Source organism: Scophthalmus maximus, chromosome 18 (assembly GCF_022379125.1).
Source record: "Scophthalmus maximus strain ysfricsl-2021 chromosome 18, ASM2237912v1, whole genome shotgun sequence".
NCBI classification, from domain to species: domain Eukaryota; kingdom Metazoa; phylum Chordata; class Actinopteri; order Pleuronectiformes; family Scophthalmidae; genus Scophthalmus; species Scophthalmus maximus.
The window spans coordinates 4311486-4383335 of NC_061532.1; the positions used below are offsets into that span (position 1 = coordinate 4311486).

General features: G+C 41.8%; 2 protein-coding genes across 51 annotated transcripts in view; both read left to right on the forward strand.

The window, feature by feature from the left end:
* Positions 1-1740: 1740 nt before the first annotated feature.
* Positions 1741-40006, forward strand: tnfrsf21 (tumor necrosis factor receptor superfamily, member 21). The gene is made up of 6 exons (XM_035617897.2): positions 1741-1879; positions 10511-11225; positions 13773-14360; positions 25510-25775; positions 34166-34442; positions 37336-40006. Exons 1-6 carry the CDS (start codon positions 1853-1855, stop codon positions 37563-37565), a joined length of 2103 nt encoding a protein of 700 aa, XP_035473790.1. The 5' UTR covers positions 1741-1852; the 3' UTR covers positions 37566-40006.
* Positions 40007-48052: 8046 nt separating this feature from the next.
* Positions 48053-71850, forward strand: part of LOC118290626 — a 33410-nt gene continuing 9612 nt past the window's right edge. For 4 of the 50 annotated variants that reach the window (XM_047328773.1, XM_047328821.1, XM_047328776.1 and 1 more), the window contains exons 1-51: positions 48053-48177; positions 50401-50517; positions 51434-51537; positions 51647-51698; positions 51860-52012; positions 52110-52274; positions 52938-53090; positions 54342-54506; positions 54641-54793; positions 55042-55185; positions 55281-55451; positions 55574-55603; positions 55751-55903; positions 55980-56150; positions 56360-56404; positions 57104-57142; positions 57247-57387; positions 58758-58928; positions 59362-59400; positions 60495-60563; positions 60918-60965; positions 61341-61406; positions 61832-61894; positions 62118-62183; positions 62610-62672; positions 62899-62964; positions 63679-63744; positions 64054-64116; positions 64342-64407; positions 64832-64894; positions 65118-65183; positions 65611-65673; positions 65898-65963; positions 66254-66316; positions 66543-66608; positions 66904-66960; positions 67188-67253; positions 67544-67606; positions 67833-67898; positions 68194-68256; positions 68483-68548; positions 68836-68898; positions 69126-69191; positions 69482-69544; positions 69771-69836; positions 70132-70194; positions 70421-70486; positions 70774-70836; positions 71064-71129; positions 71420-71482; positions 71708-71773. In XM_047328773.1, coding sequence (XP_047184729.1) covers positions 51436-51537; positions 51647-51698; positions 51860-52012; positions 52110-52274; positions 52938-53090; positions 54342-54506; positions 54641-54793; positions 55042-55185; positions 55281-55451; positions 55574-55603; positions 55751-55903; positions 55980-56150; positions 56360-56404; positions 57104-57142; positions 57247-57387; positions 58758-58928; positions 59362-59400; positions 60495-60563; positions 60918-60965; positions 61341-61406; positions 61832-61894; positions 62118-62183; positions 62610-62672; positions 62899-62964; positions 63679-63744; positions 64054-64116; positions 64342-64407; positions 64832-64894; positions 65118-65183; positions 65611-65673; positions 65898-65963; positions 66254-66316; positions 66543-66608; positions 66904-66960; positions 67188-67253; positions 67544-67606; positions 67833-67898; positions 68194-68256; positions 68483-68548; positions 68836-68898; positions 69126-69191; positions 69482-69544; positions 69771-69836; positions 70132-70194; positions 70421-70486; positions 70774-70836; positions 71064-71129; positions 71420-71482; positions 71708-71773 — 4096 coding nt within the window. In that variant the 5' untranslated portion in view covers positions 48053-48177; positions 50401-50517; positions 51434-51435. The remainder of the gene's footprint in view (positions 48178-50400; positions 50518-51433; positions 51538-51646; positions 51699-51859; positions 52013-52109; positions 52275-52937; positions 53091-54341; positions 54507-54640; positions 54794-55041; positions 55186-55280; positions 55452-55573; positions 55604-55750; positions 55904-55979; positions 56151-56359; positions 56405-57103; positions 57143-57246; positions 57388-58757; positions 58929-59361; positions 59401-60494; positions 60564-60917; positions 60966-61340; positions 61407-61831; positions 61895-62117; positions 62184-62609; positions 62673-62898; positions 62965-63678; positions 63745-64053; positions 64117-64341; positions 64408-64831; positions 64895-65117; positions 65184-65610; positions 65674-65897; positions 65964-66253; positions 66317-66542; positions 66609-66903; positions 66961-67187; positions 67254-67543; positions 67607-67832; positions 67899-68193; positions 68257-68482; positions 68549-68835; positions 68899-69125; positions 69192-69481; positions 69545-69770; positions 69837-70131; positions 70195-70420; positions 70487-70773; positions 70837-71063; positions 71130-71419; positions 71483-71707; positions 71774-71850) is intronic. The other 46 variants (XM_047328780.1, XM_047328794.1, XM_047328788.1 and 43 more) reach the window with 45 other exon arrangements.

The window sequence follows — 71850 nt, forward strand, 5'->3', positions numbered from 1 at the left end:
GAGTGAACAGAAAGCCGGCGATGAACGGATTTTCTTTTTCAGTTCAAGTGGAATCCAATATGCTTTTTTTTCCCCTTCCTCATTTTACCATCAGAAATGACTACAGTAGTGTAGATGACACAATAGTAGGTCAAATGGCAGCTCACTGCATCTGTGTTGTACATTTAAAAAGGAAAAACATCCTAGGGATAACGGGGACCTCCTTTCCATGGCAGAGGCAAACGGTTTGCAGGCTATTTTGTAAAGCTGAAATTTCCAGCACAGGCTCAAAAAGGCCGTTGTATTATCCGAACTGTATGTTCAAGCTTGATTACTAAGCTCTTTCTAAACACAACAGCGGACACAAAGGATGCCGTAATGCTGTTTTGGGAAAATCTTTACAGCTCTAAAGTGCATCACACCACATAAAGACTCTTCACTGATAGTAGTTGTTTTTTGTAGTATATACAACTTTGTTTCCTGTTTTCCATAGCATCCATATCGGCGAGCATGTTGCTTTACTATGCATATTTCCAAGTTTGCATTTTCATTAGCGCAGTCATTTATGAATTTATTGACATCAAACCACCTCTCACGTGTTTCTGACATCTTCTCACAGCTTTCACAGCTGTCAGTTTGTGAAACTAGCCTGAGCAAATTTCAATAGCATCCATATCAGTGAGCATTTTGCTTTAATATGCATATTTCAAGGTGTGTTCTCAATAGCTCACTCATTTATGAACTCATTGGCATCAAACCACCTCTCATGTGTCTGGGACATCCTCTCACAGCTACAGAAACTGTCACACACTATGGGCCTACAGTGTAGAAAAACAGTGTACAGGTGCACAGATTGTCTTGTACGTATCCAAAAGAATAGAAACTGCAATACACTAACTACCAGGCAAAAGTTTGAGAACATTCCCATTTTCCATTTTTTTTTTTATTAGAATTCAAAAGTTGAATCCCGTGAATATCCAATCCCCCAAAGAACTGAAGAAGAAAAAAATCACAGAATGTTTAGAACGCAGGTCTTCCGTCAGGGATTATGAACTATAGGGAACTTTCCTTTACTTGGGGTTTCTTTACAAACCTCAACCCTGCTGTGTACAAGTTATTCCGGCCCCCTTGCTCAATCCCTCGTTTTTACTTCCTTATTATTCCGAACGGGTCAGCTCTCTCTAATGCCTTCTCTAAAGTCGTTCAACTGCACTTATCTCCCATGTGTTATAAATAAAGTTGTTTTGAGGGGGGGGGGCACTGTGAGAGCAGGTGTCTTCTCCTGTAACTCCTTGTGTTCTCCTCACACAGATCACCCACGGGGCTTTTCCACTCGACCTCGCCCGCATCATGACACATCCCCCCCCCACCCCCACCCCCCAGCGTCGACGGACACAACCGGGGAGTCCGAGACGCACGTGCGCCGCTCCTCGCGGCGCCCCCATTGGCTGAGGCGCGCGCCAACTCCCGCCCCCTCCGCGCCGACGTCACCGCGCGGCGGCGGCTCTGCGGGCTGCGCCGCAGTGCCGCGCCGCACTCTGACGTGCCCGCACTGGACAGTGGACGGGGCGAGGCGTGTCGGTCGAGCATCCGTGCCCATCGCGATGGGAATTACCGCGGCGCCGTCCCCGGACCAAGCCCGCACCCAGCACGCCGCGAAGCCGGTCCGCCCGGACGCCAGCGCGGAACGCTGCGGTTGAGACCCGCGACACAGCCCGGTTCTCTCCTCCGGGCGAGCCGAGGAGGGAGGAGGAGGGAGGAGGAGGAGGGAGGAGGGAGGAGGATGAGAAAACATCTAGAGATGAGAAGTGTTTCTCCAGCGGACAACTCGGCCGAGAGGGACCTCAGCCTCCGCGTTTCCTAGAGCAGGACGATGTCCGCCATGTGTGTGTCCGCGGTGGTGAGTAGCCCGCATCCCATTCCCCTCATCCCCCCCATGCCCTCTTTGAGTCTTCATTCGGAGGACTCATCCAGCAGGTCTATTTTCCCCATTTAAAGGGCCAGTGCCTGTTTTTTTTTTTTTTTTTTTTTTTTTTTAACCCCCATGTCCCTGTCCCTGTCCCAGAGTGAAGTTGAAATCGGCTAATCTGAAATTGTTTCCAAGTCTTGACAGCGGACCGCGGCTCCAGATTTTAACATCTCGCCGCGGTGCAACTCAGTCCTTCGTGGCTTGACGACCGCAAAAGAGTCTCCGCCAGTGGGAGGGATGGAGAGAGAAGTGGGACCTCGGCGGTCCATTGTTTGCCCCCCTGAACAACTGGGGGGTGTCAGTCAGTGCAGGGCTCTTATCTGTGGACTGTGTCACAACAAAGACGTGGTCTGACTGTGTCCAAGTAAACAAGCAAGTACGGGTCAGTTGAATGGAATGGATACAATGACATGGGGACATTAACATGAAAACCCTCATCAATAATGTGAGCTCTGAGGCACTTTTGCCTTTTTAATGGAAAAGGATCGTTTTATTACGATAAAATCTTTTTTTTGTCACGTGTCCAGGACACATTCATTACTATTTTATTCACATTTACTTTATAATTTCCTCAACACGAAGTGCCATGGATGGATGCCAGCGAACACAGCGTCAGACCTATGATACGTGTGGATCACAGTGGAGTCAGTAAGCTGCCGGTGATTCTCTCATTGTCTCACCGCCCTCTGCGGGTCAGATGAGGCTCAGGCACAAAGACTGTCCCTTTGTCTCCACCCGAGGCGGGAAGGGGCTGCAGCCGAGGTGCGTTCGACTCGCGCAAAACGAGATCTGCAGCCTGCCCGCCAACGTCCAATCAGGACGCTCGGTGTCGAGAGGGGGACACCCGGATCACTTTTTTTTAAATGGAATTCAAGTTCTTTTGTAAGTTTGAGTTTGGTTTATTTTTTTGGGCATCGAGACAGAATAATGTCAAACAAAAACCGATACCGTGGACTGTGATTAAAGGTGTGCAACGTTACAGCATTCCAAAAGTGAAGCCCCCTGGTGGCTGGCTGCAGTAGTAGGTCATAAACCCCGCCTTCTCCATGTGAGCGCATCTGACATGGACCAAACAGAAAAAGTCGTAGTACACGTTAAAGGGACATTTCGCGATTTTGGAGAAGGCTTGTCTCTCGTTGTTGTTGTTGTGATTTTACTGCTCTGATCGGGCCGCAAACTCTCAATCTTGGGTATGGTAGACCGACGCACTAACCACTAGGCCAATACCGCTAGCACGTGTCTTAACGTGTCGACAAGTGATGTTTCCAAACTGCACTCGCAGTGTCGGGTGGTGCGGTCCGCACCACTTTTTTGGTCCCAATTTACAGAGCCTGGGCTGAGCCGCAAAACCCAGATTTTTTTCCAACTTTACGGTACATTCCAAGTGCGCCGTTTTGTGTAGTCATTCGTTCTATGCAGTAAGAACGCGGTGAGACGTCATGATCGACAGCTGAGACGCGGGACCTCGATGCCGCGGCTCCACTGCACGGACACTTTTTTTCCCAACTGCAACAAGGAAATCCTTCAACTTACAAACTCAAATAATTGCCTGTGTCCAACTGTTGCGTCTCTCTGCTTGTTATATTCTTGATAAAAACAAGCCCTGGTGTCATGAGGACATCGCTCCCAACCAGGATTCCCCCGAGTCCTGCGGAGCTCCGGCGCTTGCCGCGTTTTGACTTTGGCAGGACGTCGAGCTGGGGTCCTCCCGCTGCTCCCCGCCTCGTTCATTAACATCGACACAATTAACCGTCGCCGGCCATTGTCGGTGATGAGTTCAGCGCGACTGAATCCAAACAGAGTCTCCCTCTGTGAGCCCGAGTGAGCTGCGACCGTGGCGCAGGAAGGACACGCAGCAACAGGTGCTGCTGCGCTGCCAGGCATGTGGGCCAACATGTGTGTGTGTGTGTGTGTGTGTGTGTGTGTGTGTGAGTGTGTGTGTGTGTGTGTTCGTTCGGGGGAAGTGAATAAGTGCTATGTTGTAGTGTGTTTGTCTGCCAATGTGCGTTTGCGTGTGTGTGTTTATGGTGGGCCCTACTTTAATTGGATAGTAATCACAGCTTAATGTCTTTTGCCACACACACACACAAACACAAACACAAGCCTCCCACCCACAACCGAACAAATTCACACACCTCTTTATGTAACACATGCGTTTCAACACACACACACACAGAACACACACGTGTCTTAACGCCCTGTCAGGCGTTCGGTCTACTTCCTGCTCTGTGGTCCCCTTTGTTGCCATGGCATCGATCACAAGTCCCGTCTCAGGACGAGGCCGTGCTGAGTTTGTGCTGCAGTGCTGCAGCGTAGTTCGCCGAGCCTCGAGTCATACGTCTTTCAGACAGGCGTCTCTCTCCCCTGACGGCGACAGGATGTGTGCGGTGGCGCGCAGCATGTCTCGCCATGTGCACGTTAACCACTTCTTTTAGGATGTTGTTAAGAAAGGTTTAAAAAAACACCCAAAGGTGTTGTTCATGGCCAGTTGTTCATAGCTAGTTTCATTTGCTCCTTTGTGTGGCATTCATAGGGCTTTGGGATGTTCGATCCAAGGGCAACGTTTTAGACATCAGTGAAAAGTGGTCAATATATATAATATTTACGAATGTATAATCCATTACGATATTCATTTTGGGATATGTATATTGACAGCAGCATTACATTTTCAGGTATCTTCTTTAAAAAGTTCAAGAGAAAATCTTGAAAAGAACTAGCAGCACTTATTGTCCTATGGGGAATGTGGTTTTATTTTTCAGAAAAACAACAGCACTAATAATATCCAAGCAGCAGTCCCCCTGGTTGGATGTGAGAGCATAATACAAATTGTACATTAAAAGGGCTGTTCCATAAAGCTGAAGTACCGGGAAAAGGCAAGTTTTAAAAAATCTGATTCTGACTTAGAGATCCTAAGGCTCAATCTCCCAAAATTCTGGATTATACATTCCCCAAAAATGCAACTTGACGGTGTGTTCCTCTCACTCCTTGGTAAACGCCAAAATGATTGAGAGTTTGCACTTTCCAGTTTGCAAGAATTTCTGTTATTGATTGTTATATTGTGAATTATTTCATGAGATAACCCAGATGGCATTACTGTGAAGGAGTTATTTCCTCCACAGAGCCACAAAAAGACATTTGTACCGCTGTTTTAGCAGGCTGAGGAGTCGTCTCCATGGCAACAGAAGTTGAGCTGGATCCCGTCGCTAGATGCTAGTTTCAGGAAAATACCTCCGATTTGAAAATACAAAGCCCATTACACTATTTTCACTACAAATTTGTATCATGTTTCTGCTTATGTCTACTGACTTGTAGGGCTTGACATTTCACTGCCATTTAAAGGGATTTTTTCGGCGTGCACACAAAAGCGACAGCTAACGGACGGCGAGGAAATATTCGCTGTTTTCTTTACAAAACATGTATTGCTTTCAAATCGCTTACTGCCCCTTTAATTAAGTAAAAGTACAGGTCATGTACGCTTGGGGTTAGGGTTAAGTAATAGGTCTCTGCTCAGGCTCCATTTAAAATATATTGAAAGGTGAATATTGTGGTTCCAGTACTAGAAAATATGGGGGAAACTTATGGCTGGTGTTTTCGTGCAATCTACAAGAAAACAGTGGAACAAGGGAGTTAAAAGAGGTCCAGAGGCTCAGCCGTCTGAGACCTAAAAAAAGACTTGACTCATCAGTTGCACCTCTCTGGGTCTGAGGTGGACTGGGCCGGCCTGCTGGCTGCTGCCGGAGGTAGAATTACAGGGTTTTCTGCCCAGAGTTGGGGGCTGGGCGGGCTGGGGTGGGGTGTTTGTTTCATAGCGTGAGCAACAGGAACCCGCTCCGCAGTGGTGCAGTGGTGCCACTCGGAGAGCTGCCTGACCGGCCGACGACTCCGCCCTCAGATCTCCCTCTTCTCCGTTCCTTTAGTCAGTTACGGGGACATCAGCTGAAAAGACCCCCCTTTCATCTCCTCCACAGCTTCAACCAACAGTTTCAACCCCAGCACGAGGCAAGATGAAATCCTTGAAATGAAATCTGTTCATAAATAGATCTTTACTAATTTTGTAAAAATCCCTACTTTTGGTCCCATTGACAACTTAGGGGATGTTTAGTAAGGTTGAGTGTAAGTTTGTTTCCAACATTGCAATTTAGTAGTATGTCAGAGTCAGAGTCTCTCTGCCCAAGTTAAAATCCATGCGTTTCAAACTCCACACCCCTAGTTTGTAAAACAGGCTCTATGAATATGACACCATAATGACCAGGGTTAATTAGTATACTTGACGAAAGCTCCTACAGAGCTCCTACACCTTGCACATGTGAGGATTCTCATCCCTATTGTTGCACCGGCGTTTCCTCGTCGTTGGGGTCCAGGTGCCTGCACAGTGGCTGGTCGAACTCAGCCTTATGAGCAGTGCGGCAAAGCCACGGAGGCAAAGGCTGGCATGATGAGAGGGGAGCTGGCAGCACTCAGACTGAAATGGATTCATGCATTGCTGGTTGTGAAATGTGGCTGTGCGGTAGGCTCCAGACACACAGTGGTCTGTCGGCCTTATGGCGAACAGGACACGCCGTGTGACTCGCGGCGGACGATTGTGCATTTGTGCCGGTTGTCGCAGCCACTGAATAGACACACACACACACACACTGACCAACTGTGAGCCTCTGTCTTACTGCACACCTTCCCTGACACGTTTGAATAGCGGCCGTCACAGTAATCATCTTCATTGGCTTAAAACCTGAGGTCACTCTGCTCCCTGACAAGCGTTATCCGGCGCCAAGAGGAAGGTGGGTGAAGAGGTGTGCGTTTGTCACCTCTCCCTTCTGTGAGCTCGTTCATGTGAGCCTTTTGTATTGGAAAACATTTGACTGACATAAGGCATAATGGCTTTAATACAGGCGGATTTTTCTTGGACCAGTTGGACGGAACATGACTTTAAACTCTTTTGTTAAATACATCGATGTGCTGAGCTTGTAACAATCAAACTGTACCATAAGATAACTTCAACTCGGTGTTTGGCCAACAGTCTACCTACCTGCCAGTGAATCTGTGTCAGGGTTATCGTTCAATTACAATCTCGGAACTCGGAATCACCAACCACCGAGTCAGAAGTTGCAACCGGAACTCTCCTCCGAGGCCGGAATTTCGACTCCGAGAGGTCGGAGGAATAATCATAATAACTGATGAACATGTGACATTTGCGAGGTGTCAATTTTGGTATTTAGTTTGTGTTGTATTCAGAAAGTGGAAGCTAATTTGACTTGGCAAACTTTAGAGCTGATTCCCTCTAGATTTTGTAGTGTTCCCTTCATGTTGAACACTGAGTCACTGGTGAAACGTTTTTGTTTCTTCATATCATTGCTGTTCGTGATGTACTTTGCACCAACCCCCCCGAAGATTGATGCTGTATTTCCTGAAGGTGTAATGATATTTTCTTGTGTAAGCATTGCCGGTCTCTATTATAGGTGAGCCGACTAGTTGCATCCGCTGCATTAAGCTGGTCAAAACGAGGACCCATTAAACATGAATGCCATATATGCAGGCACCAACGGTGCTGTTGACTCAATCAGGTGCATTTGTCGGGCAATGAGAATGAGCCACAGAGGGATCAGTGTGTTTACCCAAAATTAGTAATGAAGCTCATTTTTTCTCGAGTCCTAGCAGCTGTGGTGGTCCAATGTTTATGGATGAGTACGGGTTCATTTTTAATACAAGCCCTCGTCCCCTCCACAGCCTCACATTAAACCGCTAGTGATATAGCTGGATTACGGTAAGGATCAGGCCATAAGATCTTACAAATCTTTACAAACAAGCAGCAGGAGCCACAGGGGCGCCTTTCATTGTCCAATAACAAGCACAATGTTCCCTTCTTCATCGTTCTCGCTTTGAACCATGATGTGAATGAATGCATTGATGTGACTGACGCAAACCGAGTCATGAGGAGCACGTCGAGAACACGGTCCGATGTTTATGGATGAGGTTCTGAGAATGGACACAAAGGGCCGAAATTGGCGGTGTGGTGAAAGGACAATGGAGTGTTGGAAGAATGGGCAGCTTTATTCCTTATTAGCTGGGGTCGTTTTCCTTCCGACTGTGTAATTAAGAGATGTTTGTGTCCCACTTCATGCCTCAAAAAAACCTCACTGATAGCATTTTTTTTTGTATGCAGTGGATTTCAGTCAAACCAGGAGTAACAAATGATTCCACTGTATTAGGAATACGTGATGTGCTGGTGCCACGTCTGACTTTCACATCTGTCATCACCACAACTCCAAGTACCAGGTGTACTCTGATACTTCTTCTGGGATAAGACTCGAGACTGCCCTGTCAGACCAGGCTTTCCTGAGAGACATGGCAGAAGGCACATGGGACCTTGTCTTCACAGGCGACTGGGGTTTCGCAGGTTTTGACTTTACTGCTGCACCTGCTGTATACATGTAATATTGACCTGCAGCCCCAAAGCCAGAGAAAGCTTTTAGATGGGCATCTGACTTCCCTGTGTGACCATCCCTTTTTTATTTCATTACATTCAGATTTTTTTGGGGTCAGTGAGTCATCATGGAAGTAGTTATTCTCAGAATTTGAGAATTCAAGGATAGATAAATTATGATTTTTGAAATTTAATTCTTAAGAAAGGCTGCTGCACATGTTCCATTATGATCATTATAAGATTTAACAAAATTTTCGTTACTTGATTTTCTTTCTAAACCAAGGCATGCAATGTATCAATAAAACCACAGCCTTACAGTAACATTACATTTTTGCCCCTCACACTAGGGCTGCAACTAACGATTATTTTCATAGTTGATTAATCTGGCGATTATCTTCTCGATTTTCTCGATTAAATGTTTGGTCCATAAAATGTCATAAAATGTTGAAAAATGTCCCCAAGATGATGTTTTGTTTTGTCCACACACCAAAGATAAGTAGTTTACTGTCTCAGAGGACCAAAGAAACCTTTTTTTTTCATAAAAACTACTTAAACAGATTAATCGATTATCAAAATAATTGCAGATTAATTTTTGTAATCGATTACTAATCTATTAATCGACTAACTGTGGCAGCTCTACTTCACACATTGCAGTGGGCACACTAATTGTGAACCAGTCTTAACTAGTTGTTAAATTAATAAATAAATGATTTGGCATAGTAACCAGTAAAGTGCTGTCAGCCCCCTAGTATTATTGGAGACAGTCCTCCAGCACTCAGACTGCCTGAAATGATTGCCCTGACATGACTCACCAAGTTTGCATGTGTGCCGGTGAATTCAGACATGTGTGACCTATTTCCCTAAACTCAGCGAGCTGTTCACTTCCCGGCAGAGGTGAGAGGGGAGGCTGAAAAAAAACCAAGCAATTATCGAAAGCCGACATCATGCGACTCATGCGTTAAATCCTTAGCTGTGGTCGTAAAAGTGAATGCATACTGTTAGGCACTTAGTTTAAGGAGGACAGGATGAATCATGGAACGGAGTAAATGAGATGATGTTGAATTGAATTGGCCTGTTCGAATGGGGAAATCAAAGTTGCAATGCTTAACGGCAGCATGATTTCTGTTGAAAATCAGACCTTCCAGAATCCCTGTGACCCGAAATGCCGCACACTCCTGCAAACGTGGTGACTCCACATTTGCCCCGGGTGGGTAGCTCTTGCTCACTGCTAGTCAGGAAATCCCTTGGTATTTGATTTCATTTAATGTATTGAGTTTTTGTGCGTGTCTTAATTCGTGACCTGGTGAGTGTATTAACCCAACATCAAAAATTGATTTGGGCAAATAGGGTGAACACAGGCGTCCATTAGGTTACAATAGCTGTAGCTCTGTCCAGCCAGCTGTCCATCTGTCTGTTTGTCCATCTGTCTGTCCATCCAGCACTGTCTAATTACTCTGGATACTCATGTACCCGAGATTATAAACTTGTGTGACTTTAGTGGTATGAATCAACAAATGCAAATATACAATTATTCATGGCCCCTAAAGGTAGATCGGTCCAGAATAACCTTTTTGAAATAAGTTTAGGACCTTTTCTTCATCCCTTAATGAAAAACAATGGCAAGTCAATATTGGCCTGTGGGCCAAATTCGGCCGTCCAACAAAAAATATCTGGTTCCCGACAAAAGGTCTTGTTTTCCCTTATATATTGTTGGTATCAAAACATCTGCGTGACCGACTTTATCCATCTGCGGAAATATAAATGCAAAGCCCAACAAATATGACCTTGTCAGCTCGCAGTCTAACTGCAGTGACATGTTGATGTTATCTAACACAGCAACAGTACTTTAACAATCAATGTCACAGGTCAGCATTTATTGAGTTTGGGTGACCAATCAGTTTCGTCTCAAGTCTCATAGTATAGATATAGATATAGATTATTTTGTGCGAGTCATTTTTGGCCTAGTGATTATAATGTTCAGAACCTACCTGTTGACCCCTGCTCTAACAGTCAGTATGCCTCGTGCTTCAGCCAACACTTCACATGGCAGCTAGTCGCACCTCATTCATGTTGCATAAAATAAGTAAGTATATCTCGAATTTTTCGGTATTTCTCCTGACTGTTTCATTCTCTTCTGCACTCAGCTCTTATATACGGTGGTGGTCAACATCTCAGCCCGGGCTGTGACCACAGCGATCCCATCAGACCTGCTCGTCCTCTCTCCCCGCCACTATCAGCACACCGACCCCAGCTCAGGCACGCGGCTGGTGTGCGACAAGTGCCCGGCAGGCACATACGTGTCGTTCCACTGCTCCCCCACAGCCGTGAGGGAGTGCAGCCCTTGCCCCGGAGGCGCCTTCACGCGGGGCGAGAATGGGGTCCAGCAGTGCCATCGCTGTCGGGCTCCGTGCCCCGCGGGCTTCATCGAGAAAGCGGGCTGCACCGCCACCCAGGACCGCATCTGCACCTGTCCACCCGACAGCTTCTTGTCGGCGGACGGCGGCACAGAGTGTAGGCCCCACTCACTGTGCCCCGCGGGGACGAGGGTCAAAAAGCGGGGCAGCGCAGCAGAGGACGTGCTCTGCAAACCGTGCACCAAGGGGACTTTTTCAGACGCGCGGACGAGCGCTGTGAAGTGCCGAACCCACGCCGACTGCCAGGCCCAGGGGCTGGTGCTGCTCACGCCGGGGACTAGAGAGACAGATAACGTCTGCGGACCCGCCTCTACAGCCCTGTCATCCTCTTCATCGTCGTCTCTCTCTACAACCAACCCACTGGTTCCTGCAGAGGATGCGCTTGTGCAGGAACCTCAAAGGTCTACGTCACCATTAGCAGCACTGACTGGAGCTGCACATAAAGGTGAGAGTAATAAGAACTGAAGATTTTCAGTGGCTTCGAGCAAGAAAGTACTCAGACCCCCTTTCACCTCTTGCACACTGCATTGTAGAATAGAGATGCAAGTCATAGTGACACTGTGAAAACACGTTCATAGAATGTTCTGCAAAGGCTTTGAAAGAAATAGTAGAACAAAAAAACTGAAATCCCTCATTTACAAAAGTATGGCTGCCAATATGGACAATTCCATTCAAATGAAAGTAAATGAATCGAACAATAAGTGCGCTACTTTCTGAGGCCCCCTTCAGCTTCATTCATTTTTTATCTCATGTTCAGACTTTTGAGTATACAGTGGATGTCCTCAAATCTCTCTGTGTATTATTGTTAAAGTTGCTGTTGGAGCATCATCACATCTGTGACGCACAGAATTTTTCCTGTGGGAATACACAAAGTGAAGGGGCATCCGTATGCGGGGAAACGAAGTGGTGGCTGCTCCCCATCTCAGGAATGCTACTATTTGTGGTCAGGAGGAGTTATGGGTATTTCTCTCCTCCTCTGTAACCCTGCTTTTCTACTGCTCCCTCCCTCTTTTCCTCAGCGTACATCGGGGAATGTGACAAAGAACTCCCTTTCTTCTTTGTCCTCGACACCTCTCGCTCCGTTTTCACGTCGCTCTTGTCTTAGTCACTCCGCCGTTCATTTCTCAGAATCAACCCTGCACAGCCGGTGTACCCCCTCTTCCCATCACTGACACCCATAATACTGTCACTGCTATTCGTGCTGGCAGGGGAATCGATGGCTTCCCAGCCAGTCAATTTGACCTTGAGGGAAACTAGGGTGGTTGAATAGGGGTGTTATATACGCATGGCTGTTATTTTTCACCTGTTCTTTTGCTAGTGGAGAGGGTCGGAGGACCACCATGTCCTGGGGGGGAAAAGGGCTGTTTCCTCAGTAGAAAATCGTCCCATGAGAATTGTAGACAGATAATGAACTGCTTCTTAAAAGAGATGCTGAATTTTAAACGTTTTACTGCATTTTAGCAGTTCAATTTAAAGGTTGTTTTTTTTCCCAGAAACCTCTCTTTTCCAAACAAAAAGAGATATTTTATGTTTGGAAAAGATTGACCTCCTCCCTCCTGCACCATGCTAACACGACTTTGACATTGTAATTCCTCACAGGCCTTACTGTAAAAATAGGAATCACAATAATGTCCCGCTTCGTGCATGACATGTGAAAAATGAAAAATGCTCTCTCTCTCTCATATTGACGTTACACTGTTAAAGGTATGTTGACAAAGGGCATTGGACGACTTTAATTGCGGGGATTAGATCTGCATTTGTGTGACTGTCTGCTGATTAAAGGATTAGAGGGATTAACACTCATCCAGGTGAAAATCCTGAAAACATTCAGCAAACCCATTTATGATCTAATGTCATTGTTATACAACACCAGTACCATTAGCAGCAGTGTGCAGGCACAGGGCCACATCAATAATCGATAGAGGTTAATGACGCACTTATATCGACTGCCAATTGCAGTTAGTTCTGCTGATGTTTATGTCAAACAGTCTTTTGTTCTTTTCCATTTCAACAGAGGTTTATTTGGACTTAAATTATTGGTTCATTTGACCAATCCCTTCCCCTCTCTAAGTTTTTTTTGTGTTTTTATTATTATTCCCTCAATTTAAGGCCGAGTCTGGAATCGCTCCTTGCTAATCTCAGTTGAGGAACGCAATGTTGGCTGAGCAATTCAGAGCTGGTCTGCTGCGGGATTACGAGGCGGACCGCAGCAGGAGTTAGAGCATTGCCGGAGGAGGAAAAGCAGATAAATGTCTTTTTTTGCAGTTAAGGGAATAAACCACCAAGTTTTCATGATGATGATTTACCTGTTGGGTGATGTGAACATACGTCATAGTCATCCAACGCAATTTGAAGTTAAACAAGATGTCTTATTTAATTGGTCTTTATCTGTCCTCAAAACTGTTAATGTCTTGCGACAAGTGCTTTTCGAAAATGTTATTTCCCATGCACCTGCAACCTTGTTGCACTTGTGTCAGGTGGAATCCAAGTACAGGTTGGAATGCACCCAAGAAACATTGACGACACATCCGATCCCTCAGACCATATTTGAACTTGTTCGGGCCGCATATGGCCACATATTTTTGGTATTGTCAATGTCTCCAGCTCGATACAATTTCTTTCTTTAAAAAACTAATTTAAGGGATTACCTATCTATGTTCAAAAGTGACTCCAGTTTGGATAATACTGCCTACCCAAGGATGGAGGAAGTCAGCAAAGGCAGAAGATCTTCGAGAGAAAAAGGGGGAGGTTTGTCCTTCTTCTGTTTGTGTGCAAGATTGCTCACATGGATTCAAGTTTTAGTATTCCCTCTCCTGATGCCTGTTTTCATTGTATGGGTAAAGCAGATCTCTTGAGTGAGGGAATGTAATTCCTTCTCTCTCTGTTTCTCTGCGCGTTGTAATCTCTTACTGGTCTTGTTTCTTTGTTGTCGCTCTTCATCTTTGTTGTTCTTTCTTTGTCTCCATCGATCCCCCCGTCTCTTCTATCACAGGCATCTACAGCCAGTCAGCGCCCCTTCAACTGAGGGAAAGCCTGAGTGGGGTAAACCACCTTGCAGAGGGGCTAGTACATGGCCGCCCTGCCACTCCAATCCCAACAAACCTTGAATCCCCAAGAACTCCACCGCCCCCAGCTCGTAAGCAACCAACAGATAGTGAGCAACAGCGGGGTCAACCCAATTCTGACCCTGTGTCAGGGCCCAACGGGCAGGCAATTGAGGATCTGCCGGGTGCAGAGGTAGTCAGAATTGGGACGGGTACCAGCAAGGTTGCTGAGCAGGGGAGTGGAGGTGGCGGAAGTGGTGTATCCAGTTACTACAGGCCCACTCGCAGGGGGTCCCCGAGGCCGAGTACTCATAATCACTTTGACATCAATGAACACCTGCCCTGGATGATTGTGCTGCTCCTGCTGCTGGTTTTGGTCGTAATTGTGGTGTGTAGCGTCAAGCGGAGCTCCCGCGTGCTGAAGAAGGGCCCAATGCAGGATCCCAGCAGCATCATGGAGAAGGCGATTCAGAAGAAGCCATCTGTGCCTCAAGCACAGGTCAAAGAGAAGTGGATCTACTACTCCAACGGTCAGGGTGAGTCGTCTTTGTCTTTGACTTCTCAAAGAATTGTTCAAGTGAAATTGTCTGGGGGGCCTATTTGAAGTTCAGATGGGTGATAAATTGGTGATAAATTCAAAACAAAAACAAACCTTAGTAAAACCCAACCTGGAATGTTACTAAGATCAATCACCAGCCTCCAGAACAATTCAAATGGTCCCTGTCCTAGGTTCTCCAAATATCTGGAACTCTTCAGACGGTGGGGAGAGTGCTGTCCAAAACATTTGACCAAAAGTCAAGGTACTTTTATTCCCATGGGTCAAGGTTCCCATCATACTCAAAAGAATACAAGTGGAAGGGTCTGTCAGACTTTCAGACTAGTTCATTTTGAACAACAATTCTCTGTGCGCCATTCTAATTCATGAATTTGGCTTGTTAAATTGACATTGACATTCCTTGTCCTACCTACGAAGCACTTGTCGGTTTCAGTGAGCACAACACCATTGTGACCAATTGTGAAGTGCAATATATAGATCCAGAAGCAGGCTAGTACTTCATCTATGTATACACATTTCACTTGTTTGTGTTGTGTTTACTGGCGTTACTCCCGCAAGGAAACACAAATGATCCTGCGGCCAAACTCGCACTAGTAACTCAATGCAAAAAAATTGGTTTCGTGTTTGGTGTGAACGCACCATGTGTTCCATAAGGGTCCACTTTTTTTAACTCATATACATAAACAATGTGATCTCTGCCATCCCAGATTGTGATGTACATTTTTATGCAGATGACAGTTTTATATGCCATTAGCTCTTCTCTTAATCTGGCCATTGCAAATCCACAGTATGATGGTCATTGATGAAACTAAATGTATGATATTTTTCTAAGAGTTTCCAGTCTGCTGTCCATATATTCTATGGAGGTATTATTACATTTCAAACTGTTGAATTTAATAATCGGCACATGCTCTCATTTCACAAAATTAAAAGATTCAACTTTTGTATTTGCAATCCCATTTGCAAATTATTCTCTTAAATTTGAAAATGTATCATCGATGTCTGTGAATTATCTGTCGGTTTATGTTTAAACTAAATATGTATGTGTTATATTAGTATAGTATTTGTATATCGGTCACTCTAGAAAAAAGATCCCGATTTCAGTGAGATGACTTGTTTAATTAAAGGATTTAATATAATATGTAGCACAGCAGCATCCCCCGAGAGAAAGTATCATATCGCAGCTTTTTCCAGTGTTTTTTCTAATCTCAGGACTCCTCTGTTGTCCTACATCTGCAACAGAGGAGGTTACGCAGTCTGAATTGCACGCTGAGTGTCCGGTTGTGGTGTAATGACGTGCATCAGTTCCGCTCTTGAGCAGTGGCGAACCGTCTGTTGATCTGATCACACCGACGCGGGGTATCTGATCCAATCAATTCTGCCCCACAGCCCGTGGTGTGGAGGGCAGCGCTTACAGCATCAAGGACGTGACCCCGCTGTAGTACCACCCCGCTGTCACCGTCCACCCCCGACGCGCACACACTCAGGTTGCCGTAACGCTCCCAAGTTCTCCAATTTCATCCTGGTGTCCCCTTCCTTTCCCCTTCTCTCTTGTCTAAACCTCCAACTTCTCAGGCTCTTCCTTGGTTCTTCCTTCCTTCTCCTTCATTCTTTCTTTTATTTTGACCTTCTCGTCCCCATTTGTCACTGGCTCTTTGTCCCTTTCTTTTCTTTTCCATGCACTTCACCTCCTTTATAGCTCCTCCTGTGTTCTCCCTCTTCTCTTTTGCAAACCCCCCCATTCGTTTGCTTTCTTTGGCTCCATCGTATCGCCGCCTCTCTTTGTATCCTCCCTTAACGGCCATTCTCATTTTTCTTTGGCTGTTTTGTGTATCTTTGTCCTCGCGTTTCCGTCTCGATTTCCCTTCTTCCCTTCACCTCTTCATGCTATTTGTCTCCCATCAGCGTTCGCCACTCTCACTCCATTACCACTGTTAACCCCCTGCAACTTCTCTGTCCCGTCTGTTGACGCCGCGCCCATCAACAAGTGGAGAACATTTTGCCCCGCAGCTGAGCTCTCAATTTCACAGTGAAAGAGAGAAAGAGACCGTCCCAGGGGACACCTCCTGCGTGACTCTCCTCCTCGAAACTGTGTGTGTGTGCGTGTGTGTGTGTGTGTGTGTGTTAGAGAGAGAGAGTGTAAGTGCGTATGTGCTATGATAAGCTGAGCCACCCACCACCCTCTCCCTGCTCCCTCCGTGAGTGACCACAGAGAACTGGAATAATCTGGTTTTAGCTGCAGCAGGGTTGTTGCTCGGTTGGCAGGGCATGTTAGTGGGTCAATCAAACAATATATAGAGAGAAGGAAATGAAGAGAGAGATAGTGCCGGGGTTTTGTGCACTGTTTGCCTAGATACCTAAAGGATGAGTAACAAAAATAGATTTGGAGACAGAGACACAAACACATTTACTGTAACTTTGATGCCAGAAAACATCAACTGCAGGTTTCCTTAAAATGCCGCAGTCAGTTAGGTCTGCACCAATGCCTACCGCAGTCCTGCTGAATTCAAATGCCTGATCAGCAGAACGATTGCACTAATTATTCGTCTCATATCAACGAACAGATCTGAGGTAACGTGAAAGGGGCCCACGTGCAGCGATGGACGCGCAGAGAGGTTTTACCCCGCGGCGCAGTGCCTCACAGCTTTTCGCGGTTCATTCTAGGGTCCTTCAGCTCACCGTTTTGCATTCACGTGCCGCAACTCCGCTGCTTTGATTCGCACTCACAAAGCAGGTTCTGCGCTTGCCACCCGGCACCAACAGGCAGGCAGACAAAGTCGGTGAACAATCGGTTCGTCTCCAAATCGAAGCGAGGCTTCGAATGAGACCAAAGTAGAGCTGAGAGCAAGACTTTTGTTGGATGCTAATGGCGATCTGTGTGTGTGTGTGTGTGTGTGCAGGATGTGTAAGTAAGGAACTGCACGCCTAGGATTGTCATAACAATTTGATAAGGTTATGACAATATTAGAAGCGTGTCAGTGTTGTACTTTCAGCTTGTTCCGCTGCCCTCAAGTGGTGAAAAATAGAACAATTTGATTAACGCTGCTCGAGTGCTGTTCTCTTGTAATTAAAATCCTCCTCAAATCAACTTTAATTTCCTGACTATAATGGCTGTAACTTGAAACAATGCAAAATAACAAATTTAATCACAACATTAGTGGGGAGATTGGCAGCTTGTTCCCTGCGGATTAGATTTCACCGGACGTTTTGGATCGTCCTTACAGTGCTTCTTACTCCTGGTCCTCACAATTGGAAGTCCTGCTGGCTTTTCAACTGGACAAAATACAAAACTATGTCTGTAACAAAAATGATTCATATTTGCGGGGTTTTTTTTTTATTTGCTATCTCTACAGTAAAGTTTGGTTAGGGTTACAAACACTGTATGGTAGGGGTTTCCTAAAGATCTTAGGTCATAGTTAATAGAAAACAACGTCGTGTGTCGGTGGGAGACAGGAACGCAAACAACAGTTTTCAATGTTGAAGAACTTATTTCTATTGACACGGAACTTTTCTTCTTTCTTGTGCACTAAAGTTCATAGATGATATTGACGGTTCTATTGTTGAATGCAGGACTAAAACTAAATGTACTAAAGAATTCATAACATGATGATAGGTGTGTGTCACCTATGATTTACCCTCGCCACTCCCACAAATGACTTCCTTCTTTACAACTGCTGCCAATACGGGTCCATTTTTGTGGAAACATAACAAACAGACGGAAACGCGATGCATGTGTACACATGCGTGTGTGTGAGTGTTGTGTGCATGCGTGTCCTCCCTATCGGTGTGAGTATTCTTCGCCCATGTGTATGCATTTACGTGGCGATGTACATATGCACATGCAAACCCCAACAGCCATTTTACGCCCTCCTATTTAATCTCCGCAACATAACACAAAGCAGCTCCTTAATCCTTCCAAGGTGCATGGCTGGCTCCCCTTGCAGGTTGTAATGCCCCTTTACTAGGGGCAATAAATGAAAAAAGAGAGGGAAATGTCAGAGCACAGATCACACGTACATAGTACTTGGCATTTTCTAAAGCCGGCCAGGAAGTAGTGAAAACTGCTACTCCTTCACAGCGGGACCGAAATCTGGCCACGGGCCAGATTTTTACCGCACGGGATCTGAAAAGACCTATTTGTTTATCTGTAACGAACACGCAGCAGCCAAATTAAACGAGAGGGAATCACAACAATGTTGCATAAAGGTTGGCTCGAGGCTACAATAAGCTGACCTTGCTGTTGCACCCACCTTTGCCCTAATTTATTTTATTTATTTTTTTACTCAGCACATTGTGTGAGACCACAAAGGCCTACAAGGGAGAGATTGTCCTTAAATGTGCAACCCCTTACACCAATTTAATCATCTCATCGAGACCACAAAGGCACACAAAACACATGTTCGTCGGAGGCATACTGGGGCCTCGATGGGCCAATGCTTCATATTTCAGCCTGTGAACCACAATGGATAAATACAAGGCACTGAACCAGGAAGTCCAGTTTCAGCAAGACATCCATGAGATTGGACTGTGGCTCGGGAGGTCAAGAAAAACACAAAAAGTCATTCTAGCAATACTAAATATTAAAGTCTGTCGGGAGAGTTCGTTAAAGTATAACGCGCGAAAATGTCCAAATTTGCACACTAAAATAGAATTGGTCAACTTATTTTTTGTAGGTGCCTGGCAAATCTACATCAAACGTAAAGCAAGGGGGAATGTGGTAAGGGGCTTTATTGAGTTATTTTTGACAGGCCCATGCCCGAGACCCCTAAAATGTCCATTTTTTACCAAATTATCAAGAGGCTCTGATGCTTGTGCAAATTTTGGGGGAAAGTCTTCGCTCTGACTTTGTCAGCGGAGCTCAGGGCCCTAATAAGAATGCATAGTGATTACCACAATAGACCCCAGACAGAGTTTTACCTCTCACGAAAGTTATCAATGTGTCAAATTTTTTTTTCCAGTCGGATTCAGAGAATCCGACTGGACTGTCACTAAACTACGTCATCACGCGCCGACGGATGTTGTTTTGACGTGTGTCTGCCGTGGTGAAACTCCAAATTTCCGAAGATGGACTACAAAAACGCAGCGGCTCCATCAGCATGTTTCAGTGTGTTTTACCACCGTGTGTCATCAGATGTAAATGATTCATATGTAACGGTAACTAACATGATGACGTGCGTCTCTTCTGGGTCATATTCATACTCTTCTACTTCTTTTACTTTGGATTGAGTCTTTTACGTCCGTGCACGGCGCGTCACGTTAAATATCGCTGCCGCAATGAATTGTGGGGCGCCTATTTCTCCTTTCCTTTCACATAGGAAGCTCCAGTGTACCCTATGCTAAAGGAGATAGGAAAGGAGGCATTGAAGCTCCTTTCCTATGCATTTAGAGAATCCGAACAGCTCTTATCATGGCTACTGATCTAATACATCCGGGTCTTCTTCTACAGTACCCGTGATATGACTTGATGTGACCTATTCTGAGCATTCACGTATGTGGAAAGCATTGAATCAATCAAGATCCTTATGCTGTGTGCAGTTTGCAGTTAATGGTCCCAAACGTGGAAAAACCCTATTAGTTCCCTTCAAGAGCACCTCAGATAGAGGCAGGTTGTGATGCGTGTGGTCACAGCCATATTATTCACAACGTACTGTATATTTCCAAAGCTAGACGCAGATTGATAGAGGAGAACACGAAGGAAAACAACATTCTACCTGCCCACCGTCGTCTCTCGTTAAACATCCACACCGTTAATCATGCCAAGTTCCACATCCAAGCCCAGCAGGGAGCCACGTGTTAGAATATACTGCGCTGTGCAGTACCAGGGTGGGCCTGGGTAGCCTGCTCACACTTCAACCTGGGATTGATTGTGAAGAGCGGGGCTTGGGGGGGGCGGGGCGTCGGTGCCCAGTTGCAGGCATATAGCGCCTGTTGTGATCCCACACACGTCTCACCAATTTAAAGTTGTGTTGTTCCCAAATTAGAACAAAAAAAGAGAGTACTACGTGATGCGATTAAAAGCATGGTATTTGTTAAGATGCTGACGCACACGGCACCCCGCTCCACATCACGTTACACACACTAACAGGGCGCTGGGGAGAGACCACTTGTTGGACCCCGTGGGCCTTTTCCCCCTCACTTTTTTTCTCATTCGAGTGTTTATTTGAAGAAAACCGATAAAGGGCCTGTATGGCCAAATTAATTAGGTTCTGAAACCCACATGTTTTCAATTTAGTTAAAGGCTAAACAGGTCACAGCCGTTGATTGGGCTATCTCTGATACTGATTTGAATGGCTCGACCTTTTTAACACTGAGAAAAAAATATAAACCCAACGTCAACAAACATCAGCAGCACTCTATATATCTCCTTGGGGATTTCTACAGGCATACCTGCTTTTTGTCCAGTTGGTACTTAGTTCTCCAGGCAGTCATGTCATTGGTATACGCGTCTATTTAAGTTGCAAAAAAAAAGACTTGGATGTTGTGTGTTGATCTTTCCCAATGAATTGGCGTGAACAATTGCTCTTATATCACCAGGAGCGTGGCAGGCGTACCGGACTTTTGGTCATCACGGTTACAATAAGAACCATGCGGCGAGCACCAGCATTGGCGTACCAGACCTTCATCGCCACGGTTGACACAGTTGACACAAAGTTAAGCTTATGGAACTGTCATGGTTCTGACACATTTTGGGCGAAACAAACTACTCGGTTTGATTTAGGAAGAAGTTTTTCTTCTTTTACATTGCACGACGTTTGTTGTCCTGCTCACTGTGATAAAAAGCAGGGTCATGGCTGTTGGAACGGTCATGGGTAAAAGAGACAATATCAAATATTGGTTTCATAAAAGGACAAAACAGGGGTGACATGACACTTGATGTTACTTTCCAACACCACGAATGCCAACAAAAGACTCATTATGTGCTCTAATACATTCGAAATGACACTGGCATCAGCTCGCCCCCTAGGCAGCCGTGGCACAGTTCATAACAAAGTCTGACGTGTCCGTTTTCTATAAATACTGGCAGATAACAACAAGTAGCTGCTGTTTGACATTTCACTTTTTAATGGTTTGAAGGGCTTTCATGTCTACATGTAATGCAGGGACACGTGCGCCCGCGCACACACACACACACACACATAAACACACGCCGATGCAAACGGCTCCCCCCTGCACACACAAACACATCTGCAGGCTGACACACTGAATCAACACGAGACGTATATAGGTTATTTAAATGTGGCCAGATACCAGTGGCAGTGAGGCATTCAGAGCAGGGGGATTTCTCCTCTGTCCCCGCGTGTCATGGCCAGCGAGGTGGATGAGAGTCGACAGGCGCTCGAGCCAGAAGGCTGGCACGCGAGGTCCCGGGTCCCACGAGGATTCACTCAGGTTTATTGGTCTCCAGCAGGAGTAGATGACTGGGTGTGTTTGTGTGGATGTAAGTCTTTACCCTTTGAATTTTGCAGTGGGGGCACTTTGGAGAATGAGGTCAAACAAACCTGTTTTCCTCACCCTACAAAGAGTCGGTTTAGATTTCGGGCTGGTTTTGGGGTCACAGTTATGATTGGTTTCATGGTAAAGATGAATGTTTTAAATGAGTTTAGGTTTAGGACTTGAGTTGAGTGTTTTTTGGGATGGATAATGGGAGTAAGGGGGTTGCAAGCATGTAGTGGAAAGTCAGGATATCTGTGTCAGCATGTGTGCAGGCTTCACGTGCATATTTATACGTGGCTCACGGCTTATGAGTGCTCGCATTTCTTTGTGTATGTAGGCTTTTTGTGTGTTTGTGTGTGTGTGTGTGTGTGTGTGTGTGCGTGTCACGAGCCACGAGTCATGAATGTCTACCACTGGCTTTCATCCAGTTAATCTCTCTCGTCCAGTCTCTCTGAATCCTCCTGGATTTATGCACTTAGCGTGTTTGCTACAGTAGAAATTTAATCGGGGCTTAGCCTCGTCAAAAGTGAGGGGAATTAATTCTGTGTTGATGCTCTGGAAGTGTAACAGCCGCAAGAAGCAACTTCTTCAGCCCGTCCTCCTTTTTTTTTCCTCCTTATGGTGCATTCGCACCGGATGCGACGTGAATTATTTGCGCAAGCAGTTTACATACAAAGTGGAAAAGACGTGGCTGGTGGTGAATTTCGTCAGTCGCTCGAGGTTGAGACATTTGAAATCGAGCAAAACATTTATATAACATATATGCTGACTCCACTCCAGAGAATAGAGTAACTGAAATTCAAGTGCCAATAGTTTTCACAAGTGATTGGAGGATACGTGACCATAATTATTATAACTTGAAGCAACATTGTGATTTGATTTAAAGGGGACATATTATGCTCTTATTCAGTTTCAGAATGTTAATTACTTGAAAAGGTTTACGTGCTCTAAACACATCAGTTTCCTCATATGGCCCGTTCCTGCAGCTCCTCTTTCCAGCCAGCGTCTGAAACACTTGGTTTTAGCTCCCGTCTCTGTAAGGCCCCTCCCTCCCAATGTCGCCCAGTCTGCTCGGATTGGCCAGCTGGGTTCACCCTCGTGTGATTCGTCAAAACCGCTTCCAGCGCGTGTAGGGAATGTAAATAGCATAGTATGTGTCCTTTTAATATAGGCTGAACGATTGTTGTTCCATTGTCAAGCATGGATGTAAAGCGCACTTACTATTGTTTAATAAAGACATAGAGTCTAGACACTGTTGATTATCCAATCATAGGACCAGAAAAGGTCCGTTACTATGTGAACCACCTTGAGGAAACACACACACACACACAAAAAAACCATTTAGGTAATTAGTGCCTCTTCACTTAATTGTTAATGTACATCGCCCTGCTCCAATTTCCTTAATGCTCCAGAGCCGTCAACATCTTTCCCCCTCGGATACTCACATTCCGAACAGCACAAGGGAGGCCTCTATATTCCCGCTGCAGATGAGTCAGCATTTATGTTTCCAGCCGAGTCACTGTCAAGGCACTTAACAGTCAGAGGGGAAGTGGAGCAGAGAGTTTTTCTGAACCGACAGCAGAATGTTCGAGATGGAGAGCTGCCCATCAGAAGAATACATTTCCAGGGCCAAATTTGGCGGGAATACGTGTGAGATTGGGAAGCAAAATGTCAAGCGTTACAATACTAATAGAAAAGTAATGCCTCATAGCCATTATGTAACCATTAGTATGAAGAAGGATCTTAGGCCATGGATGTGCTTGCATTTGAGTTGGACATCTGGCTGCGTCATGAATGGAACTGTTCACATGGTCGCCTTTGTGTTTATGATGAGTAAGCAGTTATTTCCACAGACTGCCTGTAGTGAAAGATATGGGCATTGCTTTTCCAAACAAATGTTTGTATAATTTTATAGGCAATTTAGTGCGGTCTAACACAATCGAATATCTGAAAAAAAGGGAAAATATGTAGTTCTGATTGTTTATACCATAAACACACTCATCAGTGTAACTTGCATACAACTACCATGTGTCATGAAAACAAATTTTTCTAGGGCGGAATGCGTCCTTGCCCATGCTCTGGTGTTTCTTCATTTACACTCTGCTCTTCTGAGCATCACATAAATAACAACAACAACAAGTGTTGACATGCTCATCAAGCCACTATGCTTTGCAAGGATTGGTCAAATATTTGTTTTGACGGCTCCCCAGTAAATCTTTGACCTCTTGTACTGCTTACACAGCACCCGGGCGTCCATGTGACTTCTGTTTTTGAAGGCCCGGCATTCTTTCAAAGTCGATGGTGTGAACTTACATGAGCGAAACTTGACCCGGGAAAAAAGATTGTCCTCAAGCCGAGCGTGTATTTCACCACTTCGTTCACGCCACAGCGGCTGATTTCTCCAGATGATCCTGGGAGTTCCAAGACTCATGACATGACACACGGCCTCTGGCATCACCCTGAGTGGTTGTGTGTGTGCATTTGTTTCCAACGCTGGAAAGCTGAGGTGTTGCTCAAGAGTTGAACCTGCCAAAGTCAGCAGGGTACATTCTCAGGACACCATGAAGTTATGAACCATATGGCAGTCGATCCAGTGGGTCCGTTCGGCCTGGACCAATGTGGAGGACTGACTAAATGCGTATATGGGTAAAGCTCCACCATTATTGTAATGGGCTCTTTCAACCATTACGCCCTCGGTTCGCGAGACAGGTTCAGTCAATGAATTTATTATCTCCAAGCCCAGGCCGAGTGATGTCACTAAAGTAATGACTCTGTCAGCTCTTCCAGATTTACCGAAGACATTACTCAACTCAACTCAACTCAAACTTTATTTATAAAGCACATTTAAAACAAACCGACGGTCGACCAAAGTGCTGTACAGGTCAATAAACAATACATTAGGATAAGGAAAAAATACCCCCAAAAATAAAATAATATGGGGTGTCTTGCTCAGTCTGAATTGAAAGCCAGGGAGAAAAGGTGAGTCTTCAATAAGGACTTAAAAACCTCTAGGGTCTGGGCAGATCTAATATGCGAGGGCCGGCTATTCCAGAGCCTAGGGGCAGCCGCCGCAAAGGCTCGGTCCCCTCACCACATTACACAGCCTCAAGTGTTGTTGCAACATCATGGCAGACTGTGCAGTTTCAGCAAAAATATTAATATTTACTTCAGATGTTTCTGCAGTATCCAGATTTACACACTCAGTTTATAATGCAACTGCTTTGAACCAATGCTCTAGATGATGTTCTACGACGTGGATGTTTACACGAGACAAGGGATGATAGAGACCCCATTGATCCCCACGGGGCAAATCCAATTGTTACTGAGGAAGAAAAAAAGGGAGTGGGTGATAAATAACAGATGCACAAGCATAACATTTGATTACTATATGCAATCACACATCATTCCAGAATTACAGTCATACACACATATAGATGTTCAGGGTTAATGACAGAAAGAGATAATGGTGTATATTGTATGGAGCACAGCACTGGGGCTCAGAGGAAGTTGGAAGTTTTCGGCTGCTGGCCTACATTCTTCAATTAGGAGGAATTGAAGCAATCATGACAGTCACATTTCCTTTTTTATTCAATGATTAACTTAGTGGTGGTTAAAAATGATGACAATATCCCTTCTCTTACCTTTAAGCCCGGGTCATCTAACCTTTCTCTGTCGTTCCGTCGCTGTCTGCTCAGGGGTGGACATCCTGAAGCTGGTGGCGGCCCATGTGGGCACCCAGTGGATCGACATCTATCAGTCGCTGGCCAACGCCACGGAGCGCGAGGTGGCGGCCTTCTCCAACGGCTACTCATCGGACCGCGAGCGGGCGTACGCGGCGCTGCAGCACTGGACCATCCGGGACGGCGACGCCAACTTGGCCAAGCTGATCAACGCCCTGCACCGGCAGCGGCGCATCGACGTGGTCGAGAAGATCCGCTGTGTCATGGAAGACAACCCACAGGTAGAGATGGATGTTTGGGCTGCACATTCAATTAGCATGCACTGTTTTGAATGAGTTTTAACAGATTTACTCAAATTGGTGTTGTAGTCGAGTAACTGAACCTTCAGTCGCCAAAGAAGGTTTAGGCATCTAATTACTGACTGCTGCTGGTGGTAATACGACATCATATATAGGCTGGTGAACACATTTGCATACCCTTGCACAGAATTAAATAGTTTTACAGCATCGATAAAGTTATCTATATTTGTATGGCCTATTAAGATAAAAACAACAAAAGTCAGAGTCCTTGTGTCAAGTTCCTAAATATCGGGACTTGAGTCAGAGTCCTGTACGAAGGTACCAAGACACTGGTGTCAGGGAAATAAGCGCGCCCTCTCCTGTCGTCATATCTGTTCAATCGGCAGCTCCATCAGCATCACTGGCACAATCTTCCGAACACTGTGTTCTCTGCATGTCCCCCGCTGAAATCCAATCTGTGAGGGGAGCTTTCCGTTGTGTGCCCTATGTAGCCGTGTCCCTATGGCTCGGCTGCATTCCTCACGTTAGGGCCACAGCTGCCTTTCAGGGGATGATTTGACGTTCTAACCGCAATTTCGCTCGACCTTGCAAACTATGTACACGGAAAAGAGTTCGGGAAAAGGCTTGTTGTGAAACGTGAGGAGCGACTTGGGATCAGATTTCTGTCCGTGTGGGGCCTGAGGACGTTTTCAGCGGACTGCCCTCCATTGTCGTTTTCAGTGGACATGGAGGCTGTAGCGATGGTTGCTCGGAGCAGTTAACCTTTTTCCTGCATTGACTAAAAAAGTTGTTATTTCTGTACCTTGACTTACAGCAACATTTTTTCTGGGTTGATATCAACTTGTTGCCACAAAACGGCCCTGCGCATTTAAGCCTTGTGAAATGCGCCCATGCATTCAGATGCGTAATTGCATATGAAGTAGATAAATAGACACAAGCTGATGGCGAAAGCTCAGTTCACACCCATCCTAGGGATTCATGAGTAAAAGTGACAAATAGAAAATGGAGACTGGAGGCTAAAGGGCAGAAAGAGCAGAAAGAACTGGAGTCTCTCGTGAGTTCTGGGGTCAGTTGGAGGCAAACACACAATGTGTCCATTGCTTGGCAGCTTCAGGGCCAACTCCTGCACAGTCAATACATTGGCTGTTCTGGAGCAAAACAACCAAAAGTTCCCCTCAAATTAACACCAATGACCCGAGGCTTCACTTTTTGCTTGAATGTAATATTTGCTGCGCCGCCAACCTTTGAGGTTTGTGGTAAGGTAAATGCCTTATTTAGAGAAAGAAATCTACCTCACATAGAAGATGTTACCATCTTAGAATAAGATCCTAGATTTGAATATCTCTTAGATAGAAGGAGAGGACACAAATTTGGACGTCAACGCTATACTCAACTTACCTCAGCGAAGGCTTTGCTGTCACGTGCAGTGTTCAGGTGATTTGCCGAACTCCTTGTAGACATGTGATATGCCAGTTCCCGTTGCTGTATCTGTCACTCAACGTTTTGGAGTCACGGTCACGAAAATAAAAGGCTTTTCCAGCATGTTGTTAGCATTGTCGTGACTCGTAAGCCTGTCCTCGTCTGAGAATGACAAATTAAAGTTGACCCATAATGGATAATGTTGGATTACTAAGTCTTATTTCAAAGGCCATTTGAGATTTTTGTGATAATGCACATATTGATAACAATAGTAATGATTTCAAAAACAAAATGAAACAATTGAATAATGAGTTGGCAACGTTGGGGTCAGCCCTAGAAATAATACTGCATGACCTTGGTCTCTTTTTTCTTGTTTACATGTACAGTACGAGTATACGACTTTGGTTGATCAGTGATTGTGGTTGACCACAAACCACCAACTTATGTGTTCAGTATTGCATGGGCACTAAAAAAAATAAAACAGGAACACTGCCTCCGCCTTCGCTTGTCTTTGCTTTTTTTTTCTATTAACTGGCTCTATAGGGGCCAAGCTGTTTATGTGGTGCACTTCAGTTTCACGAACACAAAAACCTGATACCATCTCATTTTCAGTCTCCGGCACACATGTTGACGTGAATGCTATCTGGTTCATGCGCGCAGCCGGATGACTGTAATTCAGTAAATGCCTCACATGTCTGATCTCACTCATTGGCCCCTCATGAGCTGCCTGGTATCAGTCCTGTGCTGTAATTTCCTAAGAGAACACACACACACACACACACAAAGAAAACCACCAGCACTGGGGACACGCCGGATCCTTCGTCGCCATCCACTTTCCTCCTTCTTTTTGTCTTGTAACTTTCCAGAGGATTCCTGTAGAGCTCGCGCTCCTCAAGGTCAGGGCTGCCCACGCTGTCTCTGTACGGCTAGACTGCGACTGCAAATACAGTTAGTAGAAAACATCATCGCTGGCGGGATCATGTTCAGTGGCAACATACTTTCTGAGGGAATAGGCTCCGTTGTTGGTTAAGTTTAGGCACCAAAAGCATATTGGGTCAGGGAAAGTCTGGGGACTTGGTTAAACGCTAATCAAGTTAATCTGAACTTTTTCTGCACTAAGCCAGATCCCGTTCACTCTCTTGCCTTTCTCTTACCCAAACCTTTAAAGGGCCTGTAAGCGAGCACGTCTCTTGAGGTGTCGACGAGTGATGTTTACAAACTGCGCTCGCAGTGTTGTGTGGTGCGGTCCGCACCATTTTTGTTTTTGTTTTACCGCTTTACAGAGCTGAGCAGAAAAACCCTCCTTTTTTTCTTTTTTTTTTCGGCGCACACACAGAACCGACAGCTAGCGGACGATGAGGAAATGTTGGCGGATGTTTTGCTTTAGAATCGCTCACTGCCCCTTTAACCTACCTTAAGTGCTGTGAGAGTCTAAGCGTGACATACAAAGTTTAATAAGGCTGTAGTCACTGTTGCACTGCACATGTTGGTTGAAAACCATTCAGTTTTTCCTGCTATGTTCAGAGCCAAATTAATTGGTTACATTTCCTGTAAAGTGTATTTGCTGCACTTTGTTCAGGAATCGGGCTTGGTGCTGCTCAGATAGAGTCTTGTTTTAATTTGGCTTCTCATCGCTGCTTAATAATCATCGGATGATCTCCAGCAATTGTGCGGGTTAGGCTAACCCTAACCCTAACCCTAACCCTGGGTTGATCATGGATAAGATAGCAGATAATAAAACTGAAACCTAAATTATGATAAAAAGGTTCCTAGTTCCTATGGTGGAGATGCAGAGTAAGAGTGAACAGTAAACATTGTAGCATTGTGTATTTGTAATCCGGGGTTATTTTACCGTGGTTCGCGTTTTTCAAATTTCAAACCTTACGATGGTCAAATGATTTTCCCAGGTTGATGCTAGGTTTGGTCATAGCAACTGCACATAGTTTTGGAATGGCACTCAGTGATGTCCACCTACCACGTTGTTATTTATTTTGTTAAGAAGAGATATAAAGTGTGCTTTCTTTTTTCTTTCCTTTTTTTTTTTTTTTTTTTACAGTTTTGCCAGGGAATAATGTATTGATCTTGAAGAAAGAAAAATCTGGTACATGAAAGGGACTGATAGCTTTGAGTGTGCGGCTCGGTTGACTTTGAGGTCGGCCACACTCAACACGTAAAGGCATTTAAAGTCAAAGTCAATGTCGCCTCAGAATGGGGTCCACTGACCATAGCTTTAGTGAAAGTCACTGTTCATTTCACTGCAGCTCATTGAGATTCAGTTATGGGAAATATGCCCATGCGTCTGTTACATAAGGGCACGGTATGACATTGAGCGTCGAGCACACAGTATGGGAGAAATAACAGTCACAGTATCGCCGCTCCTCCCGCTGGAGCAACCGCGCGTCAGCTGTCTGATGCGTGTTTCTATTTTTACGTCTGCTGCTGCTGCTGCCGCTGCTGCGGAGTTGGGACGGGAGGGAAAAGAGTGACAGACGGGATTCCCTTCCCGTTAACTCTCGTTCCTCTCTGTCCTCGGCGTGAGCTCTGGCAACGCTCCGAGTCAGGGAGTGTGATGGGCAATATGAATATGTGAATGTAAAATGTTGACTCATTAGACAGGAGGTGACATTAGGCAGATTTTGGAGCGGTGTGTTATACAGTGCTCTCCACCACCATCATCATCATCGTCAAAACGCCCAATGCTGGAATATCCCCCCCCCCTGGTAGAGTTCAGAGACTTGTTGAATCAAGGAGCGTTGAAGCTTGTTTGGCAGCAAAATCTTACCAAGACACTTTAAACTGTTTTTTTTTTTCCCTTAATTTTCTTTTTACCCATCCATATGTGACAAAAGGTCTTAAAATGTGTTTTATTTCCAACTTTAAACACTGCGGGGTGTATCCCAAAGCATTAACGGGACACTAACAAATCGAATTTCCCATCTTCAAATGACATAATTCAAAAGCCGATTGCCAACCTGAGTAATTAAACATTTCCGTGTTCATGTATAAAATGAATGTTTGATAGAGACGCAGGGGCATTGGGCAGGTTCAGATAAGTGACTAAAGAGCCGCCACGCTGTTTCATTTGGAGAACTCTCCGGTGTATGGCTAATGGATGCTTCGTGCCAGAGACTGCAGCAGATGGAGCTGCCTTCCCGAGGGTGAAACGCAGGGAACACAATGTGAAAGATGGCGATTTCTGTTGATCAACAGAAAATATATATGGTCCAAAGGCCTGGGCTGTGAAGCAGGATTTATGGTTATCGAGGTGACGCCAGGTTTAACTCTGGGTTTTGAGTCCTACGTAGCCGGTAAATCACAATCACCAGCTCGTGACAATGGACCAAAACCTGCCCGACCACTGACCAATCAGACCAAACCAGCATCCTCACTTCTACAGGATCCTGGCAGGGACAAAACAGTTACCAGTGAAGTGATGAATACTATATTCACAGACGAGTGGAATGGTGTTGCTGCTCCAGACTCTGTTGTCTGCATTTCAGACGTGGCCACTGTTGATATCTAAAGTCCGCGTGTGAGTGAAATATGCCCTGAATGCCGGGTCTCGTGTTCTTGTTTCACCGATTACCGGATATTTAAGATGAGCACAAAGCAGCGAAGAATGTGTGTTGGTGAGATTGTAGATCAGCACCGGTGACTCAACAATCATTTGGCCGAGTGCTGAGAATTCCGGCTCCAAAAACATACTTGGAACAGTAAGTGCCAAACTAACACTTTGAAGATGGCCCAGGAGGGAAATGGCTCCTGAGTTATGGTACACGTCCGTGTACAGTAGCCGTGTGAGGGGAAACACATACATACGTGTTGAGTCGAGTGCTGTTGACCGACTAAGAATGATACACGTCGCTAGGCCCTGTCACTATTATGACGTTATCGACTTATCGTACGATGTATGAATATGAACTCAATCGTTTTTATTGACCCACATAATAGCCATTGTGTCTGCATACTTTTTTGTTGACAATACTTCTGTTCTCGATCAATTACTCTTATTGTTCTATTAATCCGTTAATGGACACCGGCAGAAATATGACGTAGTCTGGCGTGTAAAAAATGCTTTTTATTATTTCTATTTTACAACTGAAATGGAATTTGGTTTTCAGACAAACGCACGCACACGCACACGGACATCTTTCATCGGGCTCTCCTCATTTGTCCTCGTCGCTCCTCTTTGCTTTTCCACTTCTTCTCCACACAGCCGCCTACAGTAGTCATTTTCCCCTTCCTGCCACAATGATGCGCAATCAAATGCAATTTCTGCCCTAATTGAGTGTTAATGACTCAGGTCCCATTAGACGCCTTTCAGTCACGTCCATAACAAGCCCCATAAGATAATAAAACCCAAACCACATCCATTACATTGTAGGGAGGGTTCCCAGAAACGGCACGGCATCTATTAAAGGCGATCCAGGGAGATTACGTGCATATGTTTGCGAGTGTATTTGACATTGGGTAGGCTTTGACGCAGTCTGCGAGCAGACTTGTCCACTGGCGATCTGCTTTAGTGGCAAAGGGCTGAATATACCATGACGTCACAAAGAGTCGAGTTTTTTCTGTCAGTCTCGTCTGCGCTGGGACTCGTGAGTGGAGACTGGGATTCTCTTCGCTGTAACATTTTGTGATCTGATTAATCAAAGTTTCCCCAGAGTGTGCGCTCCTGTCCCCTGTGCCCTTCACGCTGCAGCAATCTGCCAGTGAGTGTGTGTGTGTGTGTGTGTGTGTGTCCCATGTCCCCTGTAGACCCTTGTGCTGTGGTGACAGGAGTAGTCAGCAACTCAGTCTGATATCTTTCCCTCACTCTCTCTCTCTCACACACACACACACGCACACACGCACGCACACACGCACACACTAGCCAAGGAGCTTTTATTAAGGCGCCGCGCCGTTCCTCCTCGTAGTGGCCCCTGTACACCAGCAGCTCCGTCCTCCGCCGCTCATGCTGCCAGCATAAAGAAGTCAGACTCCATGTGGCTTTTCACACAAAGTGGGCAGACATGTACACACAAAGTGCTCTATCCGTTTTGGGCAGCGGTGCTCTAGTAGAAGGGACTGGGGACGGGGGGGCTTGTCACGTGGGCGTCGGGCCACGATAACGTTTGTCGCAGCCTGCACACCCTGCACAGAGTCTACTGCTCCGCCCCCCCCCCCCCCCCCCCCCCGGTTAATGACATCGGACAGGACGACACCTTGTGCTCAAATCGAAAGGTTATTAAGCTGGACAAAAATTGACGGAGGGCATTCGACCGGCCGGACTGTGAGAGTCAAACTTCGAGGACATGGAGAGAAATGACTCCACTGAGAGGAATTTCTTTAAGAAACCAAGCTTTAAATTATGTCTTGGGCAGCACCGAAGGCGTTAGGGCCGTTCTTGAAGGTCCTGTGATTGGCTGAGCTCTCTGTTACATCACCGGGTGATTAAACAAAGGCAGTGTTCATGGTATGAAACGGTGTTTTTTGTTTTTTTTGTTGTTCTTGCTGTCTGCAGAACATGTACTGTATCACAGTATGTGGTCCAGCTATAGGGCGGAGTTGTGGTCTCCACATGGGAAGAGAAACTGGGGTTACACTGGACATGTTGAGTTTGAATGCAAATTAGATTGTACAAACACAAAAGTCACAACCAGAGGTACATTTTAAAAATAAGAAACTGAATTCCTTTTATTGCGTTTAGTTTTAAAACGAGTTCAGACCTCTGCCACAAAAGTTGACATCTGATTGTGTGATTTTCTGTTTGTTTCCTGCATGTCTTTACACATCCACCGACTTCCTGTCCCTCGAGGCTGCTACATGCCCCCTGGGGCAGCACACGTGCACGCATGTTTGCGTGCCTTTGTGAGCGAGACAGAGACAGTGTTTGTTCCTGTTCCGTCAGGATCACGCTGCAGCCCGGTGACCCAGACATTATGGCACAGGGAGAAGGAAACGTGACGGTGTTTCTGTGTCGTGTCCTGACGCCGCTCGTTCGCCGGGCCTGACACCGAACGGAACAGAAAACAAGCAGACAAGGAAGAAAAGAAAGAAAAGGCTGTTTGTCTATTTGTTTGTCCTCCGCCTCGAATTTTCCCACCGCTCCGTTTTATTTCCCACTGTGAGTGATGAATGAAATGACCTCTGTGTCCGCTGCGACCTTCAGGCCCCGGGTGGGTTCAAGCTGAGAAAAACAAGACCTGGTCTCATGATCTCATCCCCAAACCAGTCACCACCGGTTTAAACTACCGGTTCATTACCGCACCAAAGAGAGCGAGGGGGGGGGGGGGTTGAGGAGGGAGAAGGGAGTTTGAGACACAATGTGACTGAGGGAGAAAAGAGATGAAGCCCAATAAAAGAAGGAACAGCAGAGGAAGAACAGAGAGGATGGATCGGAGAAGAGGAGGAGGGGAGGAGGCAAATGGCGGTGGTTGAGGTTGAAGGAAGAGAAGGGGTTAACCGAAAGGGCAGGAGCAGAAGCACGGCGAAGAAAAGATGAGCGGGCGAATATGACCGGGTGTGAAGCTGGAGATGCAAACGCACAGGAGGAATGAAATGGGGGGAAAAGAACCAAAGGGGAAATTAAGTTAATAAGAGAACTCCCCCCCCCCCCCCCCCCCCCCCCCCCCCCCTCCCCCCAACATCAATATGCGCAGAGCTACAAGCCGCTTCACTGACACTAATCGGCCTGGACAGATCCTGGTGCCCCTTCCTCTCGGGCCGAGCCAAAGTTTGGCGAGGAAGAAAGAGAAACGGGGGGGACAAAGGGAAAGGGTAAAAAGAACAAGGACATGGGGATGGGAAGAGAGAATGAGACACAACAAAGAGATGACGTCGCAGTCAGTTCGTGGACGTGGGACAGAAGGTCCCGTGTTCCCTTAGCAGCAGCGGACACCGGCCCTATGTATCTGTGGTCCCCCCCCCCTCAACCTTTTCCCATTCCAATTCTCTCGTGTTCCCGCCCACAGTTCGACATCAACCAGCTGATGACCTCGGTGAATGTAAGCCAAAGCCTCAGTCCCGTCCACAGGGCGCTGGACTCCCCCAGCAGCGTCGGCAGCGGCAGCGGCGGCAGCGGCAGCAGCGGCGGCAGCGTGGGCGCGGCCAGCAGCGTGGGCGTGGAGCAGTCGCCGGTGGACCGCACCAAGGGCTTCTTCCCCGACGAATCGGAGCCGCTGCTGCGCTGTGACTCCACCTCCAGCAAGGACTCCGCCCTCAGCAGGAACGGCTCCTTCATTACCAAAGGTGAGTGGGGAAACGTATGCTTCCCCGACGCGCCCAACCCCTGCGTCACGTTTTTTGCCGAACTGCATTGCGATAACATTGCTTTGCTCGCGCAGCCCACCGTAGAAGTTGATTTAAAGTTCGAACTGAATTGGAGAATTTTCAAATAATTAGATGCAAGTCTTCATTTGCAAGCAAACACACCGCTGTCCTACATCCGGTCGGTGTCTAGAATTAATATCGACATGTGAAGTTGCATCCCAAAATGTATTTAGCGATAGAAAACTAGTGGCTTACGTTTACAGATGAAATTTAGCAAATTGTCTTGTTAGTACAACGGTGAGTACTGTCTGATGAACCAACAGTGTGAACCGTAGTGGCCGCATTGTGAGAAAAACATATAACTGCCCTTTAATTTGACAAAAGAATAAATGTTGCGCCTTCTTCAGAATGAATGCTTTTGAGCAACTTGGACCACAGCCAATATAGTCATCTTTCTTTACGACTGCTAACTAACTTTTGTGCAAGTTGCAAGAAATCCAAAATAGATCAGAACAGTATGGGATAAGTTAAACACAGAAATTGCAACTTTAATTTCACTGGATCTTCAAACCCTTGACCCTCAATGTGCAGCCCAGATGCCACGAGCAGTCTGACAACAATTATTTGTCGCCCGTGTTAAGTCCATGTAAAACAAGGAGGCCGTGTTAAACAATACAAAAAACAAAAACATTTAATTCCTCGTAAACCTGAAAATATAACGGCCAAGACAAATGTGTCATCCAGCCACCGAGTTCGGCGGCAAACGGTTCACTACATTTTGCGTAAACCCTGCTGACAAATGAACAGACGCGGCTGAAAACATAATCTCCTTGGCAGAGGTAATGAATTCCATAAAAGAAACAAAAACAAAGCCACAATCAGTTCTAAGTGTTTGACAGGCAAATCTGCATGACTACAGTATCTAACAACACATCAAAAAAACACAAAATGAGAAATGAAAGAACATTATAATAAGAAAATAACCACAGTAAGAATAAAAGAACACTTGAAGGATCAAAGGCTCTACCTTTGTCATTTCTGAGAAGCAAGATCTCTTAATTTATGGAAACACTTATATTCCATCAATCAGCATTTATAAGCCGCATAAAAAGATAATATAGGATTAATAACCTAGTATAACTAGCTATAATGATATGATATGTGATGACCGACGTGAACCAGTCCTTACGCGTGTGTTCCTTCACGGGTGAGTGACAGATGTGTTTACACAGCGTTTGTTAATCTATATTCTATACATTTTAAAATGCCAAATGTTTTTATGTGGGAGCAACATTTAAGTGTAAAAAAACATGTAAAAAAACAAAAAACTTTTCTTCACTGGTGACTCACTGCCACATTTTTATCTGACAACCCGAGTCTGATCATTACCCTCAGAGGAGCGACTCAGCAGATTCACAGCCGTAACACGCTCGCCAAATTGTCCAGACACTCACTTATGTGTCTCACACTTATTGGAAATAATGTGACAACAGTGCAGTCGGTTCAAGTAGGGGATGTGCGGGTGCCCAGTGCCCCCGTGTGGCACCTCTCGGTATTGCAGCAATAATTCATGTTGAGGGAAAATTGGTTCGAGGTCCGAGGCCCGCAATTTGGGACATTTTGAAATGAGGATTTGAAGATTGTTCATCTTTAACAATGAAGATGCACTATGCTCACATTTTATCTGTCTGTACAGTATCACAGCAATCTAGACAATTGTAATTCAAAGCAGGTTGTAAAATAATATGAAATTGTGCACAATTAAAGATTGAGGCAAGAGTGATACAGACTTGGTGTATATAAGTGTTAAAGTTCCACATGTTTACATCACCCTCTGTCATTTATTCCTTTTTGGCCATTTCGTGTTAACATAAAAGTATAAGCTACTTATACTTGGATCATTCACATTTTATGAAAGTCAAATTATGTATGAGTATAATTTGTTGCTCAAGGTCAAAGAAAAAGAAAACAAAAAAACAAAGCCTGGGGTGCGGTCGAATTGTCCTTCCTATCTACTATTCCTTGACCTCACTGAAAATCACGGAAGGTCAAGGAAAGGTGCAAAGGAGGACTCCTTGGACTTAGGGAAAGCCGACAGAGAATCGGACTTGACTTTCACCATACTCCGTCATCACGCGACGGCGGATGTCATTGACGTGCGTCAGCCGTTGTGAAACTACAAACTTCCCAAGATGGACCTCAAAAAACTCCCTTCAGCATGTTTCAGAGTGTTTTACCACCGTGTGACATCAGATGTCAATGATTCATATGTAGCAGTAACTGACATTATGACATCCGGGTCATATTCATACTCTTCTACTTCTTCCACGGATTGAATCTTAACAATCGTGCATGGCGCGTCCCGCAACGAATTGTGGGGCGTCTATATCTCCTTTCCTTTCGCATGGGAAGGTCCAGGTCCCTTTCCTATGCATTTAGAGAATCCGAACAGCTCTCATCATGGCTGCTGATTTACATCACTTCAATCACGCGTCACTTCCAAGATTTAGGAAACTCCCTAAGCCAATTTTGACAATTCGACCGTACCCCCGGTCACAAAAGTAGATTTCCCACCTCCTTTCGAAACATTATAGATTGTAGAAACTTGGTTCTTTTGCGATTACTTGCAGGGATAGGCTGTGAACTACAGTAGCTGACAGGTGAACAGGCTAGACAGCAAGCACCCTAACTGTCAGTCAACAGCGGGGCAATAAATTCACTCTTTCCTGTTCAAAAGACAAACTTTATTTGTGTCATCATCCATTGTAGATGTGTGTCCGAAACCCCATGCGACTCCCTTCACATTCCACACAGTTATAGCAGCTTCAAGGTTATCAAAACGACCGTTTCTCCTTCTCCGCCTCCCCTGCAGAGAAGAAAGACACGGTGCTTCGGCAAGTGCGCCTGGACCCGTGCGACCTGCAGCCCATCTTCGACGACATGCTGCACATCCTGAACCCCGAGGAGCTCCACGTGATCGAGGAGATCCCGGCCGCCGAGGACAAGCTGGACCGCCTTTTTGAGATCGCCGGCGTCAAGAGTCAGGAGGCCAGCCAGACGCTGCTGGACTCGGTCTACAGCCACCTGCCCGACCTGCTGTAGTGGAGGACGGGGCGGAAGAGGAAGAGACCGCACCGCGCCCGAATCAGCACATGATTGAATAGCAATGTCAAAGTAGGGCTGGGGGTTGAGTCGGCTCGGGTGTTGCTCAGGTGACGCCTGGGTTGATATTTGATCCGACCGAGTCTGACTCGTGGTGTCATTCTGTCACATGATCTCACAGTGGGTGTTGTGGATGAGGTGGCCGCTCCCTTTAATGACTCGTACCCTTTTACTGGAACCGAATCCCGTGTACCCTCCAGTCTCCCTCCTCCGTTGTCCCGCGCCTTCCCCCCGGAAACGCCTGCCTCCTCCTCCACCGTGATACAGGGTTAAATGTAATGGAAGCATTTGGAGTGTGGCCACGAGTGTGGCCCTTTTTCTTTTTCTCCACTTTTTCTTAGGTGTTCTCTGCCTTGTTTAAGGTGGTATTTTGCGCGAGCATCGCGACCTCAACGGGGAGGTTCAAGAGTCTCTCGAACGTTCACATGGGCACTTTCTCAATCTTAACTGGCCGAGGCTTTCCCGTTCAAAGGATTTATACCGTTGTTTCCGCAGGTTGTGCCAATCATTCGGGCTTCTCTCGCCTTGAACGCGATTCAATTGCTAACAAAATCAAATTTTAAAGAACACGTCAGTGGCAGCAAGGAAGGAAATTACACACATAAATAAGCTATAACTCTAAACAACACTGGTATCCATCTTTGGTTTTCACAGGGTTTTAAGATTCTTACAGACCACAGATATTTGGTCCAGGTCTGAACCGACCCACACATCATGTGCCTGTACTTGTTGTTGTCCCTCTTTTATGTCCCTTTTTTTAACGTCCCAGATCATCCGTGCGTCTTTGGCGTTGTAGCCTGTAGCCCCTCTGCCTGACCAGCAGGGAGCAGCATTGGATTAGAGAGGCCGACTTGCCGCTCTGCAAACAAAGCCATGTATCAAAAATTGCGATTTGACACGTATAATCCAATACTGGAGTAACATTTGCCATATTTGATCTCGTGACACGTGTGCTTTTGGACAAAAAAGACTCCAAAGCAAACATTTGACTCTTAACGGGACAGTGTTTGCCGCCTGAGCCTTCTTTCCATAAAGGAAACCAAAGCCATATGTCTGAAAACCTTTTTAGATATGTGGCTGTGGAAGCCTTGACACTGTTGGACTCATGGACAGTATTCAGAGAGCAAAGATGGGTGACAAATAAACGTGTTGGCAGGGTGTTGGTCCCTGAACTCTTCTGGAGGAGTGCGTCCCCATCCCACAGGTGACGTGCTCAGCCCTCAGTGGATGGAGCCCCTGAGATTCCTATTTCTCCTCTTGTTCTCTAAGAGTTTTAAAGAAACGTTTTTTCCTTTTTTCCTTTTAATTTGTCATCCATCTGTACCTCTACCAGTACGCACGTTCAGATCTATGCTCGTTCTCCCCGTGCCCCTCAACAAATGTAGCGTCAATTAAGTGTTCTTGATTCATTTTGGAGCTTTTGTGTGTTGAGTTTTTTTTTGTGCTGTAGTAAAGGGGGGGGGGATGATATAGAATACAAGTGATTTTTTTGTTTTTATCAGACAGTTGTACCTTGCTACATGCTCTATGTAATTCATTTTGAAATGTAATAACGATGCACAAATTGTATTTTCTATTGGAGAGGCAGATATGTATTGTGTCCTTCATTTTTCTCTTTCTTTAATTCTGAAATGCTGTTCGCTAACATTTCTCTATAACATTTTTTTCTACATTCATTTTTGATTCATTAGGTTATCGTAGCATCTCTTTGTGAGCATTTTTGACTTGTATGTCATGTTCTTCACGGGCATTCAGATGTATTTTTCCCCCTGCTCGGCATTACAAGACGACCTGGCTGGGATGTAATATATGCATACTCTACTTGAAGTCTACGTGTGTTACTTGATTTAAACAGAGAGAGGGAATGATGCACTCTCTCAGTTCCCCCTCCACGATCGACATTCTTAAGTAACAGAACAACTGAAGAAGCTCCACCAAAAAAAAACAAAAAAAAAACAAACTCGTCAAAAGGGTTCGGTGATGTTTTTGCAGGCGCCGCAAAGAGCAGCAAAATGGCGGGCTCTTGTTTTCACCGAGCCGGTGGCTATCAAAGCTGCCGTGGTGCTCGACGCGAACTCTCACCGGTTAGCCTGACACAGGGGGACGTGACCCCCGGACTATTTAAAGTGTTCCACACTGAATGAAGGATAGTCCAGGCGGCGCTGCGGCCGGCCTGTGGCTGTCGATGGTAATGGTGAGGATGAGGATGCTTGAGCTTTTTGTTTCCTTAAGGAGGCCTGAGAGGATGAGGTTGATGATGATGATGATGATGTGGCTGGAGTGGATGATTTCATGAAAGTTTCACTCCTATAACCAGTATGTTTACTACTATGTAACCTCTTCGAAGCAACCAATTAAAACTCCAGAAAACGTTTGTTATAGCGCTGTGTGCGGTTGTCGTTCATTTGGGATTTTTGGGTTTGATTTCAAACCAACACCAACATTTGGTAAAGGAAAAAAACAAAAAAATGCCATTCCCTTTTGTTTGTATGTTGACATTAGTCTGCAGTGACAATACACCTATTGGGGTAAATGTTGTACAGAGTAGGATACAAGATATCTGTTCAGGCTTTGGGGCACATTGCCGATCAGAAAAGAATTGGGGCGAGTCCTTTAGTTTGAAGGGTCAAGGGGAGCAGGCAGAGGGGGGCGGGTCTTAACCCCTAATTAGCTGTTAATGAGTCACACCTGGGGGGGAAGGGGTGGAGCTGAGCCACGACAAAGTGATAAAGAAAGGCCGAACTATTCATCTCGTGATATTTTCATTTTGGATTGTACTACATGGAGAGAGAGGGCCGCCGAGGAAGACGTCTGTCTGCTGTGCTGTGGGTGAACCGTGGCTGCCACACAGGAAACATCTTCAGGCCAAAACCCGCAACATACCAAACCCTCGGCACGTCAGGTGGAAGGTAGGCCTTGTTTTTCACCCCCCCCCCCTCACACGCAAGCACAAGAGTGCCTCACACGGAAAAATGAGTTTAACCTGAAGTCCAATGAAAATGGTATTAATAACTGGGGGCAGTCACAACCCACGGCTAGATATTTGATAAAACTGCTAGGTTTTTATAATACTCAAGTAATAAAATGAATGTACCGCAATCACATAGGGCTCACATGTCCATCTTTTTACGAATGGATGAGCATTCTGGCCCTTTAATGTGGCTGATACCAGATGATGACAATCATCATCATAATGCACATTCAATTCAATTCAATGCAATTTTATTTGTATAGCGCCATATCACAACATACATTGTCTCAAGGCACTTTACATAGTGAGGTCAATATTACAATATTACAGGGAAAACCCAACAAATCCCACAATGAGCAAAGCACTTGGCGACGGTGGAGAGAAAAAAACTCCCTTTTAACAGGAAGAAATCTCTGACAGAACCAGACTCAGTTGTGGGCGGTCATCTGTCTCGACCGGTTGGGGTGAGGAGAGAGAGGAGGAAGAGAGGAGAGGTGGGCAGAAAGAGGGTGGGAGGAGAGACAGTAGGAGAGAAGAGAGAGAGAGGACAGTTGTACAACCGCCGCTGTAATCTCTACCAGACTGATACTTATAATTAAAAAATACAATTATGTTGTTGTCATTATTAGTGATGATATTAATCTTAATAATAATAATAATAACAATAATAATGACGGGTTTGGGTCCTGCAGCTCTGGGGTCAGAGATACACTAGGAGAGATAGAAAACACAAACAGGGTTAGTGACATGTACTGTAAACATATCGGGGGATGGGGGGGGTAGTATAACAGTGGCTTTAATTTCTACCAGACTGATACTTATAATTAGTGAAAACTGACACTTAAAATACAATGATGTTTCTGTACTATGATGTTTTCTAAACCCTGACTGAAAGTCTTCAAGCAGACTATTCCTTTGTAAATAGTCACATAACTGGTTAGTAACAGTTTTTTCAAGGATTTTAGAGATAAAGGGGAGGTTTGATATGGGTCTATAGTTAGCTATGATATCTGGGTCTAGAGTTGTTTTTTTGAGCAGAGGTTTAACTACTGCCACCTTAAAGGCCTTTGGTACATAGCCTGTTAATATAGATAAATTGATCTGATCTAATATGGAATTTTTAATTAAAGGTAATACATTCTTAAATAGCCTTGATGGAATAGGATCTAAAAGACAGGTTGATGACTTGGATGAAGTGACAAGTGAAGTCAGCTCAGCCAGATCTATAGGGGAGAAGCATTCTAAATATAAATTAGGCGATACTATTGGTTCAGAAGCTACTATACTGGACAGTGTGTCTGTGCCATTAGTGGGAAGAAGCTGGTAAATATTTTCTCTGATGGTAATAATCTTATTAGTAAAGAAGCTCATGAAATCATTGCTACTTAGAGTTGGAGGAATAGACTGTTCAGTAGAGCTTTTACTCTCAGTCAGCCTGGCCACAGTGCTGAAGAGGAACCTGGGGTTGTTTTTATTTTCCTCTATTAGTGAAGAAAAATAATTTGTTCTGGCATTTCGGAGGGCTTTCTTATATGTAATTAAACTATTTTTCCAGTCTAGGTGAGAATCATCTAGACTATTGGAACGCCACTTCCTTTCTAACCTACGTGACGTCTGTTTTAAAGCACGTGTCTGTGCATTAAACCATGGAGCTATCCTCCTCTGATTGACTGTCTTCTTTTTCAGAGGGGCGACAGTGTCGAGTGTGGAACGTAGTGAGGCTGCTGCACTATCAACAACATCATCTATTTGTGTGGGAGTAAAGTTTTGATAACGATCCTGCACTGTATCGACACATGGCAGTAGAGTAAATAACGAAGGAACTGTTTCTTTGAATTTACTAACAGAGTATTCTGATAGACACCTGCTGTAATAGAACTTTTTTCCAAATTCAGTAAAGTTATTGTGGAGAATTCAGATGTAACTAAGTAGTAATTGGACAGAGGGTTTCGAGGAAATACCATTAGATTGTCAATGTCTATGCCATAGGTCAGAACGAGGTCGAGGGTGTGATTAAAACAGTGAGTGGGTTTGTTTACATGTTGAGTAAAACCAATTGAGTCTATGAGTGAATTAAAGGCAGAACTTAGACTGTCGTTGGCAACATCCACATGAATGTTGAAATCATCCACTATAATAACTTTATCTGTGCTAAGCACCAACTCAGATAAAAAGTCTAAATTTCAGATACAAATTCAGAGTAAAGATGTCAAGTACAGAGATACCAACACATACAAAGCACATTTACAAATTCTTTTTTACTGCAAAATTATGTTGACAGAAATATTGGCTCCTTTCAAACATTTAGAAAGAAGCAAAGTGAAGCATCTAAATGGATCTTAGCCTGTGTGTGTGTGTGTGTGTGTGTGTGTGTGTGTGTGTGTGTGTGTGTGTGTGTGTGTGTGTGTGTGTGTGTGTGTGTGTGTGTGTGTGTGTGTGTGTGTGTGTGTGTGTGTGTGTGTGTGTGTGTGTGTTCACGGTCACCAACCGTTTTGGTGTTTTTTTACACTTGCAACATTCACACACGAACCGGTTCATTGTTGTGAACCTCTCAGCCTCTCAGTTAACCATACCTACAATGGGCAGCAGGGAAGGTTGACATGGCTCCAATTACACGGACAGTGGACGTTGCGGATATTGCATTAGATTTGTGTGTGTGTGTGTGTGTGTATGTGTGTGTGTGAGAGAGAGAGTGTTCACGTTATGTTGTGCAAGTCACTGTACGAGGCCAAGGACTGAAAGTCAAAAAGATGTCTCTGATCCCACCAACTCACAAAGAATGTGTTATTGAACGGAGCAGAATGGAGGGCGTGCGCGTGAGGTAATGTATCCCCTGGCAGCCATGTTGCAGGCCCGACAACAGGTGAAGCTCGGGACAATAACTTGCCGGTTTCAACTGAAATAGACACAAACATTTATTTGCCATGCTTCTCTTTGTATTTTACAAAGGTATTATCTTACCTGGGTTTTTTTTGTTTTTTGTTAGATATCTGGTTTAGCCAGCAAAAGCTAAAACTACAGACATGCACATTGCTGCTGTCATTGAATACACAAAATGGACTGTACTAAAACATAAATGTGAGCCCTGGGCCTACTCTAAAATGACTGAATTAAAACAGTGTGCTCAGAGGGCAAAGTGTATTACAGCTGTAGCTGACAATAGGGCTGCAACTAACGATTATTTTCATAATCGATAAATCTGTCGATCATTTTCTCGTTATAAAATGTCTTAAAATGGTGAAAAACGTTGACCGTGTTTGGGCAACCACCAAGATGATGTTTTGTTTTGTCCACACACACCAAAGATATTTAGTTTACCGTCATATAGGAGAAAAGAAACCAGAAAATATGCAAATGTAAGAAGCTGAAATCAGAGAATTTTGACTTTTTCCCGATCGATCAATTACTAAATTAATCGCCAACTATTTTGATAGTCGATTACTGTTAGGATAATCTGATGAACACAGAAAGTTGAATTCGTTTTTTAGGCAAGTAGTAACATTTAATATATACTTGCTGCAAGGAGACAAGTCAATACAACCGCACAGTGTCTGAGTACCGAGGTTGTTGCAGCTCGAGCTGACAGCGGAAGCTGCCCAGGGCGGAATCCAGGCGTATTTTTCTCGTTCCAGTGACCAACTCCTTTCAATTCCTCAACAGCAGCACATAACACAGAGAAACTTCCCCAGCAGCACTTATCACACAGAATTAAACAACTTTTTGCCGTACGCCATTTTTGGCTTTTGGGGTGCATGTACACTTTTGGTAAGGACTCTTATTCACAGTTTTACAAATAGAGAGAGAGAGACCCCGGGTGATGACCAGTGATTGATAGACTTTGTTTTCTCTACATCAAAACAGCAAAATCGCTTATTTACAACTTGCAGAAGCTGCAGAAGTTTACAGTGTTGCTTTAATCCGGAACATCAAGTCTAAAATGAAAGAAAACAGATGACAGTTACTCCAAAAAGGAATTGAAATCAATCTAATAGGGTTTACAAAATACTTAGTACCCACAACCACCACAAGATTTTTATTTTTTTTAAATATTTTTTTCAGAAACTACAGCAAAAGACCAACACACAGCTCAATTTCTGTATAGTTACATAAAACATTAGCATTTGGTATGTTTATGTACCCTTTTTGTGTTTTAAAATGCTTCTATCTTTTGATTCATCATGGTCGTCTTTGTGCATCCTATATTGTTCTTTGCTTTCTATGTCAGTAGGCTGTCCCAATACTGCAGATAAATCAAAGTTTAAATGGAAAACAGCCTAGCAAACCGGTCCTGCGTTTGAACGTTTGTGTAAAAGACTCTGCCCACATTTCAAACCACTGTCAGAGCTGTCGCAGTGGGGCCATCAATAGATCAAAAAAGGTTTTAAATTGCGCCGCTGACAGACAGGAGACACACAAAAAAAAGCATTTGGAGAGGCGTCGAGTCTCGGAATTCTCACGGAAAGTGCTGAGAAACCTGCAGAGCGAGTACACCAGCCTTAACGCTGAGTGCTTGTAATGTGCCCCGTTGCTCTGTGCAGCTAAGGAGTCAGTTGCTGGGGCTGACTAAACACAACAGGGGATCAGGTCGGTGTACTGCCTGGGGGAATTTTATAGACCCAAGGCCAATTGAGGGATTAAAGTTTGCAGCCTGACTGCTATAGGTCTGACCATTAGTGAAGCCAGTTACAGATCATTTCATCACACATTGAAGACGCCTCACTATCACCTCACTGAGTGATGCTTTTATCTGAGGCATCACATTCAAAATTAAAGTATCTAAAATGAGGTGATTTGACAGGAGCGCTGTGTGTCTGATTTACCAGGTTAGTGATTTCTCCTTTTTAGAGTATCTCTTACTCTACTCCTTTACGCTGTACTGCAGCACTACTGATCTGTAAAAGGTTTTGGTTTACATGAGACTTCCAGTCACATTTGATCTTTATGAAAATGAATTGATTATTATTTTTTGAATCGTGATAATTGCTAATGATTTTTTTTACAAAGATGATTTTGCCCCTGACATAAGCCAAACTTTCACTTTACTGTTTTCGGTACATGCTTTTCACCAATTGACTACATGTTAATCCCAGTTAATACGACCTTGTAACGTACGTTGCTTCCCCAACAACGAGCCCCTGGATCACCAGCGACCTGAAAGGACTTCTTGACAAGAAGAGAAAAGGCCTTCAGGTCGGGGGACAGACTCCTACTGAGCGAGGTGCAACACAAGCTGAGGGAGAGGCTGCGGGAGAGTAAAGACTCCTACGGGCGAAAGCTGGAGGCCAAACTCCAGCAGAACAACGTGAGGGACGTGTTGACAGGGATGAAGGCCATCACCGGGTGTGGTGTGAGAGACAGGCAGACATCAGGGAGCCTGGACAGAGCAAACGAGTTGAACTGTTTCTTTCTTTTCTTGGGTTTAGCTCGCAGCTCTCTCAGTCTACCACACACACTGCCTCCAATGCTCCCGGAACCATGTTACCATGTTCCTCTGCACACTACTTGTAACTGTTTGTACTACTGCACTATTTCCACTGCAATATTTCATGTAAATTCTTTAAATTTATTATTCTTATTCTCTATATTTTTTACAATTCGTATATTTTTCATTTATTTGTGTAGATATTGTATATATTTTTAAAGTGTTCTGTGTGAAACGTGCTGTTGTTACACCGGAATAGCTTGGAATAAATAAAGTATCTATCTATCCATCTAATACCACTGACTCTAGTGCAACACTGAAAATACCTATTCATATCACAACAGAATCACTTACTTTTAAATTAATTAAAAGAAATAAATTGAAATTTAAAGCATTGTATAACCTTTGCACACATTGTATTCGTCACTGCTGTGCTTCCCATTTATTACCACACTGGCAGCCTGTTTAGTCGAATTTTTCATAATGAAATATAATTTATATATAATGTTTTTTACAAAACATAAAAGATCTGTAGCTTAGTGTCGTGTACCGTTGCTTTATTGTAGAGCTGTGTGCAGCGATGATCAGCTCCAAAAAGCAATCTTCTGAAAACGAATATTCCGACCCAGTGTGGTGAAAAATCCTCCATGTTGTTTTGTACACACACAGCTCCTGGCTCCCCACAGGGTAAAAATGGAAATCTACATTTCTACATTTTCCACCATGCCTTCTAACACATCTGCAACATGCAACAAGTCCTTCAAATGAGCGACAAAACGTATGGGTTGGATTACAATGTGCGCACGGTTGAGGATAAGGGACTTTCGTCCGTCCGAAGCAGGAAACAAACAGCCGTGTCCTGCGTGATAGCCAGTTATATGTTGACCCATGTTGCGCTATTATGTGACTTGACTTCCTCATTTGCTCCAGTCATAATTTTTGTGGCCCCTACACAAAAACAAAACAATGCCGTCGTCCTTCTAGGGACTGTCCGTCTCGGGTTCAGTACAACGATATCAGATCAGTCTTCAACCTAACACTTCAGCAGAACTGGTGACAGCAAAGCAGCAACAGTGCAGCGTTTGCCGACAAACAAACTGCTGACGGTCGGCCACATCAGAGGATGGATACCCAGAATCAGCGCTTTCTCCAAATCTATAAGAACCAGGATGTTCTTTTTAAAGTTGCTGTCAACACAACCCTGTCTTCTCGAAAATACATTCATATGTTACCGTTTTCCGGATACATGTACTCAGAAATATGACTGCTGCCTGGATGTATGTTTGACTGATAAATTGGTAGAGTGCAATTGTCAATACTGAGTTCACCTCTTCATGCAGTTATCCCAACAGCAGTCAGTGAGGAATAATCTGAGAATAACTTTTCACCGCTTCATCACTAGCTTTTGGCGTGCTCGCTGCATCACATTGTCGTAGGTTCCCACCCTTACTTCAGGGTGTGACTTGTGTTAATTATTTTGAGTTGTATGCATCAACACAAATGTCACAGAAAGTTATAGAGTAAAATGATAACAATTCATAAGTTATCAGCTTTCATGAAGGCCACTGAATGTTGGGGCTTGGATTTCTTAATTTTGTGGTTTATTATCTCTGATTGCTTGTCACTACCAATTTTTTTTCCTTTTTCTCTCAATTTAGGTCATAAATATTTATACTCATGCAGAATAAAACTTGTCTGCCACATAGTCACTTTACAGTGGGTTTATCTGGATTGAAATCCCTGCTACTTTCGCAGATAAATTTTCTTTGAACTAGTAAAAACATAAATACCCCTGTCTTTGATCGTCTATGAATCTGCCTAATAGCATTCTTGTGAGATTATTATCTTTGATTCTCAGACACACACACACACACACACACACACACACACACACACACACATACATATAGAAAAGAAAAAAAAAGCTGATAAAACTGACAAGGAAACTCCAGAAATAATTAAACCTGTTGAGTCACTGCCAGGACAGACTGTGCCTTACTATATTTCAGGAAGTTTTTTTCGTACAGCCCAGAGTTCCCATAGTTCCCATAGTTCAGCATACGGGTTTGGCAGGCTCTACACTCTGCGGGAGTGAAGTGAACATCCTGAGCACAGAAGCGGAGCAAGTTCAGCAGAAAGTGAGAGGACAGTGAACTATGGTAAGAAAAGTTGTTTTATTCACCCTTTCTTTTTGTAAGGAATATGTTTTATTTGGTGTTTTTCACAAATCACTGAGGGAGCATGCCGTTTTGAGTTTGACCTATTTACATTGAAATCATTTTCTCTGCGACTTTTTCAATGAACCATAGCTTTCTAAATGTTTATATATGAGCGTGTGAGATGATAGAAGTAAAAGAGGAATCTTTTCCCAGATAGTCCACCTGTTTGCTCCAACTCATCTCTGTTGACTTAAACTGCTCCATGTGTGCTGTTTGTTTTCTCTGTATGGACTGAGAAAGGGAGTACTGGCCAAAGATAGTTATTCCTGGACATTAACATGGATAAACAAAGAGATAAATATTTTAATATATGAGCATCATCATGTTCTATATTGAGTGATGAAATATACTGGGAAATTCCAGCACTGGCTTTAATATTGTTAACATTCAGGTTTTTGCAGTATTTAAAAGTTTTGTTATTCAAAACTTGGTTGATTCTATAATCTTCTGATGTGTAATTGAAGTGCAATGAAGTAAACTGATTGGCTCACCAACATTACAAGTTGTCAATATTGATGTTTAACAGATATTTGACTAAACCTATAACCCAGAATGACAAAATAAGACAAAACTCAACAACACAACTTTGGTTATCCAAGAACAGACCAGAGAGGAAGATGGTGAAAGGTTACAGATAAGAAATAAACAAGAAAGAGAGAAAATACAAAAAGAAAGTTATATACAGCACGTTACTGTACATCCGTGTGCATAAAAGTAATGTAAGCTATGTTCTCAACCAATATTGCAGTCTCATGTTGTCCCATATCAATGTAACAGCGTAGATAATGTATGAAATTAAATTCTGTGAATTAATGTTTGTATATACATCCAGTTACCAGTTTATTAAACTAAACTAAAGCTTTACAACAGTCCTGCCATATAATCCTATTTTCTTATTTTGCGCGAGGCACATGGCCGCCCACCCTGAGTCTGGTTCTGCCACAAGTTTCTTCCTGTTAAAAGGGAGTTGTTTATTTTTCTCTCTACTGTCAATGTTGGAACTGGTGGGTTTTCCCATAATGTTGTAAGGTTTTACCTTACTGTGTACGGTGCCTCACGATAATATATGTTGTGATTTGACACTTTACCACAAAGAAGAGCAGAGCAGCAAAGACTAAAGCAAATTACATGGAAAATTAGCATCCTGTAGACATAGTTATTAGAGTCCGACTGATTTTTGGGGGCCGATATCGATATTTGGAAGTACTAAGTTCCTGATACAGATACATCGGTATATATATATATACATATATATATATATATATATATATATGTATATATATATTACATATAATTCCTCAAAAATTGCACGATGGTGTATCCATGGCATGTATACTTCTTTCTGCCAACAATACCACAATACATTGTTCCACAACTTACAAACACAAATGCAGTAGATTATTATGATGCAATACAAAATGATGATGATTGTCCGAAATCTTAATTGACTGCTCAATCTATGGCAACCGATAGACATGATCTGCTACCTTAGGGACAATGCATTTCTAAAACATCACGTCTAGCCCCCTCAACAGACAGACATTCCTGTTCTCTTGAACATCAGACTTTAAATCGCTGTTTAATTGTTGTAAAAAAAAAAGTGTCTGCCTGTGTGACAGTGGTTCCACTGTTGAGCTCTGCACCTGTGAACCTAGTCTCCTCTCACACTAATAACTTGTAATGAAATGCCATTGTTGTCGCAGATCAATTGTCAGTACACATGATGTCTTTGTACTATGTAAAATGACTTCACTATGGGTTGTCTTTCAGTACACAGGAATTGTGTATGCCACTGGAAACGCACACAGATGTACTCTCCAATATCGTCATGCATTTCTCACTCACTTCCATTTCTGAACATTTGTGAATCTTTCAAAAATGATAGATCTTAGGCTGATGTACGGTGGCCCTGAAGTGCAAACCACAACTCACACAACACGACAGCAAATCACACAACAGTACAGCAAAACGCCACAACCCAACAGCAAATCCCCAATTGGCTGTTTTGTGTTTGTGAGTCGCTGTCGTGTTGTGTGAGTTGCTGTCGTGTTGTGTGAGTCGCTGTAGTGTTGTGTGATTTGCTGTCGTGTTGTGTGAGTTGCTGCTGCATTGTGGTGAATTGCTGTCATGTTGTGTGATTTGCTGTTGTGGTTTGTACTTCAGGGCCACCGTACTGATGAGCTATCAAGCAGCGCTGGATTTTTCTCACTCAACCAGCGCTATGGAAGCATCTCTGTTTAATTCCGGTTAAGTAACCCTGAAGACGTTGAGCCAATAAAGGTGTGTATACTGGAAATCAATGTTAAACTTTTTTTAGTACTGCTAATTTTAAAAACATCTATGTTATACTGGGTTTTCAGATCTATAGCCTCTGTGCTAACAGTAAAGTATAATACAGTACGTGGTGATGATCGACGTCTACTTTAGAACTACTGTCTCCTGAGAAAAATGTTTTGGGAAAAAACTCAAGGCAGAGAAAACAGATAAACTAAGACACTGATACATTACTTACTTTTGTTGTAAGCACCACAAAGATGGATATATCTCTCAAACCTGGGTAGACTTTCTGAGAAATGAGAAATATTTGTTTTTAATATCGATGTTATTGTCCTCATTTTTTGAGTGTGAGGAATTTTAAAATCATACTGTTGCTCTTGTGTCCATTTCCCATTTTTTAATACAGGAGGATAATATATATTTTTTTTCATTTGAGGGTAGGATTCAGTGATAGAGTAGACATACAGTGTAGACTTTTTGACCATGTGTTTTCAATACTTGCTGTGCCATGACCAGCTCATCCTGTATTAATACCACATTTCACAAATGACTGGGGTCTAGATACTGTTAGCTGTCTGTGTGTCAGTCAATTAATTTCAGTTTCCGTCAGTGTACTTGATACAGTCAAGTTTCAAAGTCCATGGCATAAATGTGGGACCAGCCCACACATTTAATGACAAAAGCTTTTGGTGAGAGGAATAGTATTGATGTAATGAAATAATAACTAAACCAACCCTCCATGCGTTAATATTTGACCAGCCTTTCATTTGTTCAGAGAATAATTGATATCAGATTTGTGCCCAATCTGGAATGTTCCACATCTATTGTCTAACAATGGGCTGTTAAACAATGCAGCTAGTGAAGCTGGATGGAACATGATATAACTTTTTTTCCTGTTCCTTTCTATCTTCCTTAAAAGGAATGGCAATTTCTAAGAATGGCTTGACCATCTTTGCCCTTCTTGTGACATTTGTTTTTCTTGAAACATGGGACTTCAATGAATTTCCATGTCTGGTTTCACAGGTAGGACCACTGCATTTATGCAACCAATCAGAAACTATGGGACTTCTGCTTTGATTAACACAAAGCTGTCATTTTAACCTGCTGGGTTTTTTTTGTGTTTTTTTTTAAGGAAGTTGTCGAAGAAGAAGACTTTCTACCTCACACCCGAGAGAGAAGAAATGGTTTGTCCAATGAATTAGTATCAGTGAATATGATCTCACCTTTTGGGAAAGAACACTTACTTGCTTTGCAACAATTGATCCCATTCTTACGTAGTTTAGCAGTGTCAATTTTCTCCTTCAACCCTTGACTCTTTTTTTTTTGCTTACCTCAATCTTTGCAGTGCCTGCAGGCCAGTGGAATTACATTATTGACATTGTTGTGAATGCCTCTAATGCGGAAGCTTTAGAGCAGATCCGCGCTTCCTTGAATGCTACTGATCTTCCCATACAACTTGATAGCCACACGGAGATCTCTGATGTTAGCATCACGACGGGTGAGGGACAACCCTGAGCTCCTACAAACAACTCCACAACAAACACATTGCCAAGATTTACTGCATGTGATCAAACATTTTTTTTTTCTTCTGACAGTGTGTTACTCAACTGGCACTGGCTTCCAGTGTAGATGTGAGGAACAGTTTGCTTGGCCATATAGCACCTGTGTCACATATGGAGCCTGTGATCAAACATGGAGCGGAATCTGTAAATGCATCAATGCCATTCCAGCTGGCAACCAGTCCTGTCAGCCAATATCAGGTAATCAAAACACAATGCCTTTATTAGATACAATAACAATGAATTCAAGGACATGTCAATCTTGACATGTACTTGACAATAACCCTGCACTTCCTCTTCAGACACGGTGGTCTAATATTTTCGTGTTCCTGGTTTCAGTTTTTCCAGCTTGAAGCTGGCACTGTTTGGATTCGCTAACAAGTTTGCCATGTCTAGTTTTATAAAGTTGACACAGTGAAGCTGATAAGGAGCTGATATTATGCTTGTGTTTATAGCTTATTGGAAAAAAGAAAATCACTCATTCCAGGTTTAAAGACTATACATAGCAGAACATAGACACGTGTCAGTAAAACACAAAAGTATATTAGTTATGGTAATTACATTTTTGTTCCATTTTGAAAGAATTTAGGCCACTATACTGCTTATCTCCATGTCCATAGATTTAACAAATGCAAAATGCATATTTCCTTTTTAAGTTTGGGTTAGCTAAAGGTACTGAATAAAACTCTGTATATGGTACCACCAAGCCCACTCCCTAGAACTTAATTTCGTGTGATTGATAAAGGACCAGCGCCTTCCCAGAAAATTCAGATTTAGCCACCATCACTGCATATTTGCAGTTATGTTTCCACAATTGTACAAAACCATGAGAGCGAAAAAAGGCCCTGAATACTTTTCCTACAGGGCTGCTAACTCGGTACGAGTACGAAGTGGAGGTGGAGCTGAATGTGACAGATGTTGGGACAGTGGACTACCTCAGGAGCCTTCTTAACAATAACAGCTTCTCCCTGGCTCTGGGGCCCGTTGTGAATGTCACAGACATTGACATCACCACAGGTAAGAAGGGCCAGGTTCGTGATGGGTTTCCTTTTCCCTTTAATTAAATTTTTTTTTTTAGAAGAATATCTCTTAAAAGAATATCTCTGTCCATTCATCTCAATTCCATCAATCACGTGTTTATTGTCCAATTTCATTCCTATTAACTCTACGGCAGCTAAAACCTTCACCCAGCTCTGGGAATTCTGTCACCACGAAACTGATCAGTGTGGTTCATTGCCTGCGGGTAACATGGGAAAGGGAAAGTCCCTCTATAGAGCCAGGGTTTTGTTTGTCCGTTCTGGGCTACTGTAGAAACATGGCAGTGCAACATGGCGGACTCCATGGAAGAGGAACAGCTGCTGATTTAGATATACAGTAAAAGGGCTCATTCTTAGGTCACAGAAACAACGATTTGTAGTTTCAGGTACTTACACACCAATGAAAAACATTATGTAGTAAACAATATGTGTTCAATAATTTAGTATTGCCCACAAAAGGATGTTATGAAAATATGCACAACCCATCCTAGATACTGGACCTTCATGTCCTGTGGACTAAGCTATTAACAAATCTCTTCCAGCGAGTACAGTAGTTGTAAATAACTTGGCCCATAAGAGGAAAATCTAACAGTCCTTTTAAAAAAAATACAAATAAACTGCAAACATTGGCATTAACTCAACAAACTGACCAAACAACCTGAGACAAGAGTGAGGCATATATACTGGTTGATCAGACCATGAAGACCACACAAAATAGACAATAACTAAACCCCAATACAAAGAGTAACCCACCCTAGGGCTCAGAATCCTACAAAAGGTCACCACATGAATCTGAGGGGTCATGATAGAATTAATGGTGTGGAAGACCATTGGGACATTTCCTTTAATATTTGTATTTTTGTAAAATAAAATTTTACCTCAGTAGCTTCTTAAATGAAACCATATGAGAAGTTTAAAGGGGACATTTCTCTCTGGTGGGACTTCTAACAAACCATACATATCTGAAATGTATCCAAGATTTAACTAGATTTAACTGCTTATTTCTCCATTGGTGACTCTCACTTCTCTCTCAGTCTGTCCTCCTCCATGTTTCCTTTGTTTCAACTTTCCCTCTCTTTTCAGCTCACAGGTTTGCCTCACTTATAATCTCCCTTCCCCCTCCTTCCTGCCTTTTATTTCCTGTCCAGGTAGAAAGTTACTTTACTTCCTTTCTACTACAGCACGGTGTAATACTTACTATCTTTACTCTTTTGCTCTTGTGTTTCTTTAGTGTGTTACCCGAATGGCACCAACTTCCAGTGCAGATGTGAGGATCAGAATGTTTGGTCATATAGGGACTGTCTTACATATGGAGCCTGTGATGAGATCACCAGTGACACATGCCGCTGTATCAACAGTATTCCATCCAGTGGGCGGTACTGCCAGCCAAATACAGGTGAAGTAGACTTCAAATGCTTACTTAAGGTTTATTGAAGGTCCACTTTTACATTTTAACATGTATGTGTCATTGTGTCAAAAGCACTTTAGGCATTGCCAAAAAAGTTTTCTTCTTGTTTCTTTGCTTGGCAGTTGTCCAGCTGTATGAATACATAGTTGAAGTGGAAATCCATGTCAGTGATGATGCACAGATCGTACAATTAAGGCACGCTTTGGAGAACATCAGTTTTCCTGTTAGACTCAGCAACACTGTCAACATCACACAAATTGACATAATATTTACTGGTAAGAACTTGTAATCTGTACCTGGTAATTAGAAAAATACACAATGACATAATTAGAAAAAAAGGCTACTACATATGTGTGAATCTAGACCAAAATATGAGCAAGGCTGTTTATTGTTGAACCTTTAGAACAGTATATGTAAAAATCTAAGATGACAGATCCATGTTTCAGCAAGCCCAGATGTCATTGCATGATTTAAACATGAAAGAAAATACTGAACACTTCAATCAGACCCTCTTTTTCAACAGTGACCCCAGTTACGTATGAATACCAGATTTACATTGAGATGAACACGACAGATGCAGACCAGCTGAGAAACACCCTGAAAAATATGACCTTCCCGGTCCAAATCGGCACGCAAATAAACATCTCAGATGTCGATATGATTAACGGTAAGGGCAAATATTTTAGCCATCAGAAGGTGGAGTTTACTGTGACACATATTTTGAGAAGGAAAAGATTGAAAATATGTGGTGGTCACTAAAAGTTTGCAGCCAAGATGGCGCGGGTTTCCAGTGTCGGTGTGAGGATGACTACCTTTGGCCTTGTGACACGTGTTCCACCTATGGGAAATGTGATGGAGATACAAACAACACATGCAGTTGTGTCAAAGCTATTCCCACGAATGGACAATACTGTCAGTCAATACACAATCAAAGTAAGTTGGATGGTCACAACGAGTGTGGGACTGAATGGCTTGTTTGTAAGTGGTTTTACCATAGTGTGTCCTCAGTGTGATTTTTTACTTTGACACAAACAAATCTTTGTTTCTGTCTACAGACCTCACAGTATGTCCTCTGACAACACCAGGTAAAGCAGAGTCAACACTACTGGATTAAATCAGAAAAGAGTCATGTTTTGTTCATGATACATTCGATTTTTTTTCTATTTCTCTCTTAAAATGATCAAACTAATTTGAAGTTTCCCATATCGTTCTATAATATTTTGCATCTGCAGCTCCTCCAGCTGTTTACAAGTACCTAATTTCTGTTGAGTTGAACGTCTCAGTTGTTGGACTCATCGATCAACTGAGGACCATTCTGAGCAACATCAGTTACCCCATCAGCATCGGCAACCACATACAAATCTCTCATGTCAACATGTCCACAGGTAGGAACAGTAACACATTCACAGAATGAATTATTGGACACTTCAACAATTCATTGATTATGATTTTTCTCTGTAGTTTGTTACCCCAACAGTTCAACATACCAGTGCAGATGTGAGGAGCAGTTCCGTTGGCCTTGTCATATGTGCTCCACTTTTGGCAAATGCAATGATACATTTGATAATAGCTGTGGATGCATCAATGCCATTCCTCCTGATGGGCAGTATTGCCAGTCTGTTGACCAATACAGTAAGCATCTCTAACAAAGAAATTGTTATTGTGGCTATAAAAGTCTTTATTACAACTTATTTGTGACAAATTAGTTTTTTCACTTTTTTTTACTGTATAGTTTGGAGTATCTTAATATTTCTAAAATATTAAGAGATGAAAACATAGAGTTGGTTATGGCTTCATTTGAATTCATTCAGTGTTCACTTTTCTTTCTCTTTTTCCCTCAGACCTTACATCTTGTCCTGTTACAACACCCACTCCATCAGCAACAAGTAAGACTGAGTGTCATGATCAGCCAAGATCACAAACTCCTGTTATTGAACTATGAAAATACTAGGTTGGTTTTACTTGGTTTTTCTTGATGGACTACTTTTTTAATTTTGTGTTTATCTTTGATCTTCTGATTTTTTTTCTGTTTTATTCCAGTTGTTTCTTGCATTTAAATTTTTGTGATCCTTTGTGTTTTATGAATAGTTTTATTTCCGGCTTTATTTTGAAATTAAATTTCCTGTCTCTTTCTGTCACGTTTTCTTGTGAGTCCCTGTGATTGTCTGCACCTGTTCCTAATCTGTCTCACCTGTGTCTAATTATCTCGGCACCTCCTGTCTATATAGAGTCCGTGCTTCCCTTTGGCATTGTCAGTTCTTCGGCTTTGTTCCTGCTCTGCTCCCCAGTATTTTCCTTAGGTTTTGCAATTTGTTCTACTGCCTGAGTATGCATTTTGGATTACCTAAGTTTGGCTCTTGTTTATTTTCCCTTTAAAGTCTGTAAGTTGTTTCTTTTTACTCTTACCTGCATGTTGGGTCCTGCTCCATTATCCTTGACATTGAGAGGGCAACATCAATCTGAATTATATATAAAAACCACAGCACAGAGCAGAAATGTCTAGAAATAGTTTAAAATATCTTTTAATTGGTTATGCCTACAATTGAATTCCTTTAGTGATCACTTTTCTTTCTCTTTTCCCTCAGACTTGACATCTTGTCCTATTACAACTCCATCACCAACAAGTAAGACAGAGCCAATGCTATCTTACAAAATTAACCAGATGTATAATATAAAAACCACAGCACAGAGCAGAAATGATTCAGCTTGCCTTTTTCTGTCTCTGCAGCTTCTCCAGTCATCTATGAATATGTTATTTCAATTGAGCTGAACACCACAGATGTTGCAGTGATGGACAGACTGAGAAACATCAGCTACCCAGTCGGTATTGGAAATGACATACAAGTCCTTCACATTAACATTTCTACAGGTAACAACAATGCCTTTGTAACCGGATAAGTACATACGTTGTGCCTTTTGTGGTGTACTTTGAAAGGTACTACACATTCAAATAGTTGCACTTCCAATAATGTCACAGCACACGTACATTAGTATTCAAACAACATTGTTTTGTTTTTTTAATTTATTTTCTTCTCCAAATTTGCCACTGATTTAGTTTTCATGATACGGTTATTTGCAGCTTTTTTTGTCACTAAAATCAATTTTAGTATATAGCACTGCTTTGGCATGAAGAAGACTAACTTCAAAACTCAACAGTAAATGGTTAATGGTATTGTGTGTATGTCTTTTCTAGTCTTATTGGCCTCCCAAAGCACTTACCAGTCAAAGTCCCATTCACCCATTCGCACACATTTATACAGCGCTTCCATACACAGCACTTTTTCTGTCACACATCATTCATTCACTGCCGGTACAGCCGTCAGGGGCAATTTAAGGTGAAGTTAGTGGACTGGGGGATCCTGGGATTGAAAACATCAACCCTCCCTTTTGTAGACAACCCTCACTACCTCCTGAGCCACAGCCACCCCATCACGCACAAAATAATGACCAAAAGTTGGTTTGTTTAGAGTTAGAAAGTTTGTAATATTCTAATATCTTGTGCATATTTTTAATATTTTGTTAAAGGTGACATTATATGCTCGTATTCAGGTTCATACTTTTAATTTGGGTTACCACTTGAAAAGGTTTACATGCTCTCATGTTCAGAAAGGCATCAGTGCTCTCATACTGCCCATTCCTGCAGCTCCTCTTTTCACCCTCTGTCTAAAACGCCTGGATTCCTTTTTTTTCCCCCCGCCTCCCGATAAACCCCAGTCTGCTCTGATTGGCCAGCTGGCCCAGTCTGTTGTGTTTGGTCAACCGCATTCAAAATGTGTAGGAAATGTCATGCCCCTTCACCAGAGAAGTGGAGATAATCAGATTGCAAAGAGTCCCTCTGTGACATCAGAGTGGGAGAAAAATCTGAACCAGTTGTCCAGAACCAGGCTGTAGGGTTTAGCCAGCAGGCTCCACAGATACACAGTTATGTGCACAAACACTGAAAAGGTGATTTTTGCAAAATCTCAGCTTAAAACCTTTGTCCGTGTGGACACACATTTATAAATCTAACTAGACATTGGAAGATGTCATGTTGGGCAAATGAGTCCTATGACTGTATATTGCCAATGTATGATTTAGAACAATGTCATTTGTTTTATTCAATTTTTTTCTTTATTCACTGGGGTTTTTAAAATTAGGAATCAATTCAGTTGTTCATTTATTTACATAAAATGTATGCCTTGGCAATGTGTTGATTATACACAGTTATTGTATGATTTTACTTTATTTTACTGTCCCCAGTTTGCTATCCAAGCAGCGGTGGTTACCAGTGCAGATGTGAGGATCAGTATCGTTGGTCATGTGACCAGTGTTTAACATATGGATCCTGTGACAACATCATGTATGACACATGTGGATGCATCAGTGCCATTCCTCCAGATGGACAGTATTGCCAGCCTGTTGACCACCACAGTAAGTTTTTTTTCCCCAGGCTGTGCGGGTTTGTCAAAGCACTGACACATATACCGTGTATAAATAGAAATAAAACTTTGAAAAATATTCCTTAGTGATTCCTTCATTATATTCATACTTCCAGCTGTATGCCACTCTGTTGGTCCATACTGAAAATTAGTTTGTAAAAATTGAAAAGACGAGACATATCAAGTTACATTTGAAGAAGAAAACAGCAAATCAGTTGAAATTCATTAAATCTAAGCACATAATTTTCAACTGAGTTATTTAAATAGATTGAAATTACATTTTTGAAACGGCAGCATCTGAGTTTGGGAATGCATAATGACATTTCAATGTATTTCAAGCAGAAGATGACACCACATTTTTTAAATCGTATATTTAAGCTAGTACAGTGTTTGGCTTAGACATCTCTCTCTCTCTCTCCTTACAGACTTTACAGCTTGTCCTCCTAGAACAACTTCAGCAACAAGTGAGAATTCAAGAGCATCAAACAGCCATAACATGAAAACTTAAAATCCAACATCTAATTTTTTTTACATTAAACCATATTTCTTTTAATATCTCCCTACAGCTGTTTCTCCAGCTGTTTATAAGTACCTCATTTCTATTGAGTTGAACGTCTCAGATGTTACACTGATCGATAGACTGAGGACCATTCTGAGCAACAACAGTTACCCCATCAGCATCAGCAACCGCATACAAATCTCTCTTGTTTCTGACTGCCATCACTACTTTTTCAACCAACACTCAGCCTTATACAATCTGATTCATTGTGTTTCTTTTATGTAAGCTATGCCAGTTTAAGTACAGAAATCTTCTTTGTTTTATTAAAAACAACTGTTGCAACAATACAAAACATACAGTTATCTCAACACCATACAGTTATCTCAACACCAACCACCACTGCCATAACTAGTATGTATTATACTTACTTATATGGGAAAAGATGTTGATTTGATTTTTTGATTTTAGTTTTCAGTTGAAGGTTATGTATATGATATTCACTGCCACCAAGTGTAACAGCAGCATCTTTGTGTTGCTAAGCCAAGTGAAAATGGCCCCTAAACACAGAACCAGAATAACTGAATACAATTACTCTGTACTCTGTATTTACTTTGCTTTACAAACACGACAACAATTGCTTTAACAGCTATAAACATAACAGCAACTACAGCTATACAACACAGTGTAACCAGTGTGCACTTCCTCTGTTCAACAATTGTTTGAAAATTCCAAGAAAATCACAATTTGAAGGAACTTTCAAAAACAGTGGATGAATAAATGTATAAAATGTTTTCTGTAGACTCAACACTTTACGCAACCACTGACTTAAACACCACAGCAGCTATATCACCAAAAAATAAGTATTTTAAAATAAGGGTATGGGTTAGTTATTTGCAAAGTATTCTTTAAGTAATATAGTACATGGACGTGAATAGTAAGCATAACTCATGATCATATACTGGTTGAATTGAGATTAAACATATGTTTCTACAACAAACTGGAACACCACAAAGTTTCAGTTTATAATTCCAACAATATTTTCAAAAATGTTCTGTTCAGATTCAACACTTGATGCTACTACAGATGCAAACACTACAAAAGCTTCAACAACAATAACAATTGTAACAAGTAGGTACACTAAAATATTTAGTTAAAATTTATTTGATATAAGTAAATACTTACGTTTAAATGTGTTGTAAGAGGACTCAAGATTAAACAAAGTGATCTAAGCTTGATTAACTTTTGGTTTCTTATGTAAGCAATAGCTCATAAAACAGTATTTGAAGACTCAACTTCTATTGCTAAAACAAATCTGAACACAACACTAAAAACTGTAGTTAATAGTACGTTTTAAGATTTTAATAGATATGTAACACTGATTAAAACCATACAGTAATTTAGGTTTTTACTTTAACTCTCAACTTGACACCTATTTTTTTTTACCCCTTTTCAGTATAATATGCTAATTTGTTTTCTATCCAGATTCAACACCTGCTACAGCAATTGCAACGACACCATCAGTTGCAACAAGTAAGTACCAAGGGGGGCAACTTAGTTTAAATGTTTAATTAAACTTGTGTCGCATACTCCTGCAGTATAATATACTGTAATCTCATTTCGTTTTCAAGTGTCAGAATTCAAATGTGCTACAACACTACTACAGTTGCAACACCCAAAACTGTAAAAAGACAGTGCTTTAAAATTCTTTCTTTCTTTTCTAAAAGTCCTTTCTTTTGCCTGATTTCTGTAATAGTTTTTTTGTGATTTGTCATCATATATCTACTTTCACCTAAATCAATAACTATACTTAGAACTGTAATAACTCATAGGTTTTCAGATGCTAGGGAGGAGTAACACACTGACTGAAACAAATGCCTAATATGCTTAATGGTACTTTTATTCTAGATTCAACTGCTGCTACAACAGAGTGGAACACCACAGCAATTGGAACAACACCAACGGTTGTAACAAGCAAGTATTCAGAAACCAATTGTAACAAAAGTTTAATCCAGTATTAGTATTTTGTTTCTTATAAAGTGAAGCTTGGAAAATGTATTGATTGTAACGATATTGCTAGTGATTCAATATTTATAGCAACAAAACAGCTGAACACAACAACAAAAGTGGCTACAAAAGTCTTTTTTGTTGTAACATGGTAGTTAGTATTTAATGTACTATTGTTACACACCTGTGCAGCAGACTGCAGTGAAACTTCATAGTAAGTAAGATGGGCTTCAAGAATTTAGATATCTGTTGTAATGTGGTTGTAAAACGGTCTATCTAACCACTACAACAGCTATACAGTAGTTGTACCACTACTTTGGGATACTCCTGCAACACAACTTACTGAAACTACTGAAAATGTCAGAATTTATGTGGTCAAATGTCTTTTGCAGATTCAACACCTATTGCCACGACACATATGAACACTACCGCAGCTGCAACATCAACTGTAACAAGTCAGTCACCTACATCACCTGTCTTTTTCCAAAATCCATCAATATTTGACTGTAGTCTATCCTCATATAACAGATTTTACACTAATAACTGTATTAATTAGTTTGTGTTCAGATACTAATGCGGAGTAACGCTGTTTGCAACCATACATTGATTTACAGTGATTGATCTTAAGTGGACACTACCCTTTTCAGTGTAATATGCTTAATTATACTTTTATTCCAGATTCAACACCTACTACAACTGAGTGGAACACCACAGCAATTGGAACAACAGCAACAGTTGTATCAAGTAAGTATTCAGAAACCAATTTTAACAAAAAAAAGTTTAATCCAGTATTAGTAGGGTGTTCCTTATGAAGTGAAGCTTAGTGAATGTATGGATTGTAATAATATTGCTAGTGATTCAATATTTATGACAACAACACAACTGAACACAACAACACCAAACGTGGTTACAAATGTCTGTCTTGTTATTACATTGTAGTTAGTATTTAATGTAATATGTGACATACCTTTGCAGTGGACTGTAGTGAAACTACAAAGTAAGTAAGATGGGCTTCAAGAATTTAGATATCTGTTGTAATCTGTTCGTAAATCGGTCTATCTAAGCTCTACAACAGCTATAGTTGTACCACTACTTTGGCATACTCCTGCAACACAACTTACTGAAACTACTGAAAATGTCAGAATTTATGTGGTCAAATGTCTTTTGCAGATTCAACACCTATTGCCACGACACAAATGAACACTACCGCAGCTGCAACATCAACTGTAACAAGTCAGTCACCTACATCACCTGTCTTTTTCCAAAATCCATCAATATTTGACTGTAGTCTATCCTCATATAACAGATTTTACACTAATAACTGCAATGACAAGTATATTTTCAGATGCTATGGCGGACTACCACTGTTTAAAACCATACATTGATTTGTAGTGATTTATTTTAAGTATACACTTTACCCTTTTCATTGTAATATGCCTAATGGTGGGTTTTTTTACAGATTCAACCCCTGCTACAATGGATAGGAACACCACAGCAATTGGAACAACACAAACAGTTGTAACAAGTAAGTATTCAGAAACCAATTGAAAAAAAAAGTTTAATCCAGTATTAGTATTTTGTTTCTTATGAAGTGAAACTTGGTGAATGTATTGATTGTAATGATATTGCTAGTGATTCAATAATTATAGCAACAACACATCTGAACACAACAACACTGAAAGTGGTTACAAAGGTCTGTCTTGTTATAACATGGTAGTCAGAATTTAACTCACTATTATGTGACATACCTGTGCAGTAGACATTAGTGAAACTTCATAGTAAGTAAGATGGGATTCAAGAATTTAGATAACTGTTGTAGTGTGGTTTTCAAACAGTCTATCTAAGCAATACAACGGCTATAGTTGGACCACTACTTTGGCATACTCCTGCAACACAACTTACTGAAACTACTGAAAATGTCGGAATTCATGTCGTCAAATATCTGTGCAGATTCAACACCTATTGCTACAACACATATGAACACTACCACAGCTGCAAAAGCAACTGTAACCAGTCAGTCACCTTACATCACCTTTCTTTTTCCAAAATCCATCAATATTTGACTGTAATTTATCCTCATGTGTCAGATGTTACACTAATAACTGCAATAACTACTATATTTTCTGATACAAGGGCGGACTACCACTGTTTAAAACCATACATTGATTTGTAGTGATTTATTTTAAGTATACACTTTACCCTTTTCAGTGTAATATACCTAATGGTGGTTTTATTACAGATTCAACTCCTTCTACAACGGATAGGAACAACACCGCAATTGGAACAACACCAACAGTAGTAACAAGTAAGTATTCAGAAACCAATTGTAACAAAAAAAAGTTTAATCCAGTATTAGTATTTTCTTATGAAGTGAAGCTTGGTAAATGTATTGATTGTAATGATATTGCTAGTGATTCAATATTTATAGCAACAAAACAGCTGAACACAACACCAAAAGTCTGTGTTGTTGTATCATGGTAGTTAGTATTTAATGTACTATTATTAATGTACTTCAACAGCTATAGTTGTACCACTACTTTGGGATACTCCTGCAACACAACTTACTGAAACTACTGAAAATGTCGGAATTTATGTGGTCAAATGTCTTTTGCAGATTCAACACCTATTGCCACAACACATATGAACACTACCACAGCTGCAACAGCAACTGTAACAAGTCAGTCACATTACATCACTTTTTTTCCCCCAAATCTGTCAATATCTGACTGTAATGTATCCTCATATATATGATGTTACACTAATAACTGCAATAACTAGTATGTTTTTGATACTAGGATGGAGTAACCCAGTTTGAAACCATACGTTGATTTACATTGATTGATCTTAAGTGGACACCTTATCCTTTTCAGCGTAATATGCCTAATTGTACTTTTTATTCCAGATTCAACACCTGCTACAACGGAGTGGAACACCACAGCAATTGGAACAACACCAACAGTTGTAACCAGTAAGTATTCAGAAACCGATTGTAACAAAAAAAAAATTAATCCAGTATTAGTATTTTTTTTTCTCATGAAGTGAAGCTTGGTAAATGTATTGATTGTAATGATATTGCTAGTGATTCAATATTTATAGCAACACAAATGAACACAAAAACACCAAAAGTGGTTACAAATGCCTGTCTTATTACATGGTAGTTAGTATTTAATGTAATATTATGTGACATACCTGTGCAGTGGACTGTAGTGAAACTTCAAAGTAAGTAAGATGGGTTTCAAGAATTTAGATATCTGTTGTAATGTGGTTGTAAAACGGTCTATCTAAGCTCTACAACAGCTATAGTTGTACCACTACTTTGGCATACTCTGGCAACACAAGTTAATGAAACTACTGAAAATGTCGGAATTTATATTTGTAAAATGTTTTTGCAGATTCAACACCTATTGCCACAACACATATGAACACTACCACAGCTGCAACAGCAACTGTAACAAGTCAGTCACATTACATCACTTTTTTCCCCCAAATCTGTCAATATTTGACTGTAATGTATCCTCATATATCAGATGTTACACTAATAACTGCAATAACTAGTATATTTTTGATACTAGGATGGAGTAACCCAGTTTGAAACCATACGTTGATTTACAGTGATTGATCTTAAGTGGACACCTTATCCTTTTCAGTGTAATATGCCTAATTGTACTTTTATTCCAGATTCAACACCTGCTACAACGGAGTGGAACACCACAGCAATTGGAACAACACCAACAGTTGTAACAAGTAAGTATTCAGAAACCGATTGTAACAAAACCAAAAATTAATCCAGTATTAGTATTTTTTTTCTCATGAAGTGAAGCTTGGTAAATGTATTGATTGTAATGATATTGCTAGTGATTCAATATTTATAGCAACACAACTGAACACTAATACACCAAAAGTGGTTACAAATGCCTTTCTTGTTATTACATGGTAGTTAGTATTCAATATAATATGATGTGACATACCTGTGCAGTGGACTGTAGTGAAACTTCAAAGTAAGTAAGATGGGTTTCAAGAATTTAGATATCTGTTGTAATGTGGTTGTAAAACGGTCTATCTAAGCTCTACAACAGCTATAGTTGTACCACTACTTTGGCATACTCTGGCAACACAAGTTAATGAAACTACTGAAAATGTCAGAATTTATATTTGTGAAATGTGTTTGCAGATTCAACACCTATTTCCACAACACATATGAACACTACCGCAGCTGCAACAGCAACTGTAACAAGTCAGTCACTTTACATCACTTTTTTTCCCCAAATCTGTCAATAATTAATTGTAATTGATCCTCATATATCAGATCTTACACTAATTACTTCAATAACTAGTATATTTTTTCATACTATTATGGAGTAACCCACTTTGAAACCATACGTTGATTTACAGTGATTGATCTTAAGTGGACACTTTACCCTTTTCAGTGTAATATGCTTAATTATACTTTTATCCCAGATTCAACACCTGCTACAACGGAGTGGAACACCACAGCAATTGGAACATCACCAACAGTTGTAACAAGTAAGCATTCAGAAACCAATTGTAACAAACAAAAATTAAATCCAGTATTAGTATTTTGTTTCTTATGAAGTGAAGCTTGGTAAATGTATTGATTGTAATGATATTGCTAGTGATTCAATAGTTATAGCAACAAAACAGCTTAACACAACACCAAAAGTCTGTCTTGTTATAACAGGGTAGCTAGTATTTAATGTACTTCAACAGCTATAGTTGTACCACTACTTTGGCATACTCCTGCAACACAACTTACTGAAAATGTCGGAATTTATGTGGTCAAATGTCTTTTGCAGATTCAACACCTACTGCCACAACACATATGAACACTACCACAGCTGCAACAGCAACTGTAACAAGTCAGTCACCTTAAATCACTTTTTTTTCTCCAAAATCTGTCAATATTTGACTGTAATTTATCCTCATATATCAGATGTTGCACTAGTAACTGCAATAACTAGTATATTTTTTGATACTAGGATGGAGTAACACAGTTTGAAACCATACATTGATTTACAGTGATTGATCTTAAGTGTACACCTTATCCTTTTCAGTGTAATATGCCTAATTGTACTTTTATTCCAGATTCAACACCTGCTACAACAGAGCGGAACACCACAGCAATTGGAACAACACCAACAGTTGTAACAAGTAAGTATTCAGAAACCAATTGTAACAAAAAAAAGTTTAATCCAGTATTAGTATTTTCTTATGAAGTGAAGCTTGGTAAATGTATTGATTGTAATGATATTGCTATTGATTATATATTTATAGCAACAAAACAGCTGAACACAACACCAAAAGTCTGTCTTGTTGTAACAGGGTAGCTAGTATTTAATGTACTTCAACAGCTATAGTTGTACCACTACTTTGGCATACTCCGGCAACACAACTTAATGAAACTACTGAAAATGTCAGAATTTATTTTTGTAAAATGTTTTTGCAGATTCAACACCTATTGCCACAACAGATATGAACACTACCACAGCTGCAACCGTAACAAGTCAGTCACCTTACATCACTTTTTTTTTCTCCAAAATCTGTCAATAATTGATTGTAATTTATCCTCATATATCAGATGTTGCACTAATAACTGCAATAACTAGTATATTTTTTGATACTAGGATGGAGTAACACAGTTTGAAACCATACATTGATTTACAGTGATTGGTCTTAAGTGGACACCTTATCATTTTCAGTGTAATATGCCTAATTGTACTTTTATTCCAGATTCAACACCTGCAACAACGGAGTGGAACACCACAGCAATTGGAACAACACCAACAGTTGTAACAAGTAAGTATTCAGAAACCAATTTTAACCAAAAAAAGTTTAATCCAGTATTAGTATTTTGTTTCTTATGAAGTGAAGCTTGGTAAATGTATTGATTGTAATGATATTGCTAGTGATTCAATAGTGATAGCAACAAAACAGCTTAACACAACACCAAAAGTCTGTCTTGTTATAACAGGGTAGCTAGTATTTAATGTACTTCAACAGCTATAGTTGTACCACTACTTTGGCATACTCCTGCAACACAACTTACTGAAAATGTCGGAATTTATGTGGTCAAATGTCTTTTGCAGATTCAACACCTACTGCCACAACACATATGAACACTACCACAGCTGCAACAGCAACTGTAACAAGTCAGTCACCTTAAATCACTTTTTTTTCTCCAAAATCTGTCAATATTTGACTGTAATTTATCCTCATATATCAGATGTTGCACTAGTAACTGCAATAACTAGTATATTTTTTGATACTAGGATGGAGTAACACAGTTTGAAACCATACATTGATTTACAGTGATTGATCTTAAGTGTACACCTTATCCTTTTCAGTGTAATATGCCTAATTGTACTTTTATTCCAGATTCAACACCTGCTACAACAGAGCGGAACACCACAGCAATTGGAACAACACCAACAGTTGTAACAAGTAAGTATTCAGAAACCAATTGTAACAAAAAAAAGTTTAATCCAGTATTAGTATTTTCTTATGAAGTGAAGCTTGGTAAATGTATTGATTGTAATGATATTGCTATTGATTATATATTTATAGCAACAAAACAGCTGAACACAACACCAAAATTCTGTCTTGTTGTAACAGGGTAGCTAGTATTTAATGTACTTCAACAGCTATAGTTGTACCACTACTTTGGCATACTCTGGCAACACAACTTAATGAAACTACTGAAAATGTCAGAATTTATTTTTGTAAAATGTTTTTGCAGATTCAACACCTATTGCCACAACAGATATGAACACTACCACAGCTGCAACAGCAACTGTAACAAGTCAGTCACCTTACATCACTTTTTTTTTCTCCAAAATCTGTCAATAATTGATTGTAATTTATCCTCATATATCAGATGTTGCACTAATAACTGCAATAACTAGTATATTTTTGATACTAGGATGGAGTAACACAGTTTGAAACCATACATTGATTTACAGTGATTGGTCTTAAGTGGACACCTTATCATTTTCAGTGTAATATGCCTAATTTTACTTTTATTCCAGATTCAACACCTGCTACAACGGAGTGGAACACCACAGCAATTGGAACAACACCAACAGTTGTAACAAGTATTCAGAAACCAGTTGTAACAAAAAAAAAATTAATTCAGTATTGGTATTTTGTTTCTTATGAAGTCAAGCTTTGGTAAATGTATTGATTGTAATGATATTGCTAGTGATTAAATAGTGATAGCAACAAAACAGCTTAACACAACACCAAAAGTCTGTCTTGTTATAACAGGGTAGCTAGTATTTAATGTACTTCAACAGCTATAGTTGTACCACTACTTTGGCATACTCCTGCAACACAACTTACTGAAAATGTCGGAATTTATGTGGTCAAATGTCTTTTGCAGATTCAACACCTACTGCCACAACACATATGAACACTACCACAGCTGCAACAGCAACTGTAACAAGTCAGTCACCTTAAATCACTTTTTTTTTCTCCAAAATCTGTCAATATTTGACTGTAATTTATCCTCATATATCAGATGTTGCACTAGTAACTGCAATAACTAGTATATTTTTTGATACTAGGATGGAGTAACACAGTTTGAAACCATACATTGATTTACAGTGATTGATCTTAAGTGTACACCTTATCCTTTTCAGTGTAATATGCCTAATTGTACTTTTATTCCAGATTCAACACCTGCTACAACAGAGCGGAACACCACAGCAATTGGAACAACACCAACAGTTGTAACAAGTAAGTATTCAGAAACCAATTGTAACAAAAAAAAATTAAATCCAGTATTAGTATTTTGTTTCTTATGAAGTGAAGCTTGGTAAATGTATTGATTGTAATGATATTGCTAGTGATTCAATAGTGATAGCAACAAAACAGCTTAACACAACACCAAAAGTCTGTCTTGTTATAACAGGGTAGCTAGTATTTAATGTACTTCAACAGCTATAGTTGTACCACTACTTTGGCATACTCCTGCAACACAACTTACTGAAAATGTCGGAATTTATGTGGTCAAATGTCTTTTGCAGATTCAACACCTACTGCCACAACACATATGAACACTACCACAGCTGCAACAGCAACTGTAACAAGTCAGTCACCTTAAATCACTTTTTTTTCTCCAAAATCTGTCAATATTTGACTGTAATTTATCCTCATATATCAGATGTTGCACTAGTAACTGCAATAACTAGTATATTTTTTGATACTAGGATGGAGTAACACAGTTTGAAACCATACATTGATTTACAGTGATTGATCTTAAGTGTACACCTTATCCTTTTCAGTGTAATATGCCTAATTGTACTTTTATTCCAGATTCAACACCTGCTACAACAGAGCGGAACACCACAGCAATTGGAACAACACCAACAGTTGTAACAAGTAAGTATTCAGAAACCAATTGTAACAAAAAAAAGTTTAATCCAGTATTAGTATTTTCTTATGAAGTGAAGCTTGGTAAATGTATTGATTGTAATGATATTGCTATTGATTATATATTTATAGCAACAAAACAGCTGAACACAACACCAAAATTCTGTCTTGTTGTAACAGGGTAGCTAGTATTTAATGTACTTCAACAGCTATAGTTGTACCACTACTTTGGCATACTCTGGCAACACAACTTAATGAAACTACTGAAAATGTCAGAATTTATTTTTGTAAAATGTTTTTGCAGATTCAACACCTATTGCCACAACAGATATGAACACTACCACAGCTGCAACAGCAACTGTAACAAGTCAGTCACCTTACATCACTTTTTTTTTCTCCAAAATCTGTCAATAATTGATTGTAATTTATCCTCATATATCAGATGTTGCACTAATAACTGCAATAACTAGTATATTTTTGATACTAGGATGGAGTAACACAGTTTGAAACCATACATTGATTTACAGTGATTGGTCTTAAGTGGACACCTTATCATTTTCAGTGTAATATGCCTAATTTTACTTTTATTCCAGATTCAACACCTGCTACAACGGAGTGGAACACCACAGCAATTGGAACAACACCAACAGTTGTAACAAGTATTCAGAAACCAGTTGTAACAAAAAAAAAATTAATTCAGTATTGGTATTTTGTTTCTTATGAAGTCAAGCTTTGGTAAATGTATTGATTGTAATGATATTGCTAGTGATTAAATAGTGATAGCAACAAAACAGCTTAACACAACACCAAAAGTCTGTCTTGTTATAACAGGGTAGCTAGTATTTAATGTACTTCAACAGCTATAGTTGTACCACTACTTTGGCATACTCCTGCAACACAACTTACTGAAAATGTCGGAATTTATGTGGTCAAATGTCTTTTGCAGATTCAACACCTACTGCCACAACACATATGAACACTACCACAGCTGCAACAGCAACTGTAACAAGTCAGTCACCTTAAATCACTTTTTTTTTCTCCAAAATCTGTCAATATTTGACTGTAATTTATCCTCATATATCAGATGTTGCACTAGTAACTGCAATAACTAGTATATTTTTTGATACTAGGATGGAGTAACACAGTTTGAAACCATACATTGATTTACAGTGATTGATCTTAAGTGTACACCTTATCCTTTTCAGTGTAATATGCCTAATTGTACTTTTATTCCAGATTCAACACCTGCTACAACAGAGCGGAACACCACAGCAATTGGAACAACACCAACAGTTGTAACAAGTAAGTATTCAGAAACCAATTGTAACAAAAAAAAATTAAATCCAGTATTAGTATTTTGTTTCTTATGAAGTGAAGCTTGGTAAATGTATTGATTGTAATGATATTGCTAGTGATTCAATAGTTATAGCAACAAAACAGCTTAACACAACACCAAAAGTCTGTCTTGTTATAACAGGGTAGCTAGTATTTAATGTACTTCAACAGCTATAGTTGTACCACTACTTTGGCATACTCCTGCAACACAACTTACTGAAAATGTCGGAATTTATGTGGTCAAATGTCTTTTGCAGATTCAACACCTATTGCCACAACACATATGAACACTACCACAGCTGCAACAGCAACTGTAACAAGTCAGTCACCTTACATCACTTTTTTTCTCCAAAATCTGTCAATATTTGACTGTAATTTATCCTCATATATCAGATGTTGCACCAATAACTGCAATAACTAGTATATATTTTGATACTAGGATGGAGTAACACAGTTTGAAACCATACATTGATTTACAGTGATTGGTCTTAAGTGGACACCTTATCATTTTCAGTGTAATATGCCTAATTGTACTTTTATTCCAGATTCAACACCTGCAACAACGGAGTGGAACACCACAGCAATTGGAACAACACCAACAGTTGTAACAAGTAAGTATTCAGAAACCAATTTTAACAAAAAAAAGTTTAATCCAGTATTAGTATTTTGTTTCATATGAAGTGAAGCT

Coding starts and splice junctions, on each gene's coding strand:
- tnfrsf21 (XM_035617897.2), top strand. CDS start 1,853: ATGTCCGCCATGTGTGTGTCCGCGGTG. Junction 1,880..10,510: donor CCATGTGTGTGTCCGCGGTG/GTGAGTAGCCCG, acceptor TTCTGCACTCAG/CTCTTATATACGGTGGTGGT. Junction 25,776..34,165: donor TCATGGAAGACAACCCACAG/GTAGAGATGGAT, acceptor TCCCGCCCACAG/TTCGACATCAACCAGCTGAT.